General features: G+C 42.6%; 1 protein-coding gene across 9 annotated transcripts; it reads right to left on the bottom strand.

Annotated features, from left to right (window-relative positions):
- Positions 1-45132: 45132 nt before the first annotated feature.
- On the bottom strand, positions 45133-53931 carry ZBTB18 (zinc finger and BTB domain containing 18). Of its 9 annotated transcripts, none has more exons than XM_067729510.1 (3): positions 53508-53631; positions 51143-51226; positions 45133-48803 (listed from the first exon to the last, which is right to left on the bottom strand). In XM_067729510.1, exons 2-3 carry the CDS (start codon positions 51153-51155, stop codon positions 47221-47223), a joined length of 1596 nt encoding a protein of 531 aa, XP_067585611.1. In that variant the 5' UTR covers positions 51156-51226; positions 53508-53631; the 3' UTR covers positions 45133-47220. The 9 variants fall into 9 exon arrangements, with proteins under 9 accessions (XP_067585611.1, XP_067585613.1, XP_067585619.1 ...); XM_067729512.1 differs by lacking the exon at positions 53508-53631 and adding an exon at positions 52676-53108; XM_067729518.1 differs by lacking the exon at positions 53508-53631 and having other exon boundaries at positions 45133-47397; positions 47430-48803; positions 51143-52668.
- Between the last annotated feature and the right edge of the window lie 18158 nt (positions 53932-72089).

Genomic DNA, 72089 nt, shown 5'->3' with positions numbered 1-72089 from the left:
CTTTTCTTTCTTGGTTTTCATTTTAACAAATGCCAGCTACACATAACAAAACCCGACAGAAACAATGAAAACCTTACTGCTGATTTTGCATCCAGAGATTTAGCAGTAGCTTCTAATTTATGGCAAATGGGAATGAAGCTAGGTCACCTCCAGGCAGACATTTGAATGAAAAGGTACAGTATGTCATTGGCCACACGTTGTGCATTCTCTCTATCCCACACTGTACAATATTTCCAACCTTATTCAATAATTTAATATACATTTTCTTGTCAAGCTTCTTGGCAGCAGGCTATGCAGCTTGCAAGATGGACTGAGAATGCCACAGGTGGGCTGATTAGCGGGTGGCATTTCTGAATTCTAACAAGCTGTTAGCATTATGTCTGTTTGCTTTAGGTACAGATGTGAAATGATTTGACAGTGGATTTCAAAAGTGAGTGAGTACATTTTTGTATGTCAGACTATGGAAATATGTTTTTTTTTAATTTCACACATTGATGGTATGTATTGTATTTATTAATTTCAGAAAGTATATGCCACTGACATGGCATAAAAATTAAAAAGCAGTATCCATGATGTATCAAATGAACAGATTGAATAAACATCCCACCCCCAGTTAATCAGAAAGTCTTATCTCGTGCTTCAGAAAAAGTCAGAGGTTGGAAGAGCTCAGCCACAAAATAAGAGTCTTTGAAAAGTTTGTTTTAATTGGGTTTACAGTGTGATGGTGATTTTTTTAAAGGAGAAAAAAAAAAAAAAAGAAGCAAAAGGGAAAACAACGACCACACGCAACAAATGGCATGTGGAACACTTGCCAGTCACATTAAGTGACATCTGGCCTTGTCTAAAATTTCAAAGGTAATTTCAGGATTTATAACGGGAAGCCTGCTTGACATACATAAAGGCAATTTAAAATAAATCTTAGAAATTTAAATTTTGGTGTATGCTTAAGGTGATGATACAGATTTGAAATCAGAGACAGACACCCAAAACTAGGTGACATCTAAAGGTAACTCCAGGTAATGATTGGTGCAGTGGAGGTTGGGGAAGGCTTTCTTTCTGAGGATGGCTCTGCTGGGGCACAGGAGGAATTCAAAGGCAGATGTTTGCTCAGGCTTGTGCAGCTGATTCTGCTTCGAAACTATGGTTTCGAGGATGATGATGGCTCCACCAGTCTCCAATGTGTTCTCTTCCCCAGTCCTTGGGGAATCCATCCCCACTAAAAATAGCCACACCTCTGCCTATGGAATAGCTTTACAGTAGATGTAGGTGGAAAGGATGTGTCCATCTTTCTCTGGTAGGATCTGAGAAGTCCCTCAATTACATTCCAGCAGGGTTAGAAGTTAGACCTCAGCATCTGAGCATAGCAGATACACATGGTGATCCCATTGCCCATACAGGACACCAGGGAACGTAAGGAGGAAGCCCCCAGAGAAACCTTGGTCCGAATTCTGCCACCTTTGGCTCCAAGTTGAGTCTTCAGGATGTAATTGCCAGTCAATGCATCACATGAGGCATGAGAAGTCATTGCAGAGAGCACCAAGCAACATGAAAGAGGATTTTGTCTCCATCGTTATCATTGACGTTAAGAGCTCTAAACGATCTTAAAGAATAGCTAATATGACAGTCTGATCTTAAAGACGAAAAATCCATGTCTTAGAGAAATTAAATCATTTTACAAACAGCGCTCGGTTTGTTCATCCCAGCGGTGCTGCGAGGTGAGCTGCGATAGCATGCTTCCCAGGTGAGAAAATATACTTGGGACGAGCTGTTTGTTCACGGCCACACAGCATGGCTTCTACACTCCAAGTCCACCCCTGCAAAGTAGTCACTAAACATCTTTATAATAATAATAGTCTTTCAACCAACATTTGCTGGGCACCAACTTTATGCCAGGCACTTTTCTAGCTGCTAAGAATAGGCAGTGTATAAAATTGACAAAAATCCATGCCCAGGGCAGCCTACCTTCTGGTGGGAGAGACAAAATGAAGCATCTTATGCCATATTTAAGAAGGTGAAAGGATTTCAAGAAAAATGAAGCCAACGAGGGTGATTCAGAGTGTGGCAGGGGGGGATGACTGTGGTCTGGGAAGGCCTCCCTAGAGGAAGCGAGGCAGGAGCCGTGCAGAGATGGGACCGACTTTCCAGGCAGAAGGAACCAGTGCAAGTCCTGAGGAGGGAGCAGGTGCTGCAAGATCTCGGAACACCACGCCACTGGACCAGCTGTGGGAGAGCAGTCGCCAGGCTGCCCAAGACGTGCTGGGGGAGTGGGGAGTCTTGAGGCCACGGTAGAGATGGAAAGCATTTCCAGGGTCATGGGAACCTCGCCACTGTGGAAATTCCTTATGTTCTTATGGGGGAGGGCATTGCAAATTCCACAAGAGAGACTTCCAAGTGAAATTTTTGGAGCCTAACTCACTTTAAAAGGAGAGCCTGCCATTGGAGCCCATACAAAATGGGCTAGAAACAGCACTGTCCCATCTAGTATTCAAGCACTTTGTGTACAAAACTGGAACATTCTCTTGTACAAAATGGTTTTGATTTTTAGCTTTTGCCATGATTTTCCCCAGTAAGCCTCCTGCTCTTATGGGGAAACGGTGTGTTCTCTAGACATTTCCATCAATTTCAACATCAACAGTATAAAATAATAATAATCCTAGCTCCTAGACTTTAGCGACTATGTTTTCCTGTCTTTTTTTTTTTTTTTTTTTTGCGGTACGCGGGCCTCTCACTGCCGTGGCCTCTCCCGTTGCGGAGCACAGGCTCCGGACGCGCAGGCTCAGCGGCCATGGCTCACGGGCCCAGCCGCTCCGCGGCATGTGGGATCTTCCTGGACCGGGGCACTAACCCGCGCCCCCTGCATCGGCAGGCGGACTCTCAACCACTGCGCCACCAGGGAAGCCCCCTGTCTTTTTTTTAAACTAGTTTTTCTCACTAATTAGCTTTTGGCTAATAATTTCTTACACACTTCTATATTCTACCATATCAAATATACCCAAACCTTAAAAGCAGTAAGAAAAAGGGTATAATATGGAGCCCATATGGAGATCCTCGATAGCCCAGCCCAGGTGAGGATCTGTATTGTTACCTTTATCCTTGATGCCTGGACTACTGTAGATGTTTAGTACAAATCTGTTGAATGTTAAAGGCATTTTCATCAGAAAAAGAAAATAGCAAAAAGGAAAATTATTTTTCATTTTACCTTCTCAATGCCATTGTAATGTGGGTTATTTTCTTCTCCATCACCCAGCCTACTTCCAGAAATAGCATGTGCAGGAGCAATGTGAGGCCATCTCGAAGGGCCTGGAGCTAACAGAAGATCTGTCTCTCCTGGGTCAGCATCTTGGGAGGGATTTATATACAGAAAATCCACTGGGTGTTACTCCTGGGTGACAGGCTTTGATGTCTCCTCATCCAGGGAGGCTCAGGGAGAAGTCAGAGTCCACAAACACTGCCTGACCTCGTGCGTTTGTCCAGCTGCTGCAGGTTGTTTCGGCCTCCCCACTGCAGCCCAGCTGCTTCACGCTGCTCTCGCGTGCCTGACATCACTCACCCAAATCGTCAGTCTGTAAGTCTCAGCAAGTATTCCTCCCTACCCACAGTAGCACCATACACGATACTGTTAAACACCCAAGTCATGAAGTAAATGCCTGTCTACATTTATTTTCAGCACACACAAAAAAGACTCCCTTAAAAACAACACTGATCGTGTTAAAGAACATTTCTTTATTGCAACGTGCCCATCTCTGTGCAGAAGGAGACCACTGCTGGTCTGTCTTGTGGAGGACCGGCACTTGAGTGATGCATTTGGAGAAATGATGGATTTGCACTGCTCCATCCCACTCCCAGCTTGCCTGGTCCCCCCTGTGACCAATGGCAGGCATTTGCGAGACAGCTGGCGGGGTGAGGGGTGCAGGCTGAGGCTGTGCTAGAGCTCACTGGCCTCTGCACGGATCAAAGACTCATTAGCATCCCGCTCTCACCAAATCAACTTATTGGCTCAGACGATCTGTATTGCTTTAAACCCTTAGACAGCTATAAAATTTATTTGTCAACTAGGCAGGGTTAGGATATGATTTTTGACAGGTCCCATCAAAAGACAAAAGGTACACAATCCCAAAGGCATACGTATTGCATATGTTGTAATTCTAGTTTTATGACAAATACAGATTAATAATTATTTCCCAAAGTACCAAAATAATGACTTGGGGTTATAAAATATGACAAATAGGCCACAAGGAAATTCAGAAAATATCTTGACCTGGAAGATCTGGTGGCAGACTACTCAAAATATGACCTTATGGTTTGTGATGCCTCAAGAATTTCCTGAAAGATTTATAAGATTGTAGAATTTACAGTGTGGCAGTGCATGTTTCCTAGGCCATTTGAATATATTTGTTTGTGTGGCTCAGTGGACAAAATGAAAGTGGAGTACTCAAAAGACATTGAGTTCTAATTTAGATTTCACCGCTGACTAATTTTGTGGCTGATGGAAGTTATTTTACTCCTCTGTGTTCTAATTTTGCTAGAAATAAGATGAGAATTACAATAGTCAGTTATTTACCTTTCAGGTAAACTGTGGAAAAAAGACTAATAAAAAATTGAATAACCTCTTCATGAAATATAAAGGTCTAGCCACAACATAATGAGAATTACTTTTATCTATAAGGGGAACTTTGCTGTCGATGTGAAAAAGTTACGTTTTGGCTTTGTAAGTTCGCCCATCCCGAGGATTCTCTGTGTAGGCTGTTCAGCCTGCTGGAAATAGCAAAGGTATCAACCTTTCTGCTGTTCATTTTCCTTTTAAGAATCTCCAGTTCCCATTATGTTATTGCCTGGAAGGAAAAGAAGGCAGCAGCCTGTTTTGCAGTTGGAGCCTGACACTATCTGGGTGGTTCTCAGGTACTCAGTGCACCGAGAGCCAGGAAGACTTTGTGCCGCCCACCCTCTGCTGAGCTTCCAGCCGCGGTGTCAGCCATGGAGCTGGCACCATGGGAAAAGCTGATAGGTCTGTGGTCCCTGGAGCTCCAGTCCACCTGTCCAATTCATGGAGATGTTAAGCCCGCGATGGCCAGATTCTTGGTTTTGTGGTGTCAAGTATAGTAGTGGGGGAGGAAGAAAGAAGAACACTGAGTTAGATCCCAAAAAGGAAATCATGGAAGGTATATAGACATCTTTAAAAAAAAAAAAAAAAAAAGATTAAAAGTGCCTCACATTGCACGAAGTGCAAGCAGGAAACAGCTGTTGAGTGGAGGGGATAATGGATGGCAGGGCTGGTGATCAGCACGGAGGAGATGGCTCAGTGGTCCTGGGCAGCGGCGAGGATGCTCCTGCCAGGGAGAAGGGAGTGTGTCAGGGCAATAAATCAAGTCAGGGATTCCAACCATTGGGTTTGCAGTGAGGATTTGCTTCTCAGTGGGTTGCATTTTCTCACTAATAATTCTCTTTGGTGGAAAAGAGAAGAATAGAGAAAGAAACTTTAGGACCATTTATATTCTGAACCAATTGGGGGCCACATCGAGTTAAACACTGCTCATTCTAAAGCTGACCTCTAATGAAGGGCCTTCTGCCTTTTCACTCTTTGCTCAGCATGTAATTAGGTACTTGAATTCCTAACCACGTTATATTTGCCAGATAATGGGTGTACAGTTGTTTATATGACTTAAAATTGACTTTAAAATTGGAGATGTTCACGCTATGTGTCCTTAGGTGTTTTCTGAGCCTAGATGTTTTAGATTCCACATCCTAGCGTCTTTTATACAGTGACTCCCTGTATAGTATTTTATGCAAATAGTTTGTCTACAGGCATATTAGCATTTTTAATAGTTTAAAATCTTTCATTCCAGTATATATAAATATTTAAATTTCAGATGCCTTGCCATGTATTCATACTTACTTATACAAGGTTAAATTTCTATTAGACTGATAAGCCAGTTCATTTCTTAAATGATAATGAAATATATATAAGGGTTTTTAGTGAACAGCGTGCTTTCACATCCAGATTGAGCATGTTTTTAGTGTCGGGTTGATTTTTTTATCCTATACATTTTACTAAAAATAGTTTACCAAAAGCAAAGTCTGCTTTAATTTAATTATACTTTAAAAATCCGTCATCTGCCAGCAATTAGTTACAGTAACATTAGAACTTGAAACTATAGTCAGCAAAAGAGAAACCCCAAATAAAAAAAGTTCACCATCAGGTTGCAGAAATGCATCCATTTACCGGTCTTTTCACCTTCATTTCCTGTGGTAGATATTTCACAGTTAATGGCAAAAGGGAAGGATTTGGAGGCAACCTGGTGCTCTGTGAGGTGGGGCAAGGGGGCTCTGCTGGGTGCCATGGAATGACGGCATCCTCTTGATGCTGATACAGAAGGAAGGGTCATAGCCATGCCAGGACAGTGACAGCAGGGGCAGCTGCCACCCCCCCTGGCACATGCCACTTGACTCAGTGCCTAAAGATAACAAAACAGAGCCATAGGAAAACAGAAGAATTCCATTAGCCAGAGCAGTCATCCTCCGGGAGCGGTGAGCAGGCTTCAACCTGCCAAAGTTCTGTGAGTAATGAATGCGGCCCCAGAAAATTTATGGATTCCACAGTTTTCAACCACCCTACAAGGTTTTTCTATGCCTCTCAGCAGTTTTAAATGTACGCTTCTCTGTTGTCTGCTCAACTGCCATGCCGAATGGGCAGCTTGGAAAGCCGAATCTCCTCTTTCCTGGAGGGGCTGCTTTCCTCAGTGAAAAGAGCTGGGTTTAACATTTAGTTTAGAAGAGGAGAGGAAAGGGGGAAAGGAATAAAGGAAATAGATGCAGTGGGGATGCAAAGAGAGAAAGGATTTCAAACAATGAAAGTCTAGCGCAGAGCAAAGGAACAGACAATAGGCAATAAGCATCGCACCTGCCTTCTTCCAGAGAGTTCTTGGCTTATTCAGGAAAAAATATGGAAAAGGGAAATCAAGATGTACAAAGAAAAAAAATCCTCCAAGCAAAGAAGAGAATGACTATGGCACTAAGATAAAAGCGTGAGGTACACAAAAGTCAGAAAATCTGAAGTACCATAGGAAACAGTGCCAGAAGTGTAATCTAGATATCTAAATGTGTAAAAGTGAAAGCCAAGAAACAGTAAAAAAAAAAAAAAAAAAAAAAAAAGCATTCAAAAGGAATTTAAATCTCTTCATCTAAATTGTTTGGCAATGTCATCTTCCAGTTAGCTGAACTGGATAAGCTCAACGTGGAAACCTTAACTGTCTGCGTAAGCACAGATAATTATTTAACACAGTTAACGATCTCCTTAAAGACTGAGGAATTCTTGTTGACTTCAAGTCATCATTAGTTTCAATCCTTATTTTTTTGCTAGAAACCCATTTACTCTAGTTGAGGGTAGTGTTTAAGAGCATGGACTCTGTGGCGTCATACACATTTGAGTTCAGATGCTAGCTCTGTCCTTCCTAGTTGCAGGAGTTATGGTTACATAACTAGTTATAAGCAAGTCGCTTAAACTTCATCTGTATAACAGGGACAATAATAGTAACTTATTTATAGGATGGTCATGAGGATGAAATGAGATAATGGATAATTAACACAATAAGCAGTTAATAAATCTTAGTGGTTGTTGTTTTATTATTATAATTTCCACTCTGTATGAGGAGATATAAGATCTATCCATTAGCCCAAATATTTTTCCATGTCATTTACTGCTGTTATAAACTTGTTTTCTTGGAAGGCTCAAGTTCTCTCTGCCTTTAAAATGGAATATATTGGGATTCTTCTTGGAGGATCCCCTGTCCTCCCGTGTAAGATGCTGTCTATAAGACATTGGCCCGTGGGCGTCAGTATTCACCAGATGGCTCTCTTCCTTTGTCTCTTATTCCCTCCTGCCCAGAACAGTAAGATGGAGACTGGCCCCAAATGTCAGGACAGGAGGGGAGGGAGAAATTTGATCAGTTCAGGATTACAGAGAGGTAGGTTAATTTTCATGGATATTTCCAATACGATGAATTATAACGTATTTAGGCACAAAGTCGTATTTGTACATCTTTGGCCATTATCCTAACACAAAATGGAAATCCACTACCACTTTCTATTTTATGTCTATCTCCCAATACTAAGGTTCTAGTTCTTAAAATAATTCCATGTGTAGCCAATTAACTCAAGCAGAGCATGAAATTTTCAATTTATTTTTAAAACATTGTTTAGCCTATACTACTTTCTAAAAATAATACAAAAGCAAAGTAAACAAACAAACAAATAACACTTTAAAACACACAACCTAATTTTTGTGGGCTACCAACTCAGGGAAGCTCCAGAGAAGCTGGGCTTCCCAAGAACTCAGGGCTCTCCTCTGCGCACTGAGAATGGAACTTAGCACGTGTGTGCTCGGCAGGGCCAGGGAACCCAGAGTCATGGGGTAGACAGCGAACAGGAAGTTTCCTGGTGGCATCAGAGACTTGGGTAAACTCAGTGTAAATACCTGTGGGATAGGAAACTGACTTCCCAGCTAAAACAGGATCTTAGGAAAATCTGCTGGGTGAGTCAGAAAATACACACGTTCGCAGTCTCCATTTTACATTTCTTTTAGAAAATGGCATTTATCGGCCCAGTGACTTCTCACATGATGCGGGCAGTATGCACCCTCTGAGCCCTTCAGGTACATCTTCCTTCCCCAGGAGTGACCCTACCTCGCAATGGGAGGTCGACAAAAATCACAGCCCAAGATGGTATGACAGCAGCTTGATTAATAACAATTATCACAACAGATGGAAAACTGTAGACACAACTTTCCATGGAATGAGTCTTCCACAAAATCTCTTGATGAGACAGAAGGATGGTTAGCTACCACAGAATTACTCCTTACTTAACAGAATAAAATTGCTGAATTTTCTGCCCACTCCTTTTGATAATTCTCAAAAATCTCCGGCAATTTACTAGTCAGGTGTGTGCAACTTCTGAGGGCGGCAGGCTGCATGCTCCCCTTGAAAGAGGAGCGTGCATCCCTGAGAAAAATTGACTACGTGGGGCTTCTCTTCAGCAGTTCCTCTTTCCAATGGGTCCACATACTTGGACCTCTGCTACTGAGAGGAAACGAGTGTTATACCCACCACCAGAATGTTTCTTGATCATTTGGGTTGTTTTCCTTTCATCCCTGCTTTTTGTTGTTTGCTTTCGTTCACAGTGCAAATAGCCTCAGCAGACGATAACCATTAATTCTGGAAAGCAGAGCCAGAGACTTTTTTTAATTCCCTCCCTCCCCTCACGGCCCAGCTCAGCATGGAATAGAAAGGACCTGGCCCCCCTCCTTCTGCCGCTGCTGGAAGGAGAAAGGACAGACGGCCCAGAAGGCCCTGGAGGCTGGGAGGGCCCCAGAGAACCGGCTTCAAGACGGAGGGAGGTGATGGCAGCCCAGGCGGCAAGATGAGAGGAAGGCTCCTCTTTCCATCCAAAGAGCCTTCCAGAGCTGGGTAAAGATGCCAGTCTGTGTCTGAGTCTTCAAACACTGTTCTGCGCTCCCTTTCCCAAACCAAGGGGAGCGCCCTCCAGCAACTTGCTTAATTACCCTGTCCTTAGAAGCTAGAAAACTCCCTCAGCTGAGTAGTCCACAGATTGAACCTGAGTTGCCAGCAGATTCCCGTCATGCAGACTATTCAGAGTATTAATTATACTAGTGAACACTCTGCCCCACTATTAAAGAACCGAATCAAAAGGAGACTGCATGGGGCTTCCCTGGTGGCGCAGTGGTTGAGAGTCCGCCTGCCGATTCAGGGGACGCGGGTTCGTGCCCCGGTCTGGGAATATCCCACGTGCCGCGGAGTGGCGGGGCCCATGAGCCATGGCCGCTGAGCCTGCGCGTCCGGAGCCTGTGCTCCGCAATGGGAGAGGCCACAACAGTGAGAGGCCCGCGTACCGCAAAACAAAAAAAAAAGGAGACTGCATTTGCTGTGAAATTTGAACACAGGCGCCCTGTCAGTGAGGGGCTTACGGGGGGCGGGTGTTGGCGGGTTGGAGATGGAGAGCCAGTGCGTTTCTGTCCCGCTGAGCTGTAAACTGCTCAGCACCTGACAGTCCTGGGCAAGGACAACGGGGCTGAGCTGGGGACTAGAAGAGCTGCATTCCAGCTCCTGCCCCAGCTCCTCGCCTGCATGCCTTGGACTAGTCACTTGTCTCTGCTCACTGTTTCCCCGACTGTCAAATTTGAGGAAGGAATTCATGAGACTGGTGTGAGAACGCAGGAGATAACAAAGGTGAAAGCACCTTGTAAATTCTAAGGGACTGTACACAGCGAGGTCTTCGTCCTTGGTGTGAACCTACAGGATGTAGGTGCAGGTCAGGGAAGGAGGTACCCTCTCAGGCTCCGGCTGTCCCCTCTGTAATTGGTGTCTGCTTACTGGGTCCCAGCAGTGGTGAGCTTGCCAGGGCGGACAGTGAAAAATAGGGCAATGGATATTTTGCCTTAAATAAGGAGATGGTATGGTTGAGATTAGATGTAGGCGTTTTGGGATCAGAGAGACTGGGCTCCAAACCTTTCTCTGCCCCTTGTGTGCAACGCTGGGCAACTTATTCAACCTCACTAAGCCTCCATTTCCTCAACTGTAAAATGGAGGTGATCGTGATGTTGCCCTTCACGGGGTTGTGGTGATGATTAAATGAGAGAATGCCTGTTAAGCATGGGCACAGCACCTGGCACAGGGTCAGGGTCGATAAATGTTACCCAACCTTTGTCCTGTAGAGTCCGACTGTTCTGTTTGTAACTCCAGTAGGCCTTAGGTGAATTGGTAGTGTTCAGCCATTCACTGAGCTACTTTTTCAAGCCATCCAAGGGTTAGTTCAAATGCTACCACCATCATAAAGCTTTTCTTGGTCCAGTCCCAAGCCCTGCTCCCCAACCTGTACTAATCTCAGTGTTAAGTTCAGGGCCTGCTTCGTGGGCATAGGACCTGCGCAGCTGGAAAGGGCTCCATGCTCACAAAGGTCCCATACTTGGTTTAATGCTCTGTTGTTGCTGCTGTCTTTTTGAACAAGGGACCCTGCATTTTCTTTTTGCGCTGAGTCTTATAAGTTATGTAACTGGCTCTGGTTATAATAGTTTGCTTTTGCCTCGGTTCTGCCTTGTAAATTTTATAATTTGTTGTTAACATGCCTTTAAAAAACACAGTCGATTCTCATTATTCATGGATTCCATAATTGCAAATTTGCCTACTCGATAAATTTATTTGTAATCCCAAATCCACGTTCACAGCCCTGGCCTAATCATTCACAGACATGCACGATGTGGTGAAAATTTGAGTGGCTCAACATACACATTTCCAGTTGAGGTGGGACAAGGGACACTCTGCCTTCTTGTTTCAGTTCATACTGTAAACAAGCGTCATTTTCACAGCCTGAACTTTGTTCAGGCATAAGTTATAGCATTGGCCATGAGTTCAATGTTAATGACTCAACAATATCTATTAAGTAAGGTGTCTTTAAACAAAAACACACATAAAACAAGATTATGTATTGATTGATTGATGAAAATGTTGTGACCAAAGGCTCACAAGAACCTGACCCTGTATTCCCTTTGGAGAGATGGTTCAGTATTTGCTCAATTGAGTGTTTGCAGTGGCTTTGTAGAATGTAAGTAAGGAGGTTTGCCTCTAACTCCTTTAAAGGCAGTGACCCTGTTTTATTCATTTTCTCATTTTCCCATTGTCATGTTTTCCCCTCCCCCCAGTGCCTAGTACAGTGTATTCAAAAAAGTGAACTGAAGTAAGTTATGACTGACTTTTTGAAGAAACATTAACAGCCCATTGTCAGTTCTGAGATTTTACTGCTGGTTGCCTATGAAATCAAAGTCTCCTTGGGATATTGTGGTTACATGAACGACTACCCCACCCAGCAAAAGTTATGAGTTACTCTCAATTTTTTCCTTGGTGAAATGAAAGAGTACAGCAGTGAATGGTCATGGACTAAAACACCTAAATTCTTCACCATCTGCAGACAATTACTGAAGACCTAGACTTGAAATTTGTTAAGAAGGAAGTTGTCATAGAGTTCTTAAGGGATGCATAACAAACTAAGGGGTTTGTATTTTCAGAAAAACAGTTTTGGATATAGGAGAGATTTCTATTTTAAGTCCTTCTCAAGTGAACCATTTATAAGAGATTAGCTGAAATAAATAGCCTGGCAAGAGTGGCACCCACTGCTTGGGACAGAAGTTAAAGACTTCTAGAATAAGTAATATACTTATCATCTGTTTAAAGCAGATAGGATTACTGGATTCCTGGCTGGGAGTGTCCTAGAGTCTGCAAAATGCAGAAGTGGATGAAATAATTTGCTCACTTATCAATAGGATGATGGTAATGCCCATTCTATCATAGATGAGCCTATCTCCAAATCTGAAAAACATGCATTTTCTATTGGCTGGCTTCAAAACCTTCTCCTGATCTTCCTTGGGAGAAAAATGGCTTGACTTAGTCATTCTATTCATTGCGTTTGAAGAATAATGTGTATCTTAAGGGGTCAAAATAAGTGAGCACCTGGCCCCAGGACACAGTTATTCCTCCCCCACCCCACCTCCATGCTCTGAGATGGCTCTTGACCCTTGGCTGCTGGCTCTGGCCCCTATCTCTTGACTCTGCCTTTCCTCCTTCGGAAGTATGTTCATAGCTAGATAGGCTGCTTCAAAAATACTAAGCACAGACCACTAAGTAAACAAGTAAGGCTGAGACAGCCCTGTTCACAAGAAAGATGAGGTTCAGATTTAATGGATAAACCATTGATGAAACAAGCGTAAAAGCATAGCAGGTAATGAAGAAATTATTGATGTGTCCTGACAGCTGATAAGTATACGGTGTTAGACAATGTGTCTTTTGAAAAGAGGAATTAAAAGATCTTGATGACATGTCAAGATGACCCTTGATGACATGTCTCTTTGGGTTTGGCTAGTAAACAGAAATAAGTTTACTTGAATTGAAAGGCAGGTAAGAAAGACGAGGTTCCAGCTCAAGAGGAGAGCGGTCCAAAAGGCCTGGAAGGAAGATGTGGAACTATAAATAGCACACTTGGGTTAGAGTGTAGAGTATGAAGTTGAACGTGAGAGGGGAGGAGGGAATAAACCTGAGTTATTCAATTGAGTCATATGATAAAAGCCCATGAATTCAAGGAGAAGGAGTATGCACTACAGCAGGCAATGGGGATCCACTGAGAGTCTTCCAACAGGGGAATAAGGTACTTAGAACTTCAATTAGAAAATAAATGCAGCAGTGGTGCATAGATATTTGGAGAAGGACAAGAACAGGGAGAGAGGCCAGTGTGGAGGCTTTGCCGACAGCAGACAGCAGCGAGGAATGAGAAGCACAGCTCCAGAGGAATGACACGGCAGAGATTGAGTTGGTGGCCTTGGAAACCGAGCACGTGGGGTTGAGGGTGCACAGAGAGAAGGGGGATTCAAAGATGGGGATTTTGAGCCCCAGTGACTGGGAAGCAGAGGTGTTTAGTGAGTGAGGTGGATAGAAGGTTTTGGCATGTGATGTTTAAGATGCTGGAAGCAATTGAAAATTGGCAGAATCTAGATATGACTTCATCTGAATTACATTTCAGATATTAACGCACCAACTGTTCCGACTTTATTTCTCTGTTACCCAGCAGTATTTCTCCAAGAAAGTGTGTCCAGGCTTGATTTCTCAGACCTGAGGTAATCTAGGGAGTTTAGCCTGGCTCTGATCTACTGGTGTGTGTTAGAAGTGATGTCTGCCCTGAAAGACTCCAAGTCGAGATTGTAACGTCTTTAGACTTTAGGTTACTTATAGAATTAGCAAAATCTTTATCTTATCCTTTGTACCCCTCCCCCCCAATCTCATCCTTACAGTTAGATCACACACACACACACACACACACACACACACACACACACACACACACAATTGAGTTTCTATTATTCCAAGCCCAGTGCTAGCATCTGTGAAGGATAGATACAGAGGTGAATAGGATGCTATGCTCTCTTCAGAAGAGCTTACAGTCTGGTGAGGACTCCAGTACTTGACTGCATTGTGGGTTACTGAACACCCACTATGCACTGAGCACCAGGTTTAGGAGGCATCAAGAGGCAACGCTGCTTAGCGGTTAGGCACGGATTGTGGTAGCTAATGTGTAGGCCCTGGAACCAAGCTAACTGGACTCAACATCTTGCTCTAGTGCTTATTCATCATGAGAACATCAATCAAATTCTTAAGGGTCTTGGTACCTCTGTTTTCCTGTCTGTAAAATGGGAGTAATAATAATTCCTTTATAGGGTTGTCTGAAGATTAAATAAGTCAATAAATATAATCTACCATTATGTGCTAGGAGCTCATACATGTTCCTAGCGCATGATAAGCACTCACTAAATCTTAGCTATTATTGTTAGACACTGCCTTCACAAATATGATCTCATTTAATCCTTATATTGGTTCTGCAAAACCAGTATTATTTTCCCCATTCATGAATGGAGAGGACCTCAATACTCAGGAAGAACAGCTGACTTGCCCCAGCTTGCCATTAAGTGAAAGAGCCATGGCATGAATCCAGGTAAGTCCTCTGCTCATTCAACAACATTGCAATACATCTTGTTACAGGGTAGAGTGAATTAAAGAAGGATGCTGTAAATGTCAATATGATCTAAAACCTCGAAACAGAAGACAAGTTTTAAATGGTTGATAATGAAATAATCAATAATGATTAGAACTGATAATATAATTTCCCAATTTTAGCTTATTCCACAAATAACCTTTTAACATTATTTGATTGTGATAATGAATTAGATTGACCAGGTATTTTCCTCTTTGATTTCATGAACTATCCCTAGAGACATGGTTTATTGAAAAATTAGCCCCTAATTTCCTAAGGCTGAAACTAGTTTGCTAAACTTAATAAATAAATTGATGAATTTTTAGAAGATGTCAAGTTATAGTCAAGTGTCTGAAGGCTCTGTATGAATGTTAACAAGATACATACACACACACACACACACACACACACACGTACACAAGGTCAGTTATGAGGCTGCAAGGATGAGCTCTGTGTTGCACAGAATTAATCACATCATAGAGGTTGGCCGCTTCCTGTCCAGGAAGCTGATGTGAAGAAGTCCAAGCTAGGCTGACTTTTCCCTTGGACTCTCCATAGCACTTTTACATTCCTCCCTTAAGATTCTTTTCAAACTCTACCTTTAATTTGCCATCTGGTCAACCTCTGAGGACTAAGCTTGAATCAGGCTCCTGTTCAGGCTGAATTAGGTAAGATGTTTGCCTGGAGTGGCCCACAACGCACATAATCCAAAGGGAGAACATCACCCCTGGCTAAAAGTGAAAGCCAGAGGTCAGTACAAAAAGAGTTGTACCAACTACCAAGACAAAGAGACAAAGGTGAGACTACAAATGAAAAATGAGAGATAAATCTGAAATCAAAAATATTCAGAATGGTTCAAGAGAATGGGTGTGTTACGAAGAAACTACTCCTTACATGCAGGAGAATTCCAGGCCCATTCTTATCGGGTGCTAGCCTAGATCTGGACAAGAGAGTAGCTATTTAAACATATGTTGTCTCTGCACTGAACCATAAGCCTTTTGAAAGCATGATATGATGCGTATCTTGTCATTTTTGTATCTCCCATAGAGTCTGACATATGGCAGACACTTAGCAAATATTTGTTGAATGAATTAAGGAATGATGAATAGAGGTGATGATGCACTACCAGAACTACTACCTCAACCAATAATTACACCTATCACTTTTGGGACATTTGCTATGTGCCCAAAATTGTGCTAAGCACTTGTCATATATATTTTTTAATTCTTACAAAACCTTATAAGGCAGATGCTATTCTTAGCCCATTTTATAAATGAAGAAACTAAAGCTTAGAGAAGTTATCTTTTCCAAAATTGCATACCTAACAAGTGGCAGAAACAGCATACTAACCCAAGTCTGCCTGATCCCTCAGTCCATGAACTCGATCATTCAATTATACTACTTTGGAAGCCCAGCCTTGTCTGACCTTGAATTGGATTCTAAAGGTTGTATAATAGAATTCCCTGTTTCCCCCTTCAATCCCCACCACCCAAACTGAGTTCAGTTGCCCTCTTCTGTACTTTTTGGGCAAGTCTCCACCATATACTCAATACATTGTCAAATAGTTACGTTTAGATGAGCATCTTGACAGCAGGGACACTTATGTTCCCCCATGGTGAATACCATAATGCCTGGACTACATTAAATAAATGTTTGTGGAGTTGACTAGCTACTGACCTCTGAATTAATGATGGTCATTAGAAGTCTATGTTTACTAGAGACCATTTTGATTTTGATCCATGGATTCCCTCATGTAAGGACTGAAAGGTCAAGAGATAAGATAAACAAGGCTATTTCAACACCCCTCAGCAGCTACCTTCGGGGCTGGATTTATTGCCTTCTTGGGTGAAATGTTGCCCCTCAACTTTGCTGAACTGTCAAGAGTGGTGATCTTAGGTGTGAGGCTGTCAATTGCCCCACAAACTTACTTTTTAACTCAAAAGTGCCGTCTCACACTGGAATGGGAGATCTGTCATGAGGAGTTCACAGGACCACTGGACCTCCAAGGAGGTGGGACAGGGGAGGCCATCAGAAACAAGGATCACCCTGTTCCCAACTTTGAAATTAAAATAGTAAAATAAAGGAAGAAAATTTAAACTATAAAAAATGTAAAGCTTTTAGTAAAAGATTAACAATAGTAATAAGAGCATCCTAGAGTAATGGTTAAACAGCCCAGGCTTTGGAATTAAACAAACTTGTTTCAAATTCAAATTCTTCACTCACTACCTGTGTTATACAGGGCAAGTTACAATCCTAAGCTTCAGTGTCCTTGTCTGTAAAATAGTACAAATAATGACTACCTTATATGATACACATTAGATAATGCATGTGAAATATTTAAATTAGCACCTATTATATAGCAATGGCCCAATAAAAAATAGTTCTTATTCAAACAGTTAAAGCTTATTTATCTACTTAATAAATATTGATTCAGCACCTACGCTTTACCCATCAACATAGAATAGTGAGCAAATACGTATAGGATCTGGGCCCTCACAGAGCTTCATGGTGAACCATAAAAGTAGCCACAGACTTTTCTCCTCCTAATATCCACACCCCCAACAGACCCTTTGCGCGTCTTCCCACTTTGATGCTAAACTTGGTCATGTGACTTGTTTTGGCCAATGAGATATTAGCCAACATGATACAAGCAGAGTCTTGTGAAATCCTTGTACTTTGTCCTGTATGGCTGCTCTTAGAGCCCCTGCTGCCGCCACCATGTGAAGAAGCCCAAGCTAGACTGCTGGATGTTGAGAGACATAAGGCACAATTGTTGCTGTCTCCTTGTCCAACAGCTGCCAAACTTCTGAAATGTGAGTGAGGCCATCCTAGGATCATGGCCTCCAACTGACCCACCAACCGACCACAGGAAGATTAGAGTGCCCAGCAGAAATCAGCTGATCGGCTGACCAGAAAACCTACCTAGCCAGGTCATAGAATTATGAACTAAATGGTACTTGTTTTAAACAGTTAAGTTTTGGGGTGGTTTCTTATATAGCCAGAACCAACTGATACAAGCTTACAGCCTAGCATGGGGGTCAACAAACACTTTCTGCAAAGGGTCAAATGGTCAATATTTTGCCTTTGCAAGCCATAAGGTCTTTGTGGATACGACTCAGCTCTGCTATAGTAGCCCCAAAGAAGCCGTAGACAATATGGAAATGAACAGTCAGGACTGATTTGCCCCGAGGGCTATTGTTTGCTGACCCCTGCTCTAGCACAAGAAACAGACATTACTCAAATAATCACGAAAAGAAATATGTGCATATAGACTATATTAGCTACTGTGCAGCCAATGCTCATCATGCTATTAGAAAGAATAATTGGAGGACCTGTCCCAAGCTGGTCATTCATTTACAGTGTCTTAGTTAGATTTCCCCAGAAGCAAACCCCGAGATAAGGATTTGAGTGTAACAGTCTGTTTGGGAGGTGACCCCAGGAAACACGATAGGAGAGTGGAGACACGAGATAAAGAAGAAAGCCATTATGAAGCAAGTTAATGGGCAAGTTAACCCACTGGCAAGTGAGGCTTAGTCTGCTGGGGCCTCTGAGAGATGCCCTAGGTCACCGTGGGTTGAGGAAGCTGGGCTGTCTATTCTCCACCGTCCCACCCATCATTGTTGGAGGGTAGCTCCTGGAGGGCTTCACTCTCTGACGTTCTGGCCACAAGAGCACTTGGGCCGAGAGTAGCAGTTCACAGGAAGAGTTGGACCTGGTAGCGAGGCATGCCAAGGGCTGTGGGTGGACTCCAAGAGTGACTGCTGCAGAAGGCTTCCCTGTGGGAGCCAGGACTGAGTTAAGCTCTGGAAGGAAAGATTAACAGCCACAGCTGAAGCGTAGATGTAGAGAAGGTCCCCTAGGGAGGAGGCTATGCAGAGAAATAAAAAGAAGCCTAGAACTAAGTGTTTAGGAAAACCTACATCAAATGGAGGATGAGCTGGAAAGGGGACATTAGTTTCTCAGGCTACCATAACAAAGTACTGCAAACTCAGTGGCTTTAAGCAACAGAAAGTTATTCTGTCACAGCTCTGTAGGCCAAAAGTCCAAAGTCAAGGTGTCAGCAGGGACATACTTTTTCTGAAGGCTCTAGGGGAGGGTCCCTCCTTGCCTCTTAGTTTCTGGTGACTCCTGGCAACGCTTGGGAGTCCCTGTTTTGTGGGTGTATCACTGAAATCTCTTCCTTCATCATCACATGGCCATCTTCCCTCTGTTCGTATCTTTGTCCAAATTTCCCTCTTCTTTTTTTTTTTTTTTTTTTTTTTGCGGTACGCAGACCTCTCACTGTTGTGGCCTCTCCCATTGTGGAGCACAGGCTCTGGACGCGCAGGCTCAGCGGCCATGACTCACGGGCCCAGCCGCTCCGCGGCATGTGGGATCTTCCCGGACCAGAGCACAAACCCGTGTCCCCTGCCTCGGCAGGCGGACTGTCAACCACTGCGCCACCAGGGAAGCCCTCCCTCTTCTTAATAAGGACGTAAGTCATTGGACTAGAACCCACCCTAATGACCTCATTAATTTGATTGCATGTGTAAAGACCCTATTTGCAAACAAGGTCATGTTCTGTGGAAGTTAGGACATGAACATATCTTTTGAGGGAACATAATTCAACCCATGACAGAGACCGACCAGCAGCCACAGAGAGGAAGAAAATCCGGAGAGGACGCGTTCATGCATAGCCACAAGAAAGCAGCGCTTTGCGGAGGAGGGAGTGTCATAAATAAGGTGAAGACCGCTCATTGCATTTAGAAATGCAGACAGCATGGTTCTTACCAAGGGCTGATCCTGTGGAGAAATGGAAGAATAACAGCAGTGAATGCGAGATGAGGAAATGGAACTAGCATTCAAAGCTATCAAAACGCTGGACAGTGAAAGGGAAGAAATAGACAGAAGCAAAGATTTACGGGGCTGAGGGAGGATATTTTTTAAGATGGCAGAGATGGGAAGGACCGAGTGTGGAGGGAGATATTGAATGTGGAATAGACCAGCAAAACGCAGGATCCTGAGGAGACAGGAAGGGATGGGTTCCTGGGACCAGGCGTCTCTGTTGTAAGAGGCGGGGACAAGTGGAGACGTGCAAGCCCCAGAATGATCCCCTCTATGCTTTACGCCCTCGTTCTTCCCACCTAATGGCCTCATTTGCCAGTCTTAGGACAATCCGCTTGGTAACAACTACCAACTGATCTGCCCCCAGGGAAATCTGTTTTTCCACATTTTCCTGGTATTTCCCTTCCGCGTGATCCTTTACCAACGTTTGTCAATAACTGTCTTTTGGGTCTACCAAGGCTCTGTCTAAAAGGATTATCCTGAGGGGAGTGAGCATAAGGGTGCAGGGCTTTGGTAGATGTGTGCATTATTCATTCATCTTGAAAACAGCCCCAGCAGGTAGGCAGGACAGCGTAGTTATTTTCACTTTACACGAGAGGAAACTTGACTCCAAGATGTCAAGGGTTTTAGACAAGATCACGTGGATTTAAACCCCCCATCCTTAGATATCTTGTTGGAGCTTTTTCCACTGCAGAGAGCTGCCTCCCTCCACGTGATGTCAATAGTGGTTTAAAAATTACATCAGAGGGCTTCCCTGGTGGCACAGTGGTTGGGAATCCGCCTGCCAATGCAGGGAACGCGGGTTCGTGCCCCAGTCCAGGAAGATCCCACATGCCGCGGAGCGGCTGGGCCCGTGAGCCATGGCCGCTGAGCCTGCGAGTCCGGAGCCTGTGCTCCACAATGGGAGAGGCCACAACAGTGAGAGGCCCGCGTACCCAAAAAAAAAAAAAAAAAATTACATCAGGAAAGGAATATTATGGCCTCCAGAAGGAAATGGAATATATTTTTCTCCAAGATTTGTAGAGTAACAGGAAATATTTATGGCCTTGTTTTCTTGGGAATAATGAAGCAGGCTGGCATCTTGGGAACTAAATTTGCCTTCCTTGAGAAGGCCATATACCCGCATGATCCAAATGAAAGTACACAAGAACTATTTTCCCATCATCTTTGAGCATTATCTATCCAGCACACATTTACTGAGATCTACTATGGGCCAGGGATTATTCTAGGGACTAAGGAATAAAAATGAATTGGGCATCATCTCTGTTCTCAAAGACCTCAGAATCCGGGGAATAGGCAGGCACATTTGTGGGCAGGCTACCCTGATCACGTGGAACGGTGATCCTTAGGAATATACTCCAGTGTCTGGGGAATGATGATACTTCAAGGAAGTTGGGGGGGGGACACAAACTCTGTGAGAAGAGAGGGGAGGGAGGAGAGCAGGCCCCAGGAGATCAGGCCAGGGAGGCAATAATAATAGCAATAATAAAATACACTTGTGTGGCATTTACAGTTTTATATAATTTTTTTCATTTAGTTTTTACAGCAACCCTTTGAGAAGTAAACAGTAAAGCACTCTCTCCCCCATACAGGTAGCTCTGGGAAATGCGCTTTCCCTAAGCAGCAATGTATTCAAAATGAATAAAGTAAGAAATCTGCCCATATTATGCCACAAATTCATTAGACTTGTCTTCCTGAGTTTCAATTGACAGATATTGCCGAGTTTGGGGGGCTCTCATTGATCATGTGTAGCCCAAGCGGGGCTCCACAATGTCATCTCTTAAAGGTTCCTAATTCTGCCAGCTAAACTCTGAAAGCTGGTTAAAGTCTCAAGCCCTGTCTTCCCCACGTTCTGCTTCCTCAGCCATGCGTTATCTGCCATGACACAGCTGCAGTCCTTCCTGGTATTTTGTTAACTGATCACCAGTGTGAGCGCCAAGAATGGACAGCTTCAACTGGAACACTCACTTAGGTGGAGTTCTAGACAAGTCTGTTAACGATGAACTCCCTTCTTAAGGAAGTGATTCATACCCCACAGTTCATCCATCCTTCCATTCACCAAATGTATTGAATGCCCGCTCTGTGCAAGACACACACTGATAGACTATGCAAAGGACTCAAATAGCAAGACATGTATTTGGAATCTATTGGGAGGAATAGGATCAGAACACAAATAAATAACTAATGTGCAAATCCAAGTGAGGTAAGTGAGAAAAGGGAGCTAGGATCATCTGTTCTTTTATTTCTTCAGCAATCATTTATTAAGCCCCAATTATGGGAAAGGAACTATGCCAGGTTCTCTCCCATATGTTGCCTTATATAATCTTCACAACAAGGAGACAGAAGCTCTTAGCTCCATTTTATAGATGAGGAAACCGAGGCTCTCCTTCCTTCCTTCCTTCCATGGAAGGGCTTCATGGGAGAAGTTTTTTCTTTCTCTGTTTGGGAGTTTCTTTGCTTGTTTTGTTTATTGTTTTTGCTGTTGTTCAAGTTTGAGGTTTGCACATGATTTTAACATTTGAATCTAGGAGGATTTAACAGGAAGCTGAAGAAGCTTGGCCTTCAAGGACCCAAATTTCATGGGTTCCTTTCAAGGACTCCTATGAGGAGCCATAGACAAGTGTTCACGTTTTCAGATGTTTCTGAAAAATTTGCCAAAGTAACGTATTTTAGCATTCTTTTTAGAGAGGCTGTCCCAAATTGTGTACACTTCAGGTCCCACAAAATCTGGACACACTATTGCATTTAAAGAGAGAATGAAGGGCATGTGAAAAAAAGGAAGCTGCTGACAAATGCAGTGAAGTGGAGAAAGGTCGATCGGGGCACACATGGGAGGAGTGTGTGTGGCCCACTCTGCGCAGGACCAATTCAATGCAAGCCTAGAAAGGATGATATAATGGCTTCCTCAACCCTGCATCTGCCCCCTCCTGTCCTCCCCTTGGCAACACTGAAAGAGGGACCTTTCCTCTGCAGGGCTGATCTCTCCACCCAGGCTCAGATTCCTACTGAGGGAGGGAAGGAAGGGAGGGGAGGAAGGAAAGAAAACCTCTTTGAAAGATTTTTCCTCTCCAGACTCAGTCCTTTCTTTTTCTCTCCATTCTTGGCCAAAGTTCTTGACAGAAATCATCTTCACTTAACTGTTTCCATCATCTCAGCTCAGATGACTTCTCAGCCCACTGCAGTCTGTATTCTCCCCCCACCAGCACCATCTCCTTCTGCAAGGAAACTGCTCCTGTCAATGTCATCAGCAACCTCCTTGCTGAGACAACAACCAGCTCGTGCTCTGTGGTCCTCATTTTCCTTGGCATCCTGACTTTGAGGACCAACTCCCAGGATTTCCTCCTGCCTCTAGGCCTCCTCCCTGTCTGTCTCTGTGGCAGGCTCTCCTTCCCACATCCAGCCTTGACCACTGCTGTTCCCTGCTTGTCCCCAGTCACGATAAATATTTCTCCTGTGTGTCACAGGCACTGACTCTCATCATGTCTGAAGCTGAGCTCAGCACCTCACACCCCAACCCGGCCCTGCCCAGACCTGACAGCTGCCCATCCGATGCTCCAGCCCAGGAAAGGCACCACTGTCCACAAGCTGCCCAGGCCAGAAACCTGTGGAAGGGACTTGTCACCTCCCTCTCTCTCACCCACTACCTCAAATCATTGCCCAGACTTGCCCTCAACATCTCACATCTGTCCCCTTCCATCCACCCCCAATGCCACGATTCTTGCCTGGGTTCCTGGACGCACCCCATCCTCGTCCCCCTGCCTCTCTTCCGTCTCCTCACCGACCATTTCTCCAAACTGCAGACAGAATGGACTTTCTAAAACACAAGTCTGTTCACATTACTCTTCTGTTTGCACCCCTCAGTGGCCTCCCGCTGCTCTCAGGACTGGGTCTGAACCCCTGCCAGGGTTTTCAAGCCTTTTATAGTTGGGACGACCTCCATCCTGCTGTCATGCTGCTCTCATGGACTACAGCCCAACTGCACTGCTCATATGCTCGGGCCTCTGGCCTTTCACCGCCCTGCGCCTCCTACATTTTCCTGCCCCCCACTCCCACCCCCCAGCCTGGTCCTTATCTGGATCCCTCCTGTGCATTCAGGTGATGGCAAATGATTTTAGACAGGAAGCCTTCACTGACGTCCTAGGGATCAGGCTACGTAGCTCCACAACACTTCCCCCGTGGACCCTACCATACTCTCAGGTCCTCAAGAGAGGCACCAGGACTTTGTCATTTTGCATCCACAGTGGCGGCCCCAGTGCCTGGTGCATGGAGAAATAAACATGTGTTGAGCGAGTCATGAATGAAAGACTGGAGGAAACTAGGTGCCCGTGTGCACTGACTGAATGCCAGCCTGGAGAGTTTGGGTTTTATTTTGTGCGGGAAGTGGAGCCAATACAGGGTTTGGACCAAGGGAGAGCGATGACCTGACCTGTGCCTTAGAAAGTTCGCTGTGGTGGCACAGTGGTTGGGGGCCTCATAAAGACAGACAACTCCTAAAGCAGGAAGCCCAGTTAGCAGGCCCTTGGGAAAGTCCAGGCAGGAGGTAGCCAAGCACGGGTGCAGGCAGGGAGACGGCAGCAGGGAGGAGAAACAATGCAAAAATCACATTGACGGACCCCATCAACTGATTAGCCTGGGGCTGGGGGAGTCCAGGTGACCAGGGATGGTCTTAGACTTGTTCTCTTTGTCCCCCAAAGTTTCAGGCTCTGACACTTTGAGCCTCTGCCCCAAACCCTTATGTGGAGAGCAGATATTTGCATAGCACTGGGTTCTTACTGCTGTTTTTATTATTACCTACCCAAACAGAACTTGAATGATGAAATCGACAGCAGCTTGCACTGGTGTCTCTTTACACAGAGAGCATGTCCCCGACCCCACCGGGGCTGTAAAGAATATCTACGGCAGAGGATTGTGGGTTTGGCGTTCTGTTTTGTTTTTCACCTTTAAATGCTCTGCTCAGCGCTCCTCAGTGGAGCTTTCCCCCGTGCGCCCTTCCCGGGCAGCGGCAGCAATCATCAGAGCGTGTGCCACTATGGCACAGCCAGCCTGGGGACAGCCCCCACCACGCCCCCTAGAGACCAGAGCACAGCCAGAGGCCCAGCAGCCGGCTCTCCACGGGGTGGGACTGGCAAGGAGCTCATGTCTTCTCTGCTTCCCACAAATGAAAACTTCAGGGCACAAGGTTCATTGGAACATGATTTATCACCATCTGGCGTAGCCTCACTGGGGTTCAGGTGTTCAGCAGTTTCACCAAGCTCAATATTTCTGAAACACTTATCCCTGTTGGACAGGCTATTACTGATGAAAGCAGGAAGGCTAAAGACAGGAATGTGTTCACTGAGTTCAACGGCACTGTGCTACACTCACAGATCACAGCACAGGACACACAGGTCTATGATGTTGGCAGTGAAGAGTGTGGACCTGGAGGTCCGACCACTTGGAATCAAAGCCCAGCTTTGCCATTTACTGGCATCGGGACCTTGGGCAAGTCTTTCAAGCTCTCTCACCTTAGTTTTCTTCTCCGTGAAATGGGTGTGGTAAAAGTAACAACGCCCAGGGCTATTACAAGCATTAGAAGAAACAATCCCCATAAAGCACTTAGATAGTATGGTTTCTCAACCTGCAGACACCTTCAGCAGAGTAAGTAATTCTAATGGCCGTGTGGTTCCCTTTCCAGGTCTGTATGGTTCCCCATCCCCAAGGGCTTCTTCTTATTCTTTTTTTTAAAAATTCATGATATTATATCCCTCCTTAAAAAGAGCTTCCAAAATGTAATTGCCCCCAGAAATGATTAGTAACAGTTTTTTCTTGTCTTGTCTTTTTTTTTTTTTACATTCTTAAAAATTGTGGTAAAATTACAAATATAAAATTTACCATTAGTGGGACTTCCCTGGTGGCGCAGTGGCTAAGAACCCACCTGCCAATGCAGCGTGCACGGTTTCGAGCCCTGGTCCGGGAGGATCCCACATGCCGTGGAGCAACTAAGCCCGTGCGCCACAACTACTGAGCCTGTGCTCTAGAGCCTGCGAGCCACAACTACTGAAGCCCTTGCGCCCTAGACCCTGTGCTCCGCAACAAAGAGTAGCCCCCGCTTGCTGCAACTAGAGAAAGCCCACACGCAGCAATGGCAAGGCAGCCAAAAATTAAAAATAATTAATTAAAAAAAATGACCATTAGTGACTGTTAGTACATTTACAGTGTTGTGCAACCATCACCGCTATCGAGTTCCAGAGCATTTCATCACCCAAAAGGAAACCCCGTACCCATTAGCAGTCATTTCCTATCCATCACCCCCACCCCAGCCCCTGGCAACCACTAATCTGCTTTCTGTTTCTATGGCTTTGCCTATTCTGGGCATTTCATATTAAATGGAATGCTGCTTTTATTCCTAAGACAAAGTTTCATTTCTCCTTGGAAGCAGTAAGTAAGCTCTGTCAGGCAGGGACTTTTGACGGTGCAACTGTGGGCGAGTTACTTAACATTTCCACAACTTGGCTTCCTCCCCTAGAAAGCAAGGATGACAGTCATGGGACCCCTACCCAGGGCTGTGTGAGGAACGAATAGGATGGCATATGCCCAGTGCTTAGTAAGTACTCTCAACTATCACTCATGTTATTTTCGATGACACAAGTAATGCAGGTTCTTTGGAAAACAGAAGTGTACACATAAGAAAAGAAAACTGTCCCCGTCCCCCAGCTACACTGGCGGTTGAAGGTCAGTGGCCACATCCTACCTTAGTGTGAGCAGTGGCAGCCCCAATAGCCGGTACTGGGGTAGGTGGACCTCAGCCTGCCTCTCTGCATTGTGACAACATGGGTGACCTTGGACAAGTCACTTAGCTCCTGTGAACCCTATTTCCTCATCTGTCACCATGGGGAAACATCCACTGCAAGAGGCCAACGTGAGAAGCAAAAGAGATGTTCAAGGCCAAGGGCCTGACACATAGTAGGGCCTCAGCAGCCAAGGGCATGCTTGGGCTCCAGAGAAGACAGCAAGTGAGGAGAGGACTCGGTTACAGGCACTGCACGCAGAGGTCATGCAGATCCGGGGAGAAGGTGGGGGTCTGAGGGGCCGTCAGGATTTGCAGAGGCAGAGACACGAGGAAGGACTGTGCAGGCGGGGGGATGGAGCTGAGCATGGCAGGGCTGGGGGCTGTTTTACTCCCTCACTAAACTTCACGCTCGTCGTTTCCATCCCTCTATCCTGTTCACTCTTCTCCGGGTCCCTGCATTCCCAGGAAAGTGGGCACTGGGTGGTGCAGAGGACATGGAAGTCGTGGGTAGCAGCAACTACAGCAGTAGTAAGGGCTGGATTCATAGGGAGGGTTCCCGTGGGCCAGGCGCCAAGCCCATTGCCCTTTCTCATTTCATCCTCAACTCCAAGGGAGGGAGGGATGAGGAAGCTCCTGCTATAACAGCTCTTGAGGACGGAGACAGAGACAGCAGAGGGTCTGCCAAAGGGCTGAAGTGGAGGCACCCGGTCTCCACAGGCCTCGGCTCTCCCAGCCACACCTCCTTGGAATCTGAGGAACTGTAGCTTCTGAGAAGGGAACAACAAAGAAGAAGGCAAACACACAGACTTATGTTCAATTCAGAAAGACCCTAGAAAGTAATAGGCCAGTTGCCTCAGGTATTGGAAACTGCCATATGAAACTCAGAGTGCCAGGCCAAAGTCACATGCTTCTTTCAGAAAGCCAAAGCAAGGCCACCTGGGCTCAGAATATGCCAAACGTCAATTAAACGTAAACTGATCCCTCAATGCACAGCCGACCTGAAACAGGGCCAAGGTTGTTCACTGGGTTTTGCCCACATGGCACCAAGGAAGTCTGACTCCTGGCAGAGGGTACACGTAGATTGGCCGTGAGTAGAGCCACGTAAACTGTTGTAACAATTGCACTGCAGTTCGCTCCATCAGCTAAGAGATGACTGTGATCATTCCCAGCACTTCCGTGGGCCCCAGATGACTAGGGCGGAGCCACCTCCTTTACCGTGCTGAGTAGCTCAGGTGGTAAAAGGAACACCAGGCAAAACCAAGTTTTATCTCCACACCACAAACCAGCTGTGTGACCTTAGGCCAGTCACTTAACCTCTCTGGGTCTCAATTTCCATACTTGATAGTGAAGGATTTGACTGAAAGAATCTAAATTCCCTTCTGGTTCTAAATTCCTTTTTGGGCCTTCTTGCATTGACTTTTGGAATCAGCAACTGAGGCCAAAAGAAGCTGTGGCTACATACACTTCCAGATTGAGCAACAAACTCCTCAGCCAGCAAGGCCTCCTGCAGCCCACTGTGGGTGTTCCTAAAACTGTGGAGGTAAGTCAGATGAGTGAAAACTGTATCATAAAAGTTCTAGAATCACTCAAAATTAAAAAGAATTAAGAATTCTTTTGCAAAAGGAAGAATACTTCTGTAATGCCTCTAATTCCCTTTCCTCTGCATTTTAATTTGAATTTTCACAAGTGGATTTAGTGGACTTTGGAGTCAACAGAACTGGGGTGGAACCCTGGTTCCTGGAGGAGTTACTCTCTGAACTTCAGCTTCCTCATCTGTAAAATGGGTGTTTATACCTTTCTGGAAACATTGTTGGAGAGATAAGCAGGGATTTATATTGAGTGATACAGAATGTGTAAAACATGAGGTGCCCATTAAATGTGTTTTTGTGCCAGTCCTAAAGCAAGACACGTGGCATGTGTATTCACTTTTTTTCCCCCCAGTCTCTTTTAGGTCCTCCAGGATAGGGACAAATTCCTTCTCCTCCTTGGTAAAGCCCACAGTGTTTTGCATGGCACTGAACAGAATAAATGAATTCATCAATTAATGAAATTACTCTTTTGTTCTTCCCTAAGGTTCTGCCTTCCTTCCCAGAGTTCACACCATTTCGCCCTTCCTCTTTGAGGTAGCAGGTTTAACGTCTCTCCTGACCTTGGCAAGTCTTTTATGAAGAGGACTCCTGGCGTTTGCACATCACAGCAGAACACGTGTCCACTGAGAACCACGAGGCCCCAGGCAGCCTGAAGGTGGAAAGCAGAGATCTCCTCAGTACCCCAAAGAGCAAGCCCAGCCCCCTCAGTGGGGTGAAATGGGGTGGACCCTTTACACTTTGTGCTTTTCCAGTCCCAGGAAACCACACAGGTCTTTATGTTCATATGCTCCTACAACATCTTTGTAGGTACATACAGTTTCAGCCCCGCCCTCTCCGTTTCCCAGACTAAGAGCAAGGAGTAGGAATGGGAAGGAGGTGGCAAAAGACGGGGTGGGGAAACGTGTTGCAAGTAAGACTGGAAATATGCCTGAGAGGTAGGGCAGGAAGGCTGCGCTCTCCAAGGGGAGCCCCATTCCACCTCCTGGGACTTGGGTAGCATTTCTGTGTCCCCTTATCCCCAGGTTAGACTGGAGAAGCTAACTCATGCTCCTCCTCAGTTTAGCTGCAGAGATTACCACACCAGAAGGAAACCAGGAAACCAGTGGATCAGGAACGTCCGTGAGCAGAGGGGAGGTTGGCTGCTGCTGGGATCAGCAAACAGGAGCTGGGAACCACAGTTACCATCAGTTACCACGTTCCCAGTGCTAGCTCGGTGCCTGGCCCGCTCGAAATGTTTGTTGAGTGAGCAGATGCATAAATGCAAGAAGAAATGAGCAAATGAATGAATTGCAGCCGGCACTAAATTCAACAAGTACTTCAGGTCCCTTTTCAAGGGGCTAAGACCACCATTTCATACCTTGCGCTGCTTAGGAGGGATAAGTGAGAGAATATTTGTTGAAGGCTCCGGGGCAGTGGAGAGGGTAACTTGTGTGCAGGTCCCAGGAGAGAAGAGCTGCAGGTGAGGGGAGCCAGCTGCCCAGGAAGCAGATGGGGAAGAAGGAGGAGGTGGGCGCAGCTGAAGCCTGGGGGGGAAGTCCCGGGGGGAAGTGGTGGTCGAGCAGTGAGAGGAGGGGAAGACCACACACTGGGGGCGCCCACATGGTGTAGGTCGTCACCTAGTCTCCCCAGAGCCCTGTGAAGTCAGTATATCATCTCCATTTTTTTTTTTTTTTTTTTTTTTTTTTTTACTGTTGTGGCCTCTCCCATTGCGGAGCACAGGTTCCGAACGCGCAGGCTCAGCGGCCATGGTTCACGGGCCCAGCCGCTCCGCGGCATGTGGGATCGTCCCGGACCGGGGCACGAACCCGCGCCCCTCGCATCGGCAGGCGGACTCTCAACCACTGCGCCACCAGGGAAGCCCTATCATCTCCATTTTATTGAGGAGAAGACTGAGGCTCAGAGTAAATAAGAAACTTAACCAAAGTCAAGAAGCTGGAAAGTGGAAGTGTTGGGATTTGAACCCAGGTTTAGCCAATTCCAAAGCCAACATTCTTTCCCTCTCCCAGTGCTGTCTCCTGGAGAACACAGCGCATAACGATGTGCATTGTCCACGAGGCTCCCTCGGCCTCCATCCTGCTGTCCCTCACTCAGCCACTGAGGGACTGTAAGTAAGTGTGTTCCTACTTACCATATACTTCTCTTTGATACTTTGATCTCTTATGATACTTTACCATAATTTTTTGTTTAATTGTTTCATTAACCAGTAAGTTCTATGAGGGCAGGAACGTTGTACCCTCATGCGTACAGTTGTCACTTCATAAAGCACCACAGCAAGTCTCCTGACAGACCCCGCCAGCTTCTATCTCACTGCCCAGGCACAGCCCCCTTTCACAGAAGAAGCAGAGGGTTTTCCAGAATGCAGATGGAAATGTCACTGGTCTGCTCTAGGATGCATCTAGATTCCCTAGGACCCAGCATCGCCTGTCAGTCCAAACTATCCCTCCTCACTCTCCCCTCTGTACTGGACTCCATGGCACCCCCAAAAAGGTGCCACACCCACATCCAAACACCCCGACTCTGTGAATGTTAACATCTTTGCAGATGTAGTCCAGTTAAGGATCCTGAGATGAGGAGATCATCCTGGATTACCCAGGTGGGCCCTAAATCCAAGTACAAGTGTGCTTATAAGAAGAAGCACAAGAGGATGGGCTTCCCTGGTGGTGCAGTGGTTAAGAATCCGCCTGCCAATGCAGGGGACACAAGTTCGAGCCCTGGTCCGGGAAGATCCCACATGCCGCAGAGCAACTAAGCTGGTGTGCCACAGCTACTGAGACCGCGTACCACAATTATGGAAGCCCGCGTGCCTAGAGCCCGTGCTCCGCAACGAGAGAAGCCACCGCGGTGAGACGCCCGCACACCACAACTAGAGAATGTCCACACGTAGCAACGAAGACCCAACGCAGCCATAAATAAATTAATTAATTAATTAATTAATTTTTAAAAAGCACAAGAGGAGAAGACACAGACATGGAGTAGAAAGCCATGTGCAGATGGAGGCAGAGATTGGAGCATGTAGCCACAGGGAATCCCTAGATCCACCAGAAGCTGGAATTTAAGAGTGAAGGAAGGAGTGAGGCCCCGCTGACATCTTGACTTTGGACTCCCAGCCTCTAGAACTATGACAGAATAAATTTCTATTGTTTTAAGCTGCCCAGTTTGTGGTAATTTGTTATGGCAGCCCTAGGAAACTCATTCATCTTCCCCCACGTTGCTCTAGCCATACTCACTGGCCTGAGAAAGAACTAACAAGCTCCTGAATGCTGCCTGGTTCTCTTTCTGGGCCTTTCACATACTGATCCCTCTGCCCAAAACAATCTTCCACCCCCTTATTGTGTGACTAACTCCTACTCTCCTATCACTTCTTATGAAAACGCTTCTGTGACACATCAGCCGGGCTGGGTGTCCCTTACCGTGTGTTCCTACTTACTATATACTTCTCTTTTCACAACACTTATGATACTTTACCATAACTTTTTGTTTAATTGTTTCATTAACCAGTAAGTTCTATGAGGGCAGGAACGCTGTACCCTCATGTGCACAGTTGTCACTTCATAAGTAGTTGCCCTCTACCGTATTACTTTTTCCTCCCCTCCCACACCCAACTCAAATTAGTCTTCCGAGGCAGGAACCCATGAATAGAAATTATCCTTTATCCTTGTTGCCCTGGTACAGTCTTTCTCTCCTGTGTTTGGGCCCCTCAAAATTTTCTGCAGTTCTACTTCCGGCTCTGGCAGGCTTGAATTAAGCCTCATCCAGCGGCTATAAAGAGCCATTGGGAACCCCCTGATGGCCTAGTGGTTAGGATTCCAGGCTTTCACTGCCGTGGCCTGGGTTCAATCCCTGGTCAGGGTACTGGGATCTCACAAGCTATGCAGCGTGGCCAAAAAAAAGCCATCATGTGGCCCCAAGCCTACCCAAGCATAGTACCCCCTTTATCGGGTCACAGTGATTGTCTTGTGGATAAGCCCACCATGTAGGTCAGGTTAGGGTTCTTTTATTAGGATTTAAATACAGATGTTCAGAGGATGCCATCCTCTTCCTTTTGGGGTCACTGGCTGGGACAAGGCCAGCTAGGACCATCTTTGTCTATGTCCAATTCCCCCATCGTGTGAGGAAAGCCCATTTTCAGGTATAAATACAGAAGTAAACCCAAGAGTGGGTGGGAAGGGAAAGAGAGCTAAATGTCACTGTCATCTGAGTCCTTGTGCCCAGTCATCCCTGAGGCCACTGCCACCCCCAGACCTCCCCAGATGTGAGTTAGTGAATTCCCTTCTTTTGTCAAGCTAGTCTATTTCCGGTCACCTGTGACTGAAACGGTCCTGGCAGATGCAGTGCCTCTGCTGCTTGAAAGGTACCGTATCATCAGTCCACGTGGCCCTTCTAAGAGGGAGCTGCAGAAACTTCTGTTTTGGTGAGTCAGCACCTGCCTGAGCTCAAAGCACAAACTCTTCTCCTCTCCTGGCTTCCCAGGTGCCTTCATAGGCAGGCAGGAGGGGGAGGTCAACAAAAGCTGGAAATAAGATAACATCTTCTATCAGTCCCCAAAGTTCCCCCGATGCAGGCCACAATAATATGAGCAAAAACAGCAACAATGAAACCCAAGGTGCCTAAAATACTCATATCTGTTTTCTACTGAGTCTGTGACACCCTGAGTCAATTAGCCTTATGCTTCTCCACCTTGGCCTTGAGGACCTAACTCTAACAAGGAGCCTCCTTCAAACTCTGATTGTTTTGCATCTTTAGGGAGCGGGCAGTGAGTACCCAAGGAGTGACGAGCCACATGTCCAAACAGCCTGTGTCTGCCATATAAAACAATCTCAGGTTGGGGAGCCACATCTCCCTGAGGCTCACTCTCTCCTTCCAACAGGCAGATGCAATTCTCAACTGCAACACTTTGACACTGTGACTGGGGAAGCACCTGAGAGGGCTAACGCAGCTTTGAGAGAAGCCAGCACCCTGGCTTGGAGGACCTCTTTCGCAGCAACCAACATTGCCGCCCCTACCCTTACCCTGGCCCCTCCGTACTCTGCACCCATGGATTCCTGTGTCCCAGGTTGAGAATACATGGCTCTTGCCTGCTGTAGAGCTCTTCATTGCACCGTCTCTTTCCTACATCCCAAACAAGAGGAAAGGGAGAAGCATCTTCTCTGTCCACAGTGCTCTGTTATCCGATCACCCCTCTGCCGTGCCCATGGGGCACATGGATCACTGTTAAATCACTGAGAGGCGAGGCCAGCGATTGAGTTCTGTGGCCTCACCAGGATGAGGCAGGTAAGGATTTCTTGAACATGCTCCAAGATTACCAAATGATAGGGAACTGGAGAGACATTAGATGAACTAAGTTAAATGAAAATTAATTTATATTTTACAGTATTTTAAAAAACATACATTATTTCATTTAACTACCTGCCCATGGGTTAGAAATTAACTGGTATTAGACCACAAGGGAGAATATATTGTTCTCACTTGCAGATAAATAATATTTTTTTCATAGTTTCCCTTGAATTTCAGTAGAGAAATGTAATGGCCCCTATGATTTTGTCAGCTCAGCACCAGCTTCATTTCAGGGAACTCTCTGCCTGTCCACTGGGGAGTTCGCCCTTGGCCTTCCCATACCTGTGCCCTCCACATGCATATGGCTACCATGTGGACTGCAGATTGGTACAATGGTTGTGACTTTGGCCCAGCCCATTGGTCAAGCAGTGGGCGCCCAATCCAAAAAGGCCAATCAGAATTCTCCCCCAGGATTTGGGAACTGCAACTGACAAAAGAAGTCAGCCTTTCCCTGGGTGTCTGAAATTGAAGACATGTAAATGCAGAAGCAGTTGGCAGTCTTGTTCTACCATGTGGACTGAGGAATAGAAAATGCCAATCAGCAGAAAGAGTTCAGAGGCAAGGAAAGGAGAACAAATCCTGACAGCCTCTGAGCTCCCACTTCTAGCTGCTCCCAAGGCCTGTCCATATTCCTCTTTTGGATTCCATTGAATCCATGTATCCTTATAATAAAATTTTTGTTTGGCTTAAACTAGCTTAAGTTGGATTTCTGTTCCTTGCAAGCAAGAGTTTTAACTAATATAAGAATGCAGTCCTATTTCAGTCTCACTTACATGCTAATCTTGAATTCCTCGACCATTTTACTTTGTAACTTCAGGATGAAAAAACTAAAAGTGAAAATATTTGAGTTAGACTCTAGTACAAATTAGTCCGCCATCATTCTCTTGGACTGTTTTTTTCACACAACAGTCTGGTAGGGTTTTCCTCCATACTGGAATGGATTAAGTACAAGCTAGGCATACAGGGGATGACTAGGTCAGTGGTCTAGCTGCCAATGACAAAACATGGGATTTTTATAATAGTCACTGAGAATTTGGTCTTCCCTAAGTTTAGAGTCCATTTGTGAGCGCTGTGTGTTCTCTTTTGATGACCTACTTAACTCAAATGACCTCTGATTTGTTGACCTCACCAGTCCCCTTGGACACTCCAAATTCGGTGAACCACGTCCACAGCAATGGTCTGTGGTGCGCCCCTTCCTATGGAAGCCGCCTGTCTACCAGAATTAGCCTTTTCATTTACAAGGCCTGTCCTAAGAAGGTGGCAGGGAGCTGTCCAACCAAGATTCCGAAGAGGAGCTGAACAAGCACAAAACCTTTGCAGGACTAACAGGGATGACTCCTTAGCCAGGAGCCCTTAGCGCTTGTTCACTGTTAGTTAAAATAGTGAATGACAAAAACAAAGGTGATACCGTCCCATTCACTTTCCCAAAAGTATGTGTGGAACTAGATTAGCTCTTGCCTGATATCTGGCTAGGATCTCTCAGGGTTCTCCTATGAAAAAATAGAAATTAACCCAAAACCCACTGGGCTCGACCAAAAACAAGGAGGCCTGTGTCTAGCACATGCGAGGGAAAACACAGCTGGATACTAAAAGTCCCAAGGCAGGTAGAAATGCTCACCAGCCTTGCCCGTGCCCTCCCGTCTAAGTGAGTGTGCCTTTGATCACTATGAGCCTCGGAAGCCTGAGTGGCAAATTAGTCACCATTTCTACTCTAACTGGAAAATATTTCCTTGTAATGAGCCCCAGTTGAATCAGCATTTCAGTTAAATAGGTTTAAAATACCCGAGGAATTTAGAGCTGGAAAGAACCTCAGAGTCATCTGGCCCAAGAGTTTATTTTAAAGATGAAGAAAAAGAAGCCCAGAGAGATACAGTCACTTGTTCAAGAGGCACAGCCAGTGAGCAGAGGGCTAGAGAGCAGAAGCGCGTCACCCCGCGCTGGCTCCAGGCTCTGAGAAACGAGCTCGGGGCCTTCTGGATCGCGCTGCTCCCGGGCAGCACTGCACGCGCCGAGGCCTAGATGTCCAAGAAATCAAGGGCACTGGCTCTTCTAAATTCTCCACGGAGAAAGTTCCAAGGCGCTGGGGGCCGATGCGGAGGATTTTCAAAGGCCTGCAGCGGAGCCCTGCTCGCAGGGACACGGGCCAGATGTCCTCACGTCCCCTCTGCAGACGCTGGGCTGCCTGCTGCAGTCCACCCCGCGCGGGCGGCACAGCCGCATCAGGCTCCCGCAAGCCCCGGGCGCGTTCAGAACACACCCAGGGAGACGCCGAGAATTCCTGCCCGGGGAAAGTGCAGGGGCGGCGGGCTGGCTGCGAAGGTCAGTCTGTCTCCCCTCCCTTCCTTCCCTGGTCGCTCCCTGTGGCGGCAGAGAAAACAATGAACCCGCGGGGCAAACAGAAGACAGCCTGACGCATCACCACACTGGGAAGCGAGGGCCCAATTGCTAAGCAGCTTGAGTGGGGTCGTGAGAAAACCGTGGGGTTTTCACAGAGCAGGTGGAGTTCAGTGCAAAGGCAGCATGTCTTGCCAATCATTGGAGATGACACTTTTGTTCGGATTAAGAAGTGCAATTCCAGGGGCACTTTTTTTCCTCGAAAAAGAGACTGTAAAGACAATATAAATTTGTTTAAGCTCAAGACGTGAAACTGATGCCATGCCTTCTCAGCTTTCTAAGTTAGGGATGACGGTGTAATTTAGCATCACCTGAAGCCAAAACTCACCTGAGTAGAATTAGGAATCGTCAGTGAATCCCCACTCACATCTCCAGAGATGAGTCTGATTCTTCTAGACTCACACACACACACACACACACACACACACACACACACACACAGAAATAGTTATCCTTCTCCTTGGCCCTGGTATCCTATTGAACAATAGATATGCCCAGGACATGTGGGGTTTGGAGCTTCTATGCGGAGAAGAATGTGCAGGATTTCTCAATCCCTATTATTCCCCTCTCTGTGTATGGTTTGTGTGTCAGCTGCTACCTGAACAGAGGTGGCAATTCCATATAGGCTGGCCTAGAGGAGAAAACTGTTCTCACTCGGGTTCTATAAATTACTCATATTCTCACTTTAATATCAAGTACGATATGTATTAGAGTGCATAGTTTTGGCTAGAATCAATTTGGAAGGCAGTCAAATAAAAAACAAAATAGGAAAATAAATCCAAAGTAAAATTTATGACATGATTTTACTCCCATTACATTCCACTTAACAAATGCATATGTTTTACAATATCTTTAATAATAATTATTAAACATAGTAAAATACTTCCAAACTTGGCTCATTGCATAATTGTACTCCGAGTGAAAAAAAGTGATCTGAAGCCTTGTCAATATGCCACTTCCTCCTCCCCCAGCTTTTAACAGAAGCAGCCTCCAGTGGAATAATCCAAGCTGTGTTCAAGAAGTTGGCAAGTAGGTCCAATTAAATGTGGTTTTACTGTATTCTGGCGTTTGCATATCTAGTTTGCCAAGAAGTAATCTTTCACAAAAAAAAAAAAAAAAAAAAAATCTGTACTGGTCCAGACACAGCCTGGATGGTGCAATGCATCACATAACTTTACCCCATGACTAAGATAATCTTTTTTTCTTAAATAGCTGTGGAAAACGTATCATACATCCATCATATTCCTATATGAATCACAAAACACCATCCTTTACGGAGCTTCTTACATTTATACATGACAAACTGAAGTTCATCTGAATAGCTCTATTTTAATTATTAAACTCAGAGGGGGTTACTTTTAGCCACCTGAGCTTGATGTATTTATTCAGGTGTACTCCAGTCGGATTATCTGAATGAGGCTATAAACGACCCTATTGACTATGAAATGCTGGCTTGTCCAGGCGGCAGTCATCCACATTCACAAACCAGGGACCTGAGATTCAGGGACGGACACGCTCCTCTGAGCTTTGCGAGTGAAATCCTGGGCCGCGGCTTGCTGATGTTTTACACACTCCCGATCCCTTCTGGAGGAGCTGACTCTCATAGCCCCTTCCAGCTAACGCACGCGCTACGCGAACAATCAGCCGTATCCAAAGTCCAGATGGAAAGCTGTCAACAAAGAGACTCCTTCCGCTCTGCCTACCGCATGATTCATCCCTGGCATGAAGACAGGCCGGAGATGGGCCCACCACCTTGACTCCCATAGGTGAGCCAGGAGAGGAGCACAGGTGCCCATTCCTCTGGTCAGCAGGGAGGGATCAGGTCAGAAAATGCTGCAAAACACACACACAACCTGGCCTTTGTTATCAACCGTCACGAGCTCATTAAAAACACATGCAGAAATGGTTAAACAAAACCCTCTAAACCTTTTACAAAATTGCCAGTCTATTAGAAGGACTGAGCTCACAGCAAACTCTCCCTTCCAATGTGTGCAATGGAGCAGCTAATGTCCTTTGGACTCTTGTCTATGGCACCAAGCAAAGGGAGGTGGGGGGGGGTGTTTGTTTTTGCTTCTTGTTGTTGTTTTTTAACTTTTTAAAAACAAAACTCTTAAATATAGCAACCAAAAGGACTATTTTACCAAACACATACTGTTGAAGTCATTCATTGCCTTGTAAAAAATCCATGAAAATTATAAAATAAAAAGGGAGATTTGTGTCATTATATCAAGGAGAGCAAGAAGGAAAAGAAAACCAGATGACTGTGGCACGAATGCTTTTGTGAAGTGGCATTGCATCAAAGAGCATAGTGGACTCACTGAATGGGGAGTTTGAAGCCTGTTACGAGGAAAAGTTGGATCGTAAGCTTGATCGGGGCAATATTTACTCAAAGTTTCCTTATAAGGAACAGAGCGTTGCATTCCATCGAGTCGTGGACTTTCACCAGGTGCCTCTTCCTCCAAATGGATGTATTTGCTATGATGCAATTTGCCCATAGATTTGCAGTGTACCATAACATGGCTCTAACACATAAAATAGCACATCGGTGATGTGAGGCCTGAGATGGAGATGCTCTGAGCTCTGATCTGGCATGTGCCACCTTCTCCTGGTGAGAACGGAGTAACTCATTTAAATCTCTGATAAATCATTTTAATATGTGTGCTTCTCTGGGGAGCTGTGCTTGTTCGTTATCATTATATATATTAATCATACTGTTTTTTATATTATGATGCCAGATTAAACATAGGCTGAAGCTTTCGGTCTTGGTCTCTCCAGCCTTAAGAGAAAAAATATGTGTCCAGCTTAGGTTTTTGGACTAATCAGATAGAGAGCTGAAAGGGCTTTGGGAGATTCGTCAAAAAGAACCAAAAGTATGATGTAAGTTCTATAAGGTTTGTACGTACCTAAACATGTACAGACGTACAGACCTACCTGAGACTGTAGGATCTTTTTCATTCCTATGGTACTTGGACTTTCACATTTCATGTAGAAATTGCTTTCCTCAGGGCCTGCTTAAAACTGAGATGAAGTTGAATCTGTTAGTGCTCGATGAATTTAAATCATAAAAATTCACATTAAAAAAACCCCACGTTGGTAAGAAGTCTTTACGATAAGGAGAAACTTCATCTTGGTGTGAAAATAATAATCATTATAATAGTGAGGTCACTGCAAATGTACATAGCACTTTTCTGCTGAGAGCTTAATGCTTTTGCAAATTCATTTTCACACTATTCTAAGAAAGAAGATGAGAAGGGCGTTATTTTTCTGGTCTTTCTTACAAGAGGAGAAATGAAGGTGTCAGGATGGGGTTCCTCCAGTGGCGAGTTAGTAGACCTTCCCTAACTTTCTCTTGAACCTCCTTTCTCTCAAGCAGATGATACTGAGAGAAGGGGGTTAGAAACATTCCAAGTAACCAAGGCCAGTTTTCAGATTACGTGGAAAGTTATTCAATTTTCCCCTTTTAGCAGCAAACAGGTTTTGAGGTTCCTGTCTTGGCTGCCACCCTCTGCCATGCATCCGTGTTTCTTCTCTCCCTTTAGCACGTCCAGCAACAGCTCTGTCAGCCCAGCAGTGACTAGCCTGCAAGTAGCAGTGCCTCGTTGTGGTTGAACTAGTAACATATTTGGAAACCTAAGCAACCCTTTCATGGCTGGGAGCAGAGAGGGAGAGCGTGTCAGTAGAATCCAGCCAGGGTCTCAGCTCTGGGGACCCCGAGGTAGATGGGCCTAAACATGCCTTTCTCACTCACAGGAGAGAGTGTTCTGCTGTGATAATTCTTTTAATAGTTGATAGGATCCAAGTCAGGAAGAGAAATATTCAACAGCATAATTCCAATCTTTGGTTCAACTTGTAAATGTATATATCAGACAATAGTAAGTGCAATCATGGTAAATATATATTTACATATTGCAAACTTTACCATTTGGGCATAACCAGAATGTTGATTTCAGATACAGACTTGATCAAAGATGTGCCCCGAACAAGGAATTCAACTTCCATGTGCCTCCAAACAGAAAAAAACCCTCATGTCTGAAATGATAGATACCTAAAGGTTTGGGTAATGTATGAAACGTTTGCAGAATGCCTTGGACCTCTTCCCTTCCCTTATGCCTTGCCCTGGACCTGCTCTTCCACTTTTAGGATGAATAAACTGGAAGTCACTTTTGCCCCTTCCAGCTCTAAGTTTTTGTGGTTTCTAGGAAGAACATGTGATACAGCAATTTGTAAGGGGAGAATATCAGACACACAATATAGGTCTTCAAATAATGGGGAATAATTGGGCCATTCTGGCCATTAGATTTTTGCAATTTGAATAACAAAATTAACTCATTATTTCAAAAGCAACCAGTCCAGAATGCAAATTTTAAAATTCGGGATACAGATGTAAGCTGGGAGTTGTTTTTGTTTATAAGGCTTAAGAATTATGTTATTTTTGGAGAGAGAAAAAAATTATATATGTATTATTAAATAAGGATAACAATACGAGGATTGATTGCCTCATAGTTCGAGGGCGTTGTTTGACTGACTTTTAAACAGAAACACTTCAATCATTTAAAATTCTTCCATGCTGGTCAAGCCTTCAAACTGCCTGTATTTTGACTAAAGTATTATTTTTTACTGCAAGATAAGCACCTTTACAAAGCAAATTGAATAAACGATGACAAACCCGCCCTCCCTCCCCCTTTTGTACATAAGAGATTCTACTACTGCTTTGAGGCATCCCTCAAGTAAAATAACATATAAATAGAATGTGAGAAATTACCACGTTTTCTAGACTTCACACGTAGTGTGAAAAACAAAACGTCATTGTGCCTCAACATATCCTTTCATTTTTTTTCTCTTAACCTAAGGATTTCATTGAGTTCAACGTGGTTTATTAAAAGGAGCACCTGGAAATGCCTCAGCTCCTTGGCCCGCAGGCTTCGGACTCACTGACTGGATATATGTATGTGGTTTGCTGGTGCAGACTGGTAAATAGGGCCAAGCTCAAATGTAGTTTTCATTCAAATTTATTTCAATTTTTCAAAATGGTAGAAATTCACACACAAAAACAACTTGGTTGAAAAATTCCATTGTGCAATGGTATCAAAAATCACTCAATGCATAAAATTTACCCTCTTATAATTAATAAAAGGACACTGAGAAAAGCAGAGAACAGACTATAAAGTATGAATTTTAGTTTGAGTCTCAACAAAAATAAAAACCTAAAGAATATTCCATCCGCCAGCCTTCAGTTTCTTTTTCATTTATTTGGTTGCAAAATCTTCAGGTTTCTGAAGAGATACTAAATTTTACAATAAGGGCATGTGTATAATGTCTATGCTTTGAATATAAACCTATACCATTTCTCCCTGCTGTCATGTAAGAGACCCTCTTTCTCAAAAGCAGTTATAGAAATAACCTTATAAATTAGATTTTCTTGGAATATGGTTCTACGCTCAAATTTTTTCTATTTGATGAGGATTTTAAGTACACAGAGAAATAGTTATAAATGAGAAGAAGTGGATTTTTTTAATAGATGCCACAAACTTCTGTGGCTATGGCTCACAAGCAATAAATGCTTTTCTTAAATGTTTTAATTATCTATTATTGTATCATTGTGCTTTACTAGAACTTATCCAAATAGACAACCTAGGAAGCGTTGTGGTGTGTCTAGTAAACATGCAATAGGCACTTCAATGTTACTAAACAGCTCATTTACATGACACAGTTCCAAAAAGTGGTCCACAGGAAACATATATACATATAATTTTTAGTCTGTTTTTAAGAACAAATTTAAAAGGTTCAGATTAAAAGCTTAAATGCTCCTACTTTGATCACAGATCATTTCAGAGCAATAGACGTACACAAGTAAGTGTCAGGGTGTTTAGTAATCCCCTCAAAGTTGAAGTGCACACTGTACTAAGTATGATTTTTTAAAAAGAGGTGACTCTGTCCTTATTTATACATCATTTTGAGTAATCTATATTTTAAACTTATACGTGGTTAATTCTTCTAAGCTCTATCTCATATGAAAAGTTAGCTCTGATTGGGCACAGCACGCGTAAATAAGGCTATGCTAGTCTTTCAACCTCAGTATCATTGTACTTACATGCATTATGTATGTAAACAACAGAGTTAATCTAGCCTATAAATGTTTACAAATATTCAAATACATTTTTCCGTGTACCACTTCATATTAACTACAAATATACTTTTTACAAACTTGAGTATTTAGGCCAATATGACTTTTAAAAATTCCTATATAGTCATATTAAGCCTGCATATGGACATTGACTAAAAGCTACTTGATTTAATGATTAACTACAGAGATTATAATAAACTGTAAATAAGTCATTTCGGTGAATGGACTCTCTGTGTCACACGGCCTCTCAAAGCCACTCTAAATATCCTCACTGAAACTGTTACTGACTAATGTGCTACATTTTAAAGCCAAATTGGGTTTTTGCTCCTCTCCTGCCAAACGAACTAGAGAGAATTGCCTCCTATAGCAAAATGCAAGCTCAACTGCAAACCCATTCCTGAAGACAATTAGAAAAGGGGGACAAGTGCCTGTAAACTTCAAGAAACATTTTAGTTTTGACAGAATTGTTTTGCAAACTACCCTTCAGCCAGAGGAAAGTACCATGCTCACTTAATCCTAGGGATCAAGAGTAACAGTAAATTAGTAAATGTTAGAATAGAATCAGGAAAGTTAACTAGATAGTTCATTTCTCTCTCTCAAAAAAAAAACCTGATTTCTTTCAAGAGCTTGAATATTTTAGGAAAAAGCTATTCTATGAGCCTCAATTATCTGGACAATTAATTCAACAAATTATTTAGTGTAAGCAGATACTTATAAAGTAATTGGGCTTAAAAACTTTTCAAGTTACCGTTTCATTTCTATGACCTCACCCTTCCTTGTTACAATGTTTTAAATTTGGAGTTCAGTTTCTTCCACAAGAAGTTACAGAAATTAATTAGAAAAGATTTTTAAGGGATCAGTTTGCAAAATGCTAAAAGTTTAATTTCTAAAATGTCTCTGTAAATGAATATTTCTAAAAGCCTCCAGCATCATCAGTATGATCTGACTGCTTTAGCTCTCCTTTTATAATACTAAGAAAATCTAAGGAGGGGTGGGGAAGGCTAGAAACATAAAATGTTTCTATGTAACTACATCGACAAAGTCAAAAGATAAATGGTTCTACATTTTGGACCAAAGGATCACATACAAAAGATACTTTGCCATGTTTCAGCAGGCCAAAGGCAGGAAATTTTTAACATAAGAGACAAAAATCCTATCAGTTTTGTAAACTTGGACTGTAGCCAAAATGAAACTCCTAAAAGTTATTTGCTTTTAAAAATAAAATTATTGCTTTTTTAAAAAAAAATGGTATTATCTCTAGCATTTTAATGGCAAATGACTTTAAAGAGAAGGATTGAGCTCTTCGGTCCTGGATTTCAAAATTCACACTTAATTCACTGTACCTTATCAGTAAGTTTCAGACATGGAAACAATTATAATGAAAAATTTAGATCAATATCTACAAATTAAAACTAAAATTATCTGAGTTTGCTATACAGATGTATGTGAAAGTTTCCCTCATTATACTAGAAACCAAAGAATGTTTTAAGCTTTATAATAAAATGTAGTCATACAATACAGGAAATTTTGAGATGGTGAGTTTTTTTTTTTTTTTAATTCTAATCTGGTACAATGGGATTTTTAAAGTCAAGTTTTTATATGTTTTGCATTCTAGTGATAAAACTTTTGGGAGATTCAAGATTTTTTAAGTACTATTACTTCTTGGGTTAAAAAAACAATTGTTTTCTCTGATAACAGTTCAATACTTTTGTTTTACCTGAAAAATAAGTATTTCAGCCATTTTAATATGAGCTCTATAATTTTAATAAAATGTTTACCTTTTTCTAGTCTTCCAGTAACCTGTTTGTAGATCATTACGACAAGCGTATTTTAAAAAAACCAAAAACAAAAAAAAACAAAACTCTACTTGATTCACCTATTAATCTGGTAGCATGATTAACTAGAAAGGAAATCCAAAACCAGTATCCTTAACATTGCATACTTCTTGGATCTCCTAGGGTACACCTTGCACACAATGCTGGGCCCACATTAATCTAGGGCATAATTGATTATCTAAAAGAAACAGATGTTTTCAAAAGTAAATGAAACCATATATTTAAAATATACTTATGTATCAGCCCGATGTCAAAGGGGAGAGCAAACTGAATGGTTTCCAACATGATTACGTGAAAAATTAATTTCCTTTTTAAAAAATGTAGTGAACAACTGATTCCTTCACTTATAAAATGTGGCGATTTGTGTAATTGTTCTAGTTTTGCGAGGAATGTTTTAAGAAGTTATTTCTTCCAAAGTTCATGTCAAAATACTGTTTTTATAAGTGGATCCAGTTAAGATAATGCTCCTCATTTAAAATTAGATGCTAGTCAGTGGAACTAAATTACAACTCTCGATATCCTCAGAAAGCTTTGAGATGCTGTGACCCTTTCATGTGAAACAATGTTTGGTTAGTTAAAACCAAGTGAGTTTCATGTAACAGAAAGCCTGTTTCAACAAAAAAAGGGAAAGTAGGATCCCAAATAGTAAATTACTGATTGCGCTTTATGACAATCTTTCGGGATTCCCATCCAAAGCCATCAGGGAACTTACAACTGGTACATTTTCAAGCTCCAGACCTTATATCCCACTTCCAACAAAGTTAAGAATATTAACCTTACTATAGGTCACTAATATAAATGTATTTAATTTTGACAATCATGTAAAACTGTATTTTCATAGGTATCTTTAAGGCTGGAAGTTATGGACAATTATAGATTCCAGGATTTACAAAAACTCTCAGGTCGGTGCCAGCCGTGCTCACACTTAGGACGACGGCGTGTAACAATTCCTCTATAGAACTGTCTGGCACGTGTGAGTGCTCTGTCAATTCTTTAGGTCAACCAGCAAATGTTTCTCACCTTGACAAGCCCAATGAGGCAAGCATGAAGTTGGGACGATCACAAAAATTACGGAACAGTTTTTTTAAATGGTTGCATGAACTTAATTACATTTTAGTTAAAACTTAGGAATTAAAACCTGGGAACTTTTGAGTTCTCCCAGGAACAAAGAGGACGTATACAGCTATTCTTGAACAGTCGAATGCCTGCTAATTCGATTGCCTAGAATTCCAGTCGTTAGCCAAGCATTTTTCCAAATTAAGACATCCGGTCTCCTTCAATTTTCCACTTAAACCAGAACACAGAAGAATAGATTTGACCAATCAACTTAGGATAAAATTACCCATGAAAATATGACTTATGGTGTATGGATTAGTAGTTGTACAGCACACTACAAAAAATCTATGCTGCCACTTGAGGTTTCACAGATTCACAAATTTCTAGAGTTACCTTAACATTCCTGATCTAGGCTATAGAAACTGGGTCACATTTTTTAAATGTGCATTTAGTATCTTCTTAAATGACTAGAAGCAAAATGTTTGCACACTTCCATTTGAGTGATTTAAGGCATTCTAATAATTCATAAGCTCTGAACAGAACTGGTATTAAAAAGAGAGATGCCATGTATGATACATATTTAGGATCTATGTAGTACACAATCACAATTTAAAAAACGCACAAAAATTCTCAGTTCATATAATTTATTGCAGTTAGCACACAGTTTAAAAATTCACCAACACACCAATAGTACAAAACTAAACAGCATTATAAGTTATTCCCCCCTCAGGAAAATAAAACATACTATGATTGTCAAAGCTAGATGTCAGTCTAAGTTTTAGAACAAAGGAAGAATGTGAAACTAATAAAAGGAAAAAGCAATCACTCACAATGACCACAAAAAGAAAATCCAAAAGAAAGTCCGTTTTCTCACAGACATTGATTGTCTTCTCTAAATTAATAAAAATTATTTTAACATAAACTGTATTTAAAAAAAACTAGAAACTCTTCAAGTAACTAAAGATAATGCTCCAAGGCCATTTTCACAGCTTTTTTTGTTTGTTTGTTTGCTTTAAATGCCATTACAGCCAAATTAACACACATTTGACCAAATATTTCCAAAACAGTCCAGCAACACACAATGGAGTTTTCCATTCAGTATCTTAAGCACAAAAATAGGCTATGTTTACAGTAGTTAAGGCGATCAAATTTTAAACAAAAGCAATTAAAAAAAAAAAGGGAAAAACAGCAAACGTTTTCCATGCTACTCCCATAGACCTTATTTGTAAGTGCAAGACAGGAAAACAAACACTGTGCAAAATGCTTTGCCCTGCGTGCTGGTCATTAAAACCACACGTTGGGCTGCAGCCTCTGCTGCCGCGATACACATAGTCTACTAACCCCCTTCCCCATGTCAATCAAGGCAGTCCAGTCCTTTCAGCCTGGGGCTTTTTCAGTCCATAGAATCTTTTCATGAGTTTGGGGGGGGGATGGGGGAGGGGCGGGAGGGAAGGAGGAAGGGAGGGAAAGGAAGAAGGGGAGAAAAAGAAAAGGGGAGCAAAAGAAGAGAATGACCTATTGTCAATTTGTGCAGTAGTTACTCTAAAAACGCTCAACTGGGTAAATGTGTACATCTAAACTTTGAGCTGGCCTGGGTTTTGTGCAATTAGAAGTTTTGTTATAAAATGCACACTGCACATGCAAATCTTTAAGCCTTTTGTAAACATTTATATTTTCCTTGTTATGTAGCGAAGTTATCAATTTGCAGCTTAAGTTTTTATTCAGCTTAACAGTTTCAACTTAAAGACAGTGGGAAAGTCAATTTAAATTATATAAAATAAAAACAGTGCATTAACGTTCTTCATAACACCAGGTTTTTTTTTTCCAAATGGTGCTATTTTTCTAAGGAAATTAAATAATTTTAAACTCACTCGTTAAAGTTATACAATGCAAACAAAGACAAAAAATATATTGAAACTCATGCATTTCTGTAGCGTTAATATTTACTTTTCAAGACTCAACTAAGAGCATCAACACAACCTGTCAAGTCCTTTGACACCCCCCCAGCCCATGTAATCAATTACAGTATACAATAACAGTAATTCACATTTTTCAACACACAGTTCAACACTGCTGAAGCTGCAATATCCTTTTTCATCCCAAGCAAACCTTCACAAAGACAGCGTCCCAGTGATCCCAGTGTACTTTCAGAATTTCTCTCATTGGGAACCGTCAGAAAACCAGAAGTTGCCACAGAAAGTTTTAAGTCAACTGCTTGTTTAAAAATAGATAATCCAGCATTTCAGAAATTTTCCATTTGGGTCTAAAAGCATTCAGGTTTCCAACAGCCAGAAAAGATTCATGCAATTTGAGACATATAAAGAGGCTAATAAAACCGGAGGGAATTTCTACTTAAAAAAAAAGAAAAGGTGGGAAAAAAAGAGAGAGCTCAAAAGACACCGCAGTGCTGACAAAATAGGCCCTAGGAAAGCATTTTGTGATAGGACGATTTGTTTCAAAGGTTCTTATTGGCTTACTTCCCCTACCCCCCTTGAAAGAAAGAAAAACACCTCTCTATTCTCCGACTTGCTCTAAAGTTTCTTTTACCAGAATGCTAAATTAGTGAGATTCTCATGCTATTCTAAAGTGCAAAAACAAGTTAATACCCCAACCTTTCAGTTCCAGGAAACAAGACTGCTTTTAGACCGTACCACAACTATATAGAGATCTATTTATATATAGGTATATATATATTATTTATATATATATATAAAATTATTTCCAGAGTTCTTGAGAGCTATCTTCTAAGGTCCAGTCTCTGACAGCGGGCAGGCTCAGCGCCTCGCTTTTGACGGACAAGGAGTTCACCAACTCACAGTGGAACTTGCGGATGTGCCGGTACAGGTCCCCGGACTGCGTGAACCTGCGCTCGCACCACTTGCAGGCGTGCGGCTTTTCGCGCGTGTGCACCACGGCGTGGCGGCTCAGGTTGTGCGAGTACTGGAAGCTCTTGCCGCACTGGGTGCACGTGTAGGGCTTCTCGCCCGAGTGAGTCCTCTCGTGGCGCTTCAGGGTGTACATGCAGGAGAACGTCTTCCCGCACAGAGAGCAGGTGGGCACGTTGACGTCGGCGGCCGGCTTGCTGCGCAGGCCGTCCTGCTCACGGAAGTGCGTGCTCAGGTGGATCTGCAGGATGTGCGGGCTGGGGAAGACCTTGTTGCACAGGGGACACATGAAGATCTGGCCCGCCGGGCTCAGGATGTTGGAGACGTAGGGCAGCAGACCGCTCTCCATGCCGCCCTCCACCTGGACCCGCTCGCTCTCGGGGGTCATCATCTCGTCGTCGCTGCCTTTGTCCTCCCGCTCCAGCTCCCTCAGGACCGAGTCCTCCCTCAGCGGAGCCAGATGGGCAGGCTCATACTGTACCCTGTTATTAGTGCTCACACTCTCTTTCACAGTGCTATGTTCCATGTCATAGTCATTAGTGCCAACATCACTCTCATCACAGGAAGCCTCTTTCTCCACCTTCACCTGCACCAGGTTGCTTCTCAGCACGTCCTGTGAAGAGAAATAAGAGCTGTTCAGATTTTCAACTCCTGAAAGGCTGGACTTGACAGACAGGTCCAGCACACAGTCAACATCTGCCGAATCCCTCACGGAGGTGACAGACCTCTGGGACAAAGACTCTGTTGAGCTGCAGGGGCTGGCTACTGTTTTTCCAGCTGCTGTGGCGTGTGGCTCTGCCTCTCCGCCAGACTGGGGGATGCCTGCTGAGTCCGAGGGCAATCGCATCCACATGTTCCCAGGCTCGGCCGCCAAGTCCCTTTTGCTAGGCAAGATGTTCAATTTTTCATCTTCCCCTTCATCTTCATCACTGGGCAAATCGCCTGCCATGTGGCTGCTGCCATCAGAGAGACTCTCGACTTTGTCCGAACAACTTGAAGCATCTTCTTCCTTTTTGGTGCTGTCTGCCTCTGTGGTGGCTTTCTCTTTCAGCTTCTTTTTGCAGACTTTGACAATGTCATACATGTGGAGATAACTGGCAGCTGCTAGCACGTCTTCAATGGGCAAGTCTTTGAACTGGAGTTTCCCTTCATACATGAATTCAAGCAGGAGAGCGAAGGCTGGGGCTGTAACAATGTCGCTGTTCAGATGAACAATGTCTCTTTTGTCCAGCTGGTCCTTGTAAAAGAGGTGGAAATACATGCTGCATGAAGCCAGTACAGCTCGGTGCGCTCGGAACTGGGCATCTCCCACCAGAACAGTGCAGTCACAAAGAAAACCCTGATGTCTCTGCTCGCTCAGACACTGCAGCAAATGTCTACTATGGTCTGGAAACTCCATACTGTCTTCATAACCTGGGAAGAGAGAAATTTCTCATGAGAGCCTGCTTAGGAACAACTTTTCAAGGCTCTAGTCCCCATTAAAAAAAAAAAATCAGCTTGGGCCACGGAGGTACATGTCCCTGAATTTTAATCAGGCTAATGACCCAAGCACTACCAAATCACACACACAGAACCAAATGCAAGAAGAAAAATGTACACTTTTGAAACTTCTTACCCCAGCCAAACAGTCTCTGATGCATCTCCACCTTCCTTGAACTTTTAGTCAAGTTTTAAAAGCGTTAATTTCAGTACAGTCTCTTACTGAGAATAAGAATTTAGGTCTCTTTCAGAAGAAATTTAATTAACTCTAATCATCAAATTATGTCCTACAAAACCTACAAAATAGCTTTAATTTCAAAGGGAACAACTCAAATAATGAACAAAGAAAAGTCCCAAACACATTCTGGAAGATTCAGAAAACTTGTTCAACCATCCTTTTTTATTTTATTACTTTTGATACTTGACTGCACTTAGCAAGCACAATTTAAACACACATTTGGCTGAATCAAGAAAAAAAAAATGAAACCGCATAATTAGTCCAGAAATTAGCAAACAACTTACTTTTAAAGTCAGAGTGTTAAAACAACAAAAGCCCTGTGTATAAAAACAGATGTTAATGCCTTAAGATTTGCAGGTATAGCACACATGTATGAGATCAGAAGGAACTACACCAACAGATGGAAAAGATCATCTCTACTACGAACAAATCCAAATTTTTTTTAATGAATTGAGAAAAAGAAATGGTTATATTTCTTTGTAAAATCTGTACATCTAGAATATTAAGAACCAGAAGGGCTTTATTTAACTCTGAAAATTCTCATCTAAACTTTGATCTGTTGCAAAGCAAAATGAGTTCCATATTAAAATTAATGCAAACTTTTAAATAAAGGCATATTACATTCAAATGAAACTCAAAAGCTTTACAGGTTCACCATACAAAAAAAGAAAAAAAAAGTCTTGCTAGTAAAAGAGAAACTATTCTTTTGACTCCCCGATACCTCAGTCAACAGAAAATACTTTGTTTCAACATAATTTGATATATTTTGTTTTCCCACTAGCTTTTATTCTTTCAAATATGCACTGTTGCCCTTATTTTCTGGTGAAAGAGGGTAAAATGGAGGCAGGAGAGACGCAGATGTACAAAGGGTCAAAATTGAACCACAAAATTCAACTCCTTAAACCTGACTTCCCCTTTCCTATGACCAGAAGCCAAGTTCCACACCATCCATCTCAAAAAGTGCATTTGGGGAATGGATACATATTAATTTAATATTTAAAAATTACTTCCCTGCTTCTTCTACACTTTGCCCAAAATGGGCTAAAACTTTCATCCTAACCCAATACATTCTGCAAGACGCCACTGCTAGAATAAACCAAGATTTACAATACAATCACTTCAAGTGCCCCACAGCTAACATCAATCCTAATCCTTGAGAGGGCTAAAAATAAAGATTGGAGGGCAGCTCACAAGGTAGCCGTGATCAAATTAGGAGGCTGAGAGGACAGAGAGGGACGAAGAAGGAAGCTTATAAACATCTGATCCAGCTGACTGTGGCCATATGGCAGCTGCTGCCCAGATAAAGAGATTAAGAATAGAGGAGTGCGATTACAGCTGTCTGGCCAATTCAGGCAGCTCAAATCTACAAGTTCTAAATTAGTCGCTAACACAAAAACTCCTGCAAATAATTATCGTTATGCTGAAATAAAAGATCTCTTAAATATATATTTGAAAGAGAAATGAGGAAACCAGTCAAACTATTCTCCTGGGGACAAAAGTTTTTTTTTTTTTTCTTTTAAAAAAACCCTTCGGTTATAAAAGCACTACAGCTGTATGTTTCAGTAGTGCTGCTGAATGTTTTGAAGAATAAAGTTTCACAGTGGAATTAATTACACAACAATCTAGCTTCTTAACTAGAAAAATCTTCTCATATAAGTTTGAATGCTGGATTCCATACAGTTTACTATTTCTCCCCCCCGACTCCAAAAGCAAAAGAAATCTAAATAGCAGTGAACAACAACAACAAAAAATGGATTTTAATCCAAATTGATCTCAAAAAGCAGTATTTCAAAGCCTTTCTTAACATTTCAAAACTTGAAATATTTCTGCATATTAAAGTTATTTACCCGATCGAGCAAGAGGGATAGAAATTAAAACTAAACAAGCCCAAGACTCTCAACTCCAATAAGATGTTCATTTAATACTCAAGTTCGTATTTTATTCTTAAACTGGATTAGAAAAGTAATGTGATTTTTTAAAATTAAATAAACACCAAAACAGAAATATACTCCATCTAATCTCTTGCTACTCCTACCTTTAGGACACATAAACCTGATTAAGTCCTTTCCTCTGAGTCTTGCTGGCTCCAGGTCTGTTACATCGGTGGAAAAAAAGCAGACTAAGAGACAGATGCAAAGTGGAGATGATGTTAGAGAGGAATGAGATACCTTCTCCACCACAGATCCGCACACACTAACTCCCTGTCTGTGTGTTAGAATAAAAGGCTGAGGGATGGCAGGCTGTCAGCTGCTCTGACATCATGTTCAGATGGAAATGCTACCTCCAGCTGTGCTCCTTTTAATGCCATATGCTACTCCTCTACACTCCTGCCACCAGCTTTTTCTTAGGAGAACTTTTCTCTTCTGTTAGTATAAACAAAATACTTCAAAGTCTCCCTTTTTTTCCAAACTTTCTAACAGAAGAAATTGAAAAACTCAGCATATGGAGTTCTACTGTATTTATGGAATAGCAACACTTCTGTCTTAAGTTGGTGGACTGGCTTACATACTGACAGCACACTCAAGCCACGGTGCTATTCAGGAAATCCAGATTCACTTTTATTCAACTCCAACGTTTAGTTTCAAAGGCAGCTTAGGGATATTTTTAAACCAACCCATTTGACATCTCCAGTCCCATTTCAACATTATTACGGCACTTCAATTTTTTTTTTTTCTGCTGAGATAATGGTATACATGTCTCAGAATGCTGGAAGACTATTCAGAACTACTACTTCAACCTGGTTCACCTTATTATTTCACTCTTATATAACTACTTATCTAAAACTACCTTCTCAGTAAAATTTCTCACCCTGCCAGTTAATGCAAATTTCAACTCTCAATATCAACAAGCTGAAACTGCACTTTCTGAAATCCTGGAAAGTACTTCAGTTCAATGAGACAAATTAATAAACAGATACAACCTGCTACAGCCACTTAAAATGAATGCTGCATCTGCATATCTGATCCGACTTTCTGCTCAGAAAGAGAACTTGGTCTTCCCCTTGATCTGTGTCCCATAACAATCTTTTTTTGGGTCACTCTGTAATGTTCATGATCACAAGAAAACCTTTCAGGGAGAAAGGGGGAAGGGGTGGGGGAAGCCAGGTCTAGCAAGTTGGGGAACTTTTCAGCTAGATTTGCGGGTCTTTTCGAATGGCTGATGAAATTGTAACGTAACCCGGGCTGGCCTGCCCAGTGCCCTGCAAGGGGCTGCGACATCTGTGAATGTCGAAGTCTCCACAGACTCTTGTGGGAGAGTGCAGCAGAAAAGGCGCTGGGGCCTGAGGCGCAAGTGTCACAGTCCTGGTGATAACCGCTCCGTTCTCATTAGAAAACCATGACCAAGAGTTAAATAAAGAGTAACAAAGACCAAGGCCTCTATCCTGTGCTTCTTGCTTTCCCAAAGTCGCAAACCCAACTTTCTCTAACTTCGCGATGAATGACATAATTACGAATGCCTATTTCAGGAGGCACTCTTTGGGGATAAATTCCTTCTCAGCCACACCACCTATTCTGCACAAATGCCCTCGCCTCATTCCAATATATCAGACATTAATCACCCCATTTACCCAGTGGGGTGGGGGGCGAGTGACAGTTTAATGAGCCCCGAGCACCGCAATGGGCCAGCGACTCCCACTCCACAAATCAGCCCCTCTGCGCCTCGCAGCCTCAGGTCCGGAGAGGTTTTGCGAGGTTGGGTTTTGTTTTTCAAGGAGGTGGGGGCGGGGGGGCGGAGCAGGGAGGGGGGAAGAAATGCAAATCTTTACGTAGTTGGCTGTGCATAAAACACTAGGGGAAAGAGGAAGGTTAAACCACAGGGAAGGAGGTGGAGGGCGTAGAGCCGGTGCAGCAGGAAAACACCTTAAACAACAGACAAGAAAACAGACCCGGGTCACGGCAACAACAAAAGAAAAGTCGTAAGAAGCCGGGGAAGGGTGGCTGCTACTGCGTCCCTGCCGCCGCGGCGCGAGCCCCCGGCAACTGCCCCGGCCCGGGAGGGGCCTCCCCGCGGGCGCCGCCGCAGCTGCAAGGGTCCCCGGAGCCACGGCCGTCCCGGCGCCGTGCAGCTGCACCGCTCCCAAGCCCCCGCCCCGCGTCCCCCGCCCCCGAGAGGCGCCGCCGCAGCTGCACCGGCCGGAGCGCGCCCCGAGCCGCAGCTGCACCGGCCGCACCCCGCCCGACCCGCAGCTGCGGCGGCCCGGCCCCGCACCCGGCCCCCGCCGCTGCGGCGCCCCCCGTCACCCCTAGCTCCACCCGCACAAACTAACTCCACTCGCGGGGCCCGGTCGCCCGCCCGCCCGCCCGCACTGCCCCGCCGGCCGGGGCCGCACAGCCGGCGCCCCGCCCTCCAGGGCCCGGAGGGGGCGCCGGGTCGGGGCCGGGTCCGGCGCCGGGACTCACACGGAGCGGCCCTAAGTCACCGCGTCCCCACCGCCGCCGCGTCCTCCGCCTCCCGGCCGCCGCCGCCGCCGGACTTGGTGGGCTTCCTCCTCCGCGGGTCCCCCTCCCTCCCTCCCGGCCCCCCCGCCCCCCAATCCCGGCTCCGTCGCCCGCTCCCCCTGCCCCCTCCCTCCCGCCCACCCACCCCCGCTGGCAGCCGGAGGAGCGCGGCGGAGCGAAGAGGCCCCACTCTCAACGGCTCCCCATGGCAGCAGCCCAGCGGCGGCCGCAGCCTGCCAGACACAGCGAGGGAGCGAGCGAGCGAAGAGCGAGCGAGGAGCGAGCTCAGAGCCCGGGCCGGGGGGCGGGGGGGGGCGGGGGGAGGGGCGGGGGGACGCACCACGCACGCACGCGGCGGCGCCGGCCAGATGTTCCCCCCCCCGCCGCCCTCCCTCCCGGCGCTGGGCTGCTGCGATTGACCGAAAGCGGCCGGACCGAGTTCCCCGCCCGCCCCCTGCAAGCAGTCTCCTCCAATAGGAGGGCGGCTTTTCAGGGAGGCGGAGGCAGTGGCGGGCAATCGTAGGACTGACAAGAGGGTCCAGCCAATGGGATGGGCGAACCGGAGCTGCCTCTCGCGAGTGCCAATCGCAGGCAGAAACTGTTGGGGAGGGCGGGCCCGAGCGGGCGGGGCTGGTAGCCAGGCGGTGCGGGCGGAGTCGGCGGGAGGGCGCAGCGGCGGTGGCGGCAGCGGCGCCCCTCTGGGGGACTTGGCCGTGAGAAAGTGAAAGGAGCCCGCGGGCGGCGGCGACAGCTGCACTGGGAGGGGCTTGTTTCCAGGCTAGGAGGCCTCGCGCGCTCTGGGGGTGCGGAGCGAGCTTTTCGGTGTGCGCCTTGACAACCATAAATACAGTTTTGAACGTAGTGGGGCTGGGCTGCTCGAAGTTGCGGAGGTATCCGCGGAGGCAGAGCACCCGGGACACACATGACCTGAGTCCGGCATTAGGTGGCTCCCTCTGCTCCGGCTGCTGTGGGTGACGACGCCCAGGCCCTCGTCTCCTAGAGCGCAGAGGGTAGGACTAAGGGACGTCCTCGCTCCGTCCCGCGCTGCCCCGTCAGCAGGTGCAGGTGCGCGTCGGGCTCAGCGGACGCCACCGGCTTAGACGGGCAGTTTCTGGGCGTCATTCTCAGGACGTCTTGTCAGACACGGCGGAGCACCTGTATTTCTCGCAGAACCCTCATGTCACGTGTATTTGCAGTGTTACAAGTAGCCATTCCCGACTGACCAAATTCTAGAGAACTACAGTAAAAGTGATACTTGCAGAAGCCATAGCCTGATTTCTTAATTGGTACGTCTCAAGCCACAAAGTTAAACTATGGAGGGAAGATGTAAGACTGTTGTATCGTTTCTCCCTTCAAATAAACTTTTATTCGATTCCTGTTCTTTGCAATTAAACTGTGTTCATCACGGCCACCAAGAAAAGTAGAAACCTCTACCTCAAGAAATTGGAAATATTGTTGAAGAGGCAAGAATTACAAGTAAAAAGTTGAATAACAAGGGGGAAAACTGTTCTAAGAATATAAAATAGAAAACTGCAGAGTGAGGAAGTTAGTACACTAGTAATTGTCAAGTGAAATGTGTTTATTCTTTGCTAACTGAACTGAGACTGGCAAGCCTGTTGCTAACCAACTTGCCAGGAGACCTTTCAACTGGGCAGAATGTGCTTTCACTTTGTTCCAGGTCAGATGGGTAAACTAAGTTGAAAGTATTGTGTAGGCAAATCAGACATATTGAATTACTAATGAAGTAAAAACAGGAGCACACAAAATTCCTGCAGCTGATATTGGAATATCCTGTTAGAAATAGTAGTGATGTTCTCTACTCTTTCCTCAATGTTTTCATGCACCCTCATGATTGATAACTGAGGTCAAGGCCATTCTATGACAACTAGAGCTTTTTATTCCATGGACTATATTCCATTTGTGCTTTTGGTGAATTCTAGATCTTTTAGTCGGTTGGTAGAGGGCCCAATTTCAGTCTGACCTGTTTAAAGTTAGGGAAGTTTATAAATATTCTTGATGAAGGAAATACACTCTTTTAAAAACAGGTGAAAAGAAGTACATGCTTTGCCAACAAGTTCAGGAAAGAATTGGAAAAAGAAATATTTGCATTCTCAAAGTTGTTTCTCACCTACTAAGAGTTTAAAATAAGAAAAGTAACATCTCTGAACAAAAAGACAAAGTAATTAATAGTGTCAGCATATGAAGTAAGAAGTTCATAAGAAAATTAGAACATTAAGATTATCCATAAAAAGTTTAGAAACTCAGCTCTGTTGCATGTAAAGCCACAGCTCTAACAAAAATTTTTACAAAAAGCACCTACAGATAGGTTAAATCCCCAGAGATGTGCTGGGGGAGACATTGATGAATCAAAAGTTATGAGCATTGTTTTTTAGATATAATTGTCATCACTAGGATCCATTTTGAGAGCTGAGTAGTGTAGCCAGAAAATGTAGATTAAATATATACTTAAGGATGCAAGTTTGTAGTCCCTCAATTATTTAAAATATTTTCTAAATTCATGAAAATGCGTGGAATATTCATACATTGTCAGAACCAATAAAAATGTTTCTGGAGTATTTACTGTGTTCAAGAAAGGTACTGTGATGGATACAGAAGACAACAAAAAAGTATGAGACATCTCTCCTTCTTGGAGTTTAAATTTAGTTGGGAAAGAAATGGCATAAATATATAAAAATCTGAACCAATGGAAAAACTAAATAACAATATAATAGCATATGAATGTCAGAGCTAAATTTAATATTAAATTTTTATAAACATCTTGTCCCTGGTCTCTGGTTGCCGTTACATTTTCTCTGCCCTTTTTTTACATTAAAGACAATTTTTTTTACTCTGACTTTTTTTTTTAAGTGTTATAAACTTACTGTAAAAAATGATACTTGTAATCATCTTTGGAAAGTCATCAGCCTACAAATTGTAAATAAAATAAGACTGATTTCTGAGGTATCGTAATACAGAATGATGACTATTTTTACTGGGCACCCACTGGAACCATGGAAGGTAAGTCAGACTCTAAAGCACCCCTTCAAGTAAGCTCCTCAAAGTAGGGACTGTTTGGCTTAGCAAATTAGTAAGATACAGAGCTACTTGCCAGCGTTTGAGAGCCAATAATTTTTCTTTTTTTTCTCTCCCACAATGGAAAAAAATGCAAAAAGTATAGTCTCTAAACTATTAGAAAAATATACCATTGCTTCCCTCTGGAGGAATCCTAGTCCCAATACAATTCCAATTAGTCCATACTTTTCTGGGAGTCCTGAAATTTAGAATGATACCAGTCAAGTTAACCATTCATGGTTAGATTTCTTGCCAGAGAACAAGATTTATGTTTTACTAACACATGTATTCTGACCAATAACTATAACACTATAAAACGTTGACATACCAAATAAAATTTAATTTGATGAGCAACTCCATAAAATGAATGTCTGACTTTTAAATGTGAACCACAGGTCAAATCTCTGAAAAAAAATCAGTGTTTTTATTACACTTTGTGCAATAGGTCATGTTGAAAAAGTTATCTGTGAAATTAATTTTTGAATATTGACTTTTTATAAACTTCAAGTATAATTGGATTTTTTTCTTAAAAAAATAGGGAGGCAAGCATTAATAATAAAAGGCCAGATATTCCAAAGTGTAATGTCTTAAATATAAGAACTATAAAATGTGACAAAATGTGAGTAGAAGTTAACCGGTTTTGAATCTAGAGAAAAAATACACTAAAATGAAAAATTTGTTGACGATTCTATTAAGCCCACTTTCAATGTCATAGCACACATGAAATTCTATTAACTTATTTAGATGCTCTGTCTCCCTCTCTCTCTCTTCTGGCTTTTAGAAATGACCAGGTTGAAATGGCCTAAAGGGAGAAGGAGACACAGAAACACAGCTGACACAATAGTAAAAAAAGGAGTTGAGCAAACTGCAACACACACCACTATAATGAAATGAAGGAGCATATTTCCTAAAGCATAGTGTGTGTGTGTGTGTGTGTGTGTGTACACACACACACATATAAAATAATTCCACAAGCACATTATATACCAAATCATTTCTTAGGTTATAAATTCTGTAATACTTGAATCTATTAAATTCCTGAACTATGATAAGCCATAAATAGGAGATAATTCATCCTGATTCTCAGCCCTGAAGACAGAAATGTTATAAACACTTGAAGAAAGGTCCTTAACAGATTTACACAGAGCATTGGGGACAGACCCCCCTATACTGAAAGCAAAACGAGCCTCTACACCAGTAATTCAAATCTGTCTGAGGTCTGTTAAAGGGCAGAGAGGAGCAAAAGATACAGTCCTCCCAAAACTGCTTTTCCTGTATAGCCAGTTTTCAGTTGCTTACTGTAAATCAGTGCTTTTACGTGACCACCATAAATCCAGAGACAGCATAATGGCTGAAGGAGGCTGATAGCTCAGGCTTGGCTGAGACCAAGACTGGTCCCTTCGGAGAACTTAGGAAGAAAGCAAACAGCCACCCAACCCACACCCCTTTCCTCTCTCTCTCTCTCTCTCTCTCTCTCCATCCCTCCATTAAATTCATTATGCCTCATGGCATATGGAAGGCAAAACAATGCATACAATGACGCTCTTTACAGTTAACTTTGTACTATAATAGATTCATTATTCTATTGGCGTATGATCCCAGGTAACTTTTGAACCCCAGGTTGGTTCTCTTCCTTGCTACACAGAATGCCTTCCTGCCATCCACTGATGTCAGTTCAATCAGTTAAAAAGTATTTAAATACTATCCTAAACAAAATAAATTTGTAGAGACAGGTCTACCACCCTTAAAAATCACACAATTCCTCCAAAATCTGAATGTTGGAACTGTTCTATTGTTTTGGAAGTTATATTAATTAAAAGATGCCTTCATTTTATCTGTGGGTTTTTTAGATTAAATTTTAAAAAATAATCCGAAGAAACATATGACTTTTCCAGATGAATAGATTCTGTTAAAGAAAGATTTAATATGAACCTAGGATATTCATGCCCCATTTTTAAAATAACATAAATCTTTGAGTATTGATTGTTTTAAAATTCTGTAAAGTATATATAGAGAGAGGTAGTTTGTTTTTGTTCAAAATGAAAGAATAAAACTTCTAGATATTTAAATGTTCTTAATTATATTCAGTTGCTTAAATTTGGGTGCAAATGAACTTAGAAAAAGTGAAGTAAGAGAGATTACCGGAATTGACACCGCATACCTACTACATGACAAGTATTGTGCTTCTGACCAAAAGACAGAAACTTCATCTGTCTGCATTCCAATACAAGGATAAATTTTTCCTTCATTTTAGGCCTGCTCCACCCTCAAAAGCAGAATCTTTTTGGGCTTTAAACCGGCAGAAAGGAAAATGATACATCCAAAAATTATTTGCTGAGAACTTACAAATACATAAGAGAAATATGGAATTGCATTCTCATGGTTCTTGTAAAATTTCCATGTGCTAGGTGCCAAAGATACATGAAAGAATACCATTCCCCCTTATATTTAGGACTTCATTATGCATAAATGTCATTGTGAACCCATTGGACAAAGATAACATTGCATTTTTCGTTCATGGCTAATAAATGCATACCAACCCTAACTATCATAATAATATAAAATTGTCATAATAAAAACCTTTTCTTATAAAGAAATCCTTATGAACTTAACACAAAAGTCTTGATACATACCGAATTCAGACTATTCCTGGTAATAAGAGCAGACAGAAGGTTAAATCTCACTCCAGAAATTTATTTCACCCTTAGCGATAACATGAAACTCAGGAAGTTACTTCCCTTACAAAGAACTAGCATTTATGCTTAAGACTAAAATGATTATTTTTAAAGTACCCATTTTACAATGCAAATGTGTATCTAAATTAAACTCAGTAAAAAAAATAAGCATTTTAAGTTGAAGCTGCAGTAATGACTTTATGGGAGACAATAGGAAAAGCGGTTCTTGAATATGAACGCAGAAGAAAACAAATTTCAAATTCCTTCCAGGTGTCTTGAAGATTTCTTTGTTCCCTGGCTCTGTACCTTAATGTTTTGGCACATGTTTAACTGAGCACCCATTGCTCTGAAGTTGTTTTACAAAACTAAGGCTGCCCAGCAAGATCATAGCAAAAGAAAAAAAAAAAAGGGCAAAAAACTGACAGCTGCTCTACATTGCCAAGCCGTGCCTTAGCACTTGGAACATGGGACAGATGTAGGAGCAGAGGATTACTAAGACAGAACAGCAACAAAAATCTTCGTAACAAAGACACACGCACAGAAGAGCATTTTAGACAGAGACAAATGACAGAGACGAACAATATAAAGACAATAGCTTTAGAGAGGAGAGGTAGGGTGATAAAGGAAAGTGAGAAGATGGTGGCAGTGGAGAAGCATGATTGAAGAGAGGTGGAGAGAAGGAACGGTAGCCACGGGAAGTCTGTGGTAGAGGCCTGGGTGGTGGAGATGCTGGTGGACGTGGGGGCAGAAGAAATGTAAATACAACAGAGATGTCAGTATTTCTTCCTGGGCTCTGCTGATCCTATGCTACTATTATTTGTCAAATCGTATCTTGCACATTGTCCTTAAATAATGCTTTATGAAATAGCTAGCCCCAAAGTAAAGAGGATTAGAATATACTTTGTATTTAATCGTTTCCAGACGTTGCCACAATGAGGGCAACTGTGTGTGCCTGTGTGTGTGTGTGTGTGTGCGCGCGCGCATGCCCTTATGTGCATCTAGGTCATTAGTTTGGCTGGTTTTTCTGATAAGACCTGCTCAATACAAACTAGGTTTTCTTAATATAGAGTTAGAGCTTCTTCACAGCAAGCACTCTCATTACTTAGATTTAGGTTGATCTTACAGAGAAATTGTGGGGATGTACTGACATTTCATTGAGAAGTATGACCTATTCATTAACCTAACTAATCACATTTTGGAAATTCATTCATTCAACAGACACTAAATAACATACATGGGGCCTGGTACTAGGCATATCAACCTCCATATAAAACATCTGACCTGGATCATAACCAGATGCCTAAATTAGCACCGGAAAGAAAGAGGGTTGAACAACTTCAATAAAGAAAAAATTCCCATGATCTAAGATACTGACTCCATTTTTTTCACTATCTTCCTTGATAGCTCCCTCAGGATGAGAACTTTTTCTACAGCATTAGCAACTGTACCTTTAGCACCTAGTAAGAGTTCAAGAAAGATTTATAGGCAGGAAAGGAGGGAGGGAGGGAGGGGAAAAAGAAGGGAGAGGTGAAAAGAAATAACTTACAACTTTTCATTTCTCCAGAAGCCAGAGGAAATAACAATGCTTTACCTGTTCAACTGTTCCCTTCAAACTCAGGAAAAAGTGAGAAGTACAATTTGTTCTGTAGACTACCAGAAAAAGTGTCCATTTACTTTCTTAGAGGTATTCTGACCCAGTATAGAAATAACCCAAGTGAATGTGGTAGAGACTTTACTCCTAGTGGAATCATAGCAGTTCTCTAGCATATGTAAAGAGTATTCCGTCTGTGAGGCATTTTAGAAGTGAGTTACTCCTCAACAGATCTGTCATAGGCATGGGATGTGTTGTGATTTTTGTTACTTGGAGGAGAATGTTGATACAGAATGGCTAAGTGGCATATCCGAGACCCCAGATTAAGACAGACGCATTGCAGGGCTAGTCATCAATTCCTTAAATCACTGTTCTTCAGATATTTAGGCCACTCTGAAACTAAAAGAAAAACCTCCATTGTTTTTAAATGAATTTAAATCTACTAACTTTGAAAGAATACAACCTATCGGGTCTTTCTCCTTAAGGAAAAAGTCCATGATCTCAATTGAACCACACAGACAAGCTAAAAATGTAATGAAAGAAATTATTCCTGACTTTTCATGTATAGCTCCAATAAAGACATATGCCATTGGTGGATATAAATGAAGATGCCTCCAAGCAAGAAATGTTTTCCCTTTCTGGACACCCTATTAAGACAGTAGGGTCCTAACGCAGTAAATCTGGTGCAGAGTTATCTATAAAACTGTATATATGGGTGCATCCTGTGACTATGAAAGATAAAAGATTATATTTTTCATTTGCATGGTTTGTTGGGTTTTATTTGGCAGATACAATAACACAGGCTACTCAGAGCCCGTAAAACAAAGTGGGAACAGCAGCTCATTTGGTGGCAGAATGTAATAGTTATGGCTAAAGGGCTTACATAATTCATCTCAAACCCTTATGCCTATATTGACTGTTGTTTAAATGAAAATCAAACTCTCATGGCCATAAGAAGGGATCTAGTCAGAAATTTGATTGAGATCCTTTCTTCTTACACAGCTTCTGAGATGATCAACCTGCAACACTTAAAAACAGCTACAGAAATGTCCAAGAATAAGCATACATTACCTAAGCACATTAGTACCTCATGTCTCCAATCCTACTTCTCTAAACAACTCTAAAACTCCCACAGAACGAGAGTGAGTGAAGAGAGAGGACCTGTTCTTTATTAAGACTCGGAAATCCTAGTTAGACTCAGGAAAGCCTCAGAGCAATTGTAAGCCATGGTTAAGAAATAATGTTTAGCTTTCAGATGATGTTTAGTGCAAGATAATACTTTGGGGGAATGGGGTACAGCAAAGGAGGACAATACAAAAGCAGAGTTGAGGCATGTGTCGTTTAAGATTATTAAAAGTATCTATTAGATCATAATTCTAAAAGAATATTTTTAAATTTGGGATTTTTAATAACTTTATTCTTTTTATGTTGCAAGAGTGAAAACTTTGGCTCTCAATTGTGACTGCTCAAGGCTTCTGTTTGGGGGGATGTTTTCCATTTTTGTTTTGATTTTTTAAGGATCGGACCTCAAATAAAATTTGTTAAAGAGAAGTCTGTACCATATTATCAAACGTACACCAATTTAGTGAAAATGGAGCTATATGACTTAAAACAGCTGTGTAAAATAACATTATAGCTTTGTTTTCTGCAGATCTCATAGAGGTGAAATATATAAATATTGATATATAAACATATATTTTATAATAATGGGCTATTGTAATATTTGTGATTAAAGTAGTCTTGAAAATAAAAGAATTAACTCAATCATTTTTAAATGACTAGCTTACCTTCTCCATGTAAGTTAAAAAAGTATGAAAATAAATAAAAACGTGACCTAAATTTTACCCACCATTAGCAAGTAGCTATTTTTGAAACTGGGTTATTCCTCTTGATTTTAGAAATTCTTTATTATTTTTAAGTAAATCGATATGGATATTAAAGTGATTAGCTCTAACTTCCCAATCTGAAAATTTTATGCCATTTAAGATGTCACTATAGGGCTTTCCTGGTGACGCAGCGGTTAGGAATCCGCCTGCCAATGCAAGGGACACAGGTTCGAGCCCTGGTCCAGGAAGATCCCACATGCAGCAGAGCAACTAAGCCCGAGCACCACAACTACTGAGCCTATGCTCTAGAAACCACATAGGCTCAGCTATTGAGCCCAAACGCCACAACTACTGAAGCCTGCACGCCTAGAGCCCGTGCTCCGCAGCAAAAGAAGCCACCGCAATAAGAAGCCCATGCACTGCAACGAAGAGTAGCCCCCGCTCGCCGCAACTAGGGAAAGCCCGCATGCAGCAAAGAAGACCCAAAGCAGCCAAAATTAATTAATTAATTTAATTAATTAATTTTTAGAAAAGAGGTGTCATCATATACATACATGCACCAATCTGGAGGGGAAAGACAAATTTTTAAAGTTATTTTAAACCACTACTGAAAGCAAATAATTCATTTTCGATATAATAAGATAATTGATAGACTTCATCTTGCTTTGGTAGTAAGCTCAAGCAGTTTGTGTGTGTGTGTGTGTGTGTGTGTCTGTCTGTCTGTCTATGCAAGCATAGCTTTAATTGCATATACCTCAAGTTTAATGGAAAACAACTACAAGAAAAAAAAACAAGGAACATTAAAAAACAAATGGGATATTATACATTTTCACTTGAAACCAAAATGTTGTTGTCATAAATATATTATAACCTTGTATATTTACTCTTGTCGGGAAGATGTTTCATTACTAATCCATATTCACATTTCAATCAGCTGATTTTCATGGCCTTCTAGTGGCTGCAGGGAAATCTGACAAGTAGAAAGGAAAATAAATGGTAAGCTAACACTGACTAAGAGAATTTCAAAAAGAAAGAAAAGAAAAGATCAAAAGGGGAGAAAAATGAAAAAAGGAGAATGGAGAGAACCAAATAAAATTAGGCCAAGTTTTAGGAATAAGACAATTATACAAATTTGCAGTTACTTTATTTTTCCCAATATATAATTTTTAATTGGAAAACTATGCTTTAATATTTTAATTAAAAAGAAACTCTCCCTTTATTAAATGAAAAACAGTCACTTAATGTCTTGTAAACATGAAAAATCTAATTCTAAAATCTTGACAGCTAAAGGGGCTCTGTTGCTGTTTTGTATTGCCACTCCACTAAGAGGTATACGGACATCCAAAATAGGAGAGCAGCGAGTAAGAAAACAAAAAAAACTTTTATTCATTCAAAGACATTCCAGCATGAAGAAGCATCACTTTCTGAACTGCCTGTTATCAAGGCAAGTAGTCATTAGTTTGGTCAGAGCAAATACCCACATTCTATTATCCTAGATGAGTAAAAGAATTGATTTATGTTTTTCTCCCACCTCCATGCTATGTGCCTTCAAACCTCACCTCATCACAAATATTTTCCTTTTCATTCTTTTATTTTTGAATTCTTAAAGCATATTATTATTATTATTTTTAGTATTGCAGTCTCCAATAGTCCTTACTTTCACTCAAAATTACAATACAGGGGACTATGGCCAATGCTATGCAGATGGCCAAACACATAATAAAGACTCAGTTCATGAATAATATCCACTCAGAAAGAGGACAAAAGCAACAGGAAAAAAGAGCCCAAATTGGACAAAATGTGCATGCTATATTTAAAAAAACACACACGCAATCATTGTCAGAGATCATTAAGGGTGCCCTGTCGTTTTAATAATATGCCAGTGACACCAATTTGATGTGACTGTTTGCTCTTATAGTCAATAAAAAAAGTCATAACTGCTATCAAATTGAAATTGAATTTATTTTCTACACAGCCCTTTCTGTTTTCCTTGTTTTTTTCTTTTATACCATTAACACTTTTTTGTTAAAATATGTGTGAAAGATTAATTTGTAGAATGAGGGGAGCTGTGGGTACACAGCACAGGACAGATGGCGTGGGTGGGACGTGACAGTTTTCGTCTGTGGCATCATTTTGTTGTTGCTGTTGCGAGTGAGCAAAATAAAGCTACTGCCATCACGATCATTTCTTGGGAGCCCCTCTGATAAGGTGTGCTGCTTTTCCTCATGTCTGGCCCTGCCGCTTGGGGATTCAGCCACCCTCTACTCTATAATCAGCCCGTTCGGGACCATTGTTATTCAGCCTGAGAGCCCTGGAATTTTAAAATTGTATTTATATAGAATTCCACCCGACTTTTTTATACAACGGAATGAAATATACTCTTTCTTGGTGAGCTATTTTGAAATGAATTAATGATCTGTCCTCTCTGAGATCCTGTATTGTAAACCCAAACACGTGAAACTGTAGATGCAGAAAAAGAATGATTTTTTTTTTAAGGAGAGGATTTTTTGGTTTTTTTACCAGTCTAAAATTCATACTCACACACACTCATACTCAAGGGGAGGGAGAAATGGTGCAGATTTATATTCAAAGATTCACTTTTTGCCTTGGAACAGCCCTAATTTACACATAAGTGTTGTAGGAGTTCGCTATTGTAAAGGTTCTTATTGAAGAATAAAGCAATTAGCACAGAAAATCACTGTCATATGGCACACACAGACATTCTGAGAAAAAAATAAAACTTTGAGAAGGAGGAAAAGGGGAATTCAGGACAGCTCGTGGGAGGGAAGATGCGAGTTCTTTCTATGTACAAAGAGATCCATTAACAATATCCTTATCAGTGTCCTTCTTCCTCGTTAATTGAACCGACTTGCAGTGCCCAGAACGTGTGGATGTGATTGCAAATAAAAGGGGTGAGGGTAAATAAGGGAGTGCAAATGAAAATGGCTGGTGGTTAATTCATGGCAAGAGAAGATTTGCCTGAAGAAAAACGTTCACAAAACCCTTGCCTCAAGCTAGTGCTTCTGTCAGAGGAAGGCAAGATGGTCCACAAAAGGATGTTAGCAGTCACAGGGTGGAACGTGTAACCCTTCTGCAGTCATGAGGCCGCTTCAGACTTGAGATTAATGTGTTCTGGTGGATAGGGTATTGATATTCATGTCACTTTATATTATTATTTTATTTTCTTAAATTTACTGTAGGCTTTCCCAGAGAGGGATTGCTCCACATCAGGCAGCCTCCACAAGTGCACTTTGTTGGCAACCAGCACTATGGGATCAGGGATATGCGGAGGGGCAATGATGGTCACAGCAGGACAGAGTGGTTACAAGCGTGGGTTCTGGTGGCAGACCGTTTGCACTGGATGTCAGGCTGCTCCAGCTACGTAACTGTAACCAAGTTACTTTAACATGTCCAAGCCTTAGTTTCCACATCTGTAAAGACAGGGATGACAATAATAGCATGCACCTTCATTATACTGCTAATCCTATAGAGACAGTCCTTTGTAAAGCATTTAGACAGTGCCTGGAAGGTAGTTAATTAGCCCTCATTTCCTAGGAGTCCCTTTTCGGCCTTTGCCAGCACCTGATGCCCAAGGGCACACAAAACTCCAAATCTGTGGTATGAAACATTTCTTCCTCTGTTTCATTAGGGGGTAGTGCAGGAAAATACAGTGTTGGAATGTACATGGGTGGATGGGGAATGAGGGAGAAGTGGATATAATTTTAAGACCAAATATACAGTATTACAAATATACAGTATTACACAGAGGATGGGGAATGAGGGAGAAGTGGATATAATTTTAAAACCAAATATACAGTATTACACAGAGGAAGTGTGTCACCAGTGTCATAGGAAAAGTGGGGGAAATCTGGTGTATGTGTCATATGTCTGTAAAATAGAGTACACAGAAAGGAAACGTGATGATGAAAGGTGTCTACCACATATCTAATTTTAAAAGAGTTATTTATTTTACATTTTATTTGTTCTACTAGTCTTTCTCCATGATTCAATATAGTAGTGGGCATTATAGAAATGGAGGACAAGTTCTTGTTGTTCCCTCAAACACACGTACAGACGTAAACAGACTCAGAACAGACATGGATCTATCCATAAATCAACACCATGATCACAATAGTAGCCCTGCTTAAATTTAAACAATTGCAGGGCTTGTTATTTATACTCATATGTTCATGTAATTACTTCTTTCTATGCATCCTGATTCACAGATGTAAAGTATCCCTATTCTTCCTTTGTCGTCTGATGCAGTTATGTTTATGTCCAAAACACTGGAGAATAGTTAACTCACTGGCTTCAGAGGAATTCTGATGGGCTGAGACTAGGGTGGAAATGATAAGCTATAAGAATTTCATATTTTTAAAATATAAACAAAAATTTGTGAGGGCTTCCCTGGTGGTGCAGTGGTTGAGAGTCTGCCTGCCGACGCAGGGGACACGGGTTCGTGCCCCGGTCCGGGAAGATCCCACATGCCGCGGGGCGGCTAGGCCGGTGAGCCACGGCCGCTGAGCCTGCGCGTCTGGAGCCTGTGCTCCGCAACAGGAGAGGCCACAGCAGTGAGAGGCCCACGTACCGCAAAAAAAAAAAAAAGAAAATTTGTGTATATGTAAACAGATGTATGTTTAAAATTGCATTTTGTATAAGTCAATTCTTCCTTCACAGTAAGAAGTTTGTACTTATTAAATGTTGTAAAGTTTTCTGGAGGTGTACCCCAATAGCTGTTCTTTCTTTTTTCTTTATTAATAAAACTCAACTTTTACTAAGTACACGACAACTCAAAATAAAAACTACATTTCCCAGCTTCCTCTGCAGGTAGATTTATCCATATGATAAGTCTGGGACAATGAAATATAAGTAGAAGTGTTTTGTGACAGTTTATAAAAAGATCCCTATAAAAATAGTTATTATACCTTTTGACCCCTTTCTTCTTTGCCCCTTTCTACCATCTGGAAAATCGATGTGATGGCTGAAGCTTGGGCTGATATAATGGATCACGAAAATGAGAGCCACACTACAGGGAGTGTGCAGAGGTAACCTAAAAGAAGCTTCTGAATTTAATGACTTCCTAAAGTAACCATATCAGCCCAGGACTGCTTACTTCTCAACTTTGTTTCTGTAAGAGAGAAATCATGTTTAAGGTCTGGTTATTGAGAGTTTCTTCACATGCAGCTGAATTTAATTCTAACTGATGCTTTACATACGCCTTTTCCTAAAGCACAATGGAAGGTAGGGTGTATATTACCACCAGGGTTTGCACCTTTAAAATGGAATATAGTATCATGTAACTATAGCAACATAACAAAGGCTATATTTAAATAGTAGGTTCTAATATACTTACAAAACATATTTAATACATATAAAAATATTAGTTAGGGTAAGTAATGTTAGCTGTTGAAACAACCAATCCCCCAAACTTCAGTGGCTTAATTTTTAAAAAGTTTATTTCTGACATAGTCTACTGTGGACTGGCTGGGTTGGAGGAAGGATGTGGAGCCCCTGTTCCAGGCAGCTATTCTGACAGCTAGGATTTTTCTATCTGAACCACCAGAGACCTGGGCCATTTTCCATACATGGCTTCCCAAGTCTCAACAGAACAGAAAGAGAGCGTGTATGATCAGACATAGGAAACATTTAACAGTCCAGGCCTGGAGTGGCATTTGACACTTCTGCCCACATTCCATTAGCCAGAACTCAGTCAGATGACCCCAAATTAACTACAAGAAAGCCTGGAAATGGAGTTTAGCTGTGTTCCCAGGAAGAAGAGAAGGAACAAGAACCCTAGCTCTCCCTTACCTAAAAAATACACAGAAAATATAGCTTCCAATATCCCTGTTTCTAACTTCTTTGTTAAAGGCCAAATTAAACAAGGACCACATGCTCAACACAGTTCATTGTGTAGCAAAATATTCTTCATAGGTCATTTTGTTGTTGAAACATATGAGTCAAACATTTCTGATTATGGAAGATGAGTTCCCCAAATGGTGAAACTTCAATCACAAGCCCTGGCCACTACTATTCTTTTGATTCTTACTATTGCTTTTTCTCCTTGTTCAAGTGCTTTTCCTGTGATGAAAGGTAATTCTCTAACATCTATGGAAGACATTAAGAAAAGTCTCCATAGCTTTATACTGCTGAATAAAATAGTTAAAATGCATTTAAGTGATGGTCTGGGAATATAGTGCTGGAGATAACAATGGATCATTAAGGCAGAGCTTTTCCATTTTCTCTTATACTACTGTTGTATATTTTGTAGGCTTTGTGATTATGTGCTACCTAATACTTGTGTAAAATAGGATCATTTAGGGTATTTTTAATATGGTTAGACCCTCCAAAAACAGATTGAGAGAGAGAGATGATGTTAGATAGATAGATAGATAGATAGATAGATAGATAGATAGATAGATAGATATAGATAGATAGATGGATAGATAGGGCTAGGTGGGTGGGTAGGCGAGTAAGTGGGTGAATAGATAGATAGATAAAACTCTATTGCTCCTTGGAAAATTAATCATTATGGTTTTATTGAACCAACGTTTTCCTCGAATTCTGGGTCATTATTAATGATAACCCATTCAAGGAAACATGATTGAGATAAAGAATAATAGATTCAAGAGGAATAAAGTCCAAGATCCCATTTCAACTGAATTACTACTTTGTGGCCTGCATAATAGGACAAGTTATTTCATCACATTTTATTTTGAGAATCCTTTTTTATTTTTTATTTTTTTTCCGGTACGCGGGCCCCTCACTGCCACGGCCCCTCCCGCCGCGGAGCGCAGGATCCGGATGCGCAGGCCCAGCGGCCACGGGCCACGGGCCCAGTCGCTCCGTGGCATGCGGGACCCTCCCGGACCGCGGCGCGAACCCGCGTCCGCCGCATCGGCAGGAGGACTCCCAACCACTGCGCCACCAGGGAAACCCTCTTCTTTAAATTTTTATAAAAAGTTTGAAACTTCCTTTTCCAGAACTGTCCTGAAGATGTTGTCACTATAAACTATTATTTCCTTTCATGGTTTGATTTTGTAGTTCAGCTCTTTTCCAGAGGTTTGAGGCATACAATAGGCAGAAGGTAAATTTTAGAGTATCTATTTCCCAGGTGAAATATAAAGCAAGATTTAATGTTTTGGATTAAACTTCACGGGAAGCATAAGAGTGAATTTTGAATTTTTGTGTTAACAGAAGAAATCTGAAGCATTGGTGTTCATACAGAATAAAAGAGGAAATTGGTACAAAAATGCTTTTGTAAAACCAGGAAGAATTTTAAGTTAAAAATGAGAAGACTTTCAATCAATTTCTGTATGTTTCAAGGAAGCCCCAGTTTAAGATTGTTGGATTTAGGAAAACTGGGGCCACACGTTAGGATTACTTGTTACATGTCTAATGAGCCTGGCACGTAGTAGGCACTCAAATAGATTTTGAATGAATGTATGTGAATGACGAGGACCCCAGAGTTCTGGGAGAAGAAGAGGGTGAATAGGGAGAGAAGAGTTGGGGTGGTCTTCACCTTCAGTGAGAAATGAGAGGGCCTTCAAGGATGCCCAGTTCTGCAACCCCAGCAGGAAGCTCTCCTGGATAAATAGGACTCCAGCAACTCTCAAGATACGTAGTGAATAATTTTCCTGGTGTGAATAGAGTGAATAGTCCACTCTTATCTACCACAAGGAAATCACCAAGCACTTGCCAGTGTTTTGTGACTTATGGAAGGAGAGACTTCTGAGCTCTAAACCTCTGAGGTTTAGGAAAAACATCAGGAATTCTGCCTTCTGGTGCTTTTTGGTGTGGAGCCAGAACTGAGCTAATCCTTTTTCCCTCGAATTTTTTTCCACATATTCAGGTTTGACAGTCTGGCCACAGGCATAGGTCACTAATTCACAACATTTAGTACTCATTAGAACTATCTGGGGGCTTTACCCAACATATTGTTGCCAGGATTCCACCTCAGACTTACTGAATCCAAATCTCTAAGAGGGTCCTGGACATGGGATCTTGGGATGCATGCCTTAAAAAAGCCTCCCTGTTGAATGTTACTTGTCAAAGACTGAGAAACTCTGGTCCACCTTACCTCTGCCATTAAATGAAACTGAGTGTTAATTGGGGCTTTGAGCGCAATTGTCGCAGCTTTTGGTCACCAGCTTGATAGAAAAGGACTAAGCCCATGTCCTTGCTCATCATTGATCATGAGCAAAATGCTAACCTTGCTGCAGTCTCTACCCCCACCTCTAAGGGGTAGAGTCTGGGCATCTTCATATTGTACCACTGTGTTAAACACTTACAACTTACCTATCTCATTCCTAACCATTTGGGCTAAGTTCCTGTGAACATATGAGCACTAGAAAAAAGAAAGTTTGAATGCATGTAGTTGGACTATTAATAATTATAAAACCATAACTAACAATCTGGAGACTCATTTAATACCATTAAAAGAATTAGGGCATTTCTCAGTATATAAATAAGAGGCTAGAGTACAACGAAATATGATTTTCTTCACTTAGAAAATCCAGAAAGTAGATTATATCTAGTTAAGAACAATCTGGTCTATAACCAAAGATACTTTCAAACAAGAAGCCAAAGTCAAAATATTGGATTGCAATTATGAGACTATCAAATAATTAAAAAAAAAAGGGATCATTTCCATCACCATTTTCCAGGTTCCTTTTATTATTGCCAGTGCTATAATAAATTGCAGACAGAAAGAAAAAAGGACTACTTGGGATTAATGTTGTATGGTATTTTTTTATTTAACCTCCTGTCTTTTTGAAACACTGATTTCCATCTATTCTTGAGTCTTTTGATATAGATCAGTTAAACTTGAATGAACAGCCTTCTCGTGTAGTTTGCCTTATCCTAATGACAAGAATGGAGTGTGCTTTTTTTCCCCTTCAATAGTTTATAAATAGTCCATATAAAAGTGCCCATTACCTTTTTATACATACTAAGCTCATTATTGAAAAATTACACCTCCTCAAACCGCCAGGCTTTTTTGCATCTGAATGAAACTCTTTGCATTTAAATATATATGGCAGGGGAAATCAGTAAATACTAATGTTCAAACCCCAAGGGGGCAGCCTGCACACAGATGAAAATATGACCAGGCATGTATACAGTTTTTGTTGCATGGCACCAGGCCTAGAGGAGAAAACGAAAGCCTGCGTAAAAGAGTTCACTCAGAGAAGTAAAAGAACCCAGTATTCAGGTGTATCTAAGCACATATGCAAACTCAAAGGAGTCAGTAGAAATCCAGACATTGTTTCAAACCACAGCATAAGATTAACAGTGCATAAACCACAGCACATTTTTGTTAAATTCACATTTACTTAATAATACATATCACCAACTTTGCACTCAGACGTCAAGGCAGCAGGCA

This window comes from Pseudorca crassidens, chromosome 2 (assembly GCF_039906515.1).
Source record: "Pseudorca crassidens isolate mPseCra1 chromosome 2, mPseCra1.hap1, whole genome shotgun sequence".
Taxonomy (NCBI): domain Eukaryota; kingdom Metazoa; phylum Chordata; class Mammalia; order Artiodactyla; family Delphinidae; genus Pseudorca; species Pseudorca crassidens.
This window is presented reverse-complemented; position numbering and strand designations above follow the sequence as displayed.

Excerpts from the sequence above, each read along its gene's own strand:
- ZBTB18 (XM_067729509.1), bottom strand. The coding sequence starts at position 49,030 with ATGCATCAGAGACTGTTTGGCTGGG. Across the intron at positions 48,804-49,005 it reads TCAGAGACTGTTTGGCTGGG|GTTATGAAGACAGTATGGAG; the intron begins GTAAGAAGTTTC and ends CTCTCTTCCCAG.